Source organism: Daucus carota, chromosome 9, assembly GCF_001625215.2.
Source record: "Daucus carota subsp. sativus chromosome 9, DH1 v3.0, whole genome shotgun sequence".
Lineage (NCBI taxonomy): Eukaryota > Viridiplantae > Streptophyta > Magnoliopsida > Apiales > Apiaceae > Daucus > Daucus carota.
This window is the reverse complement of record NC_030389.2, coordinates 32,557,048-32,617,311: the sequence shown is the minus strand read 5'-3', so window position 1 is coordinate 32,617,311 and position 60,264 is coordinate 32,557,048. Positions and strand designations below refer to the sequence as shown.

General features: G+C 32.6%; 5 protein-coding genes across 5 annotated transcripts; 3 read left to right on the top strand and 2 right to left on the bottom strand.

Moving 5' to 3' along the window:
• Positions 1 to 9,527: 9,527 nt before the first annotated feature.
• Positions 9,528 to 10,531, bottom strand: LOC135149624 (uncharacterized). The gene is made up of 4 exons (XM_064085382.1): positions 10,527 to 10,531; positions 10,254 to 10,454; positions 9,760 to 9,949; positions 9,528 to 9,677 (listed from the first exon to the last, which is right to left on the bottom strand). The coding sequence occupies exons 1-4, from the start codon at positions 10,529 to 10,531 to the stop codon at positions 9,528 to 9,530; spliced, it is 546 nt and encodes a 181-aa protein (XP_063941452.1).
• Positions 10,532 to 16,237: 5,706 nt separating this feature from the next.
• Positions 16,238 to 25,184, bottom strand: LOC108202170 (3-ketoacyl-CoA synthase 6-like). The gene is made up of 2 exons (XM_064085381.1): positions 24,046 to 25,184; positions 16,238 to 16,707 (listed from the first exon to the last, which is right to left on the bottom strand). Exons 1-2 carry the CDS (start codon positions 25,013 to 25,015, stop codon positions 16,238 to 16,240), a joined length of 1,440 nt encoding a protein of 479 aa, XP_063941451.1. The 5' UTR covers positions 25,016 to 25,184.
• Positions 25,185 to 33,471: 8,287 nt separating this feature from the next.
• On the top strand, positions 33,472 to 33,765 carry LOC108201891 (protein NIM1-INTERACTING 2). The gene has a single exon (XM_017370227.2). It carries the CDS (start codon positions 33,472 to 33,474, stop codon positions 33,763 to 33,765), a length of 294 nt encoding a protein of 97 aa, XP_017225716.1.
• A 3,401-nt stretch (positions 33,766 to 37,166) lies between these two features.
• Positions 37,167 to 39,236, top strand: LOC108201408 (protein FAR1-RELATED SEQUENCE 5-like). Its single transcript, XM_064085380.1, has 5 exons — positions 37,167 to 37,365; positions 37,434 to 38,665; positions 38,748 to 38,837; positions 38,928 to 39,041; positions 39,126 to 39,236. The coding sequence occupies exons 1-5, from the start codon at positions 37,167 to 37,169 to the stop codon at positions 39,234 to 39,236; spliced, it is 1,746 nt and encodes a 581-aa protein (XP_063941450.1).
• Positions 39,237 to 59,112: 19,876 nt separating this feature from the next.
• On the top strand, positions 59,113 to 59,706 carry LOC108201409 (uncharacterized). The gene has a single exon (XM_017369695.2). The coding sequence runs from the start codon at positions 59,160 to 59,162 to the stop codon at positions 59,673 to 59,675; it is 516 nt and encodes a 171-aa protein (XP_017225184.1). The 5' UTR covers positions 59,113 to 59,159; the 3' UTR covers positions 59,676 to 59,706.
• Positions 59,707 to 60,264: the final 558 nt, after the last annotated feature.

Below are 60,264 nucleotides of genomic sequence, written 5' to 3'. Positions count from 1 at the left end.
GACAAAAATTATATCACAAAAGAACATTAATGCTTCTACCCTGGAACCATAATTTTAAAGAATATGATTAACACCCTAAACTTTTAAATAACACACATAAATCAAATTGATTAGATAATTTGTATATAGAATCTATATTATGAAAAAAAATTCAGTCTTAAAAACATATATGCATGTAGAATCATACCAAACCAATAAAACACATACATACGCATATATCTTATACAACTTTTCACAAAAATACAAGTCAAAATTCAAGGAATAATTAGTACCTTTGAGGAGAACCTTCTCATTTTCCCCCTCGTCTTTATCAATTTTTTGATCATCATTTTTTTGATAACTGATTAAATCCAAACAAACTGGTTCCTCATTTGAATCATTTTGTTTGATTTGTTTCTGACCTCTTCCTCTTCCTCTCCCTCTCCCTTTCCCTCTTCCTGAATCCTTCTGACGGTCTGACCTTCTCCAGCTTGCAATTCATTATACCTTTCTTGTTGAAGTATCCTGTATTCTTCCTCACTCATGTCTGGATTATCTTCAGCCATAGCAACAGTTGTTGCTCTTTGTTCATTTATATTCAGAGCCTTCTCACTGTTTGCATACAGCAAGACTTCTTCTCCATCATTGGTTTTGAATTTTTGAAAATAATTGGCGGCCTCTTCAGTATTATAAATTATCTTGTCATCATCATTAGTACCTTGAATTTATACACAAACTACGTTAACCTCAATATCAATTTTTAATAAAGGCATGATATACATATTCATCTATTGTAGAAGCACAACTACACAAATTTTGATTGCATTACTGAACATTAATTTTAAAACAAAAAAAAACATTAATTTCATACATAAATTATTTCACAAAAGAACATTAATGCCTCTACCTTGGAACCATAATTTTAAAATATATGATTCACAATCTAAACTTTTAAATAACACACATAAATCAAATTGATTAGATAATTTGTATATAGAATCTAAATTATGAAAATAATTAAATCTTAAAAACATATATGCATGTAGAATCATACCAAACCTATAAAACACATACACACGCATATATCTTCTACAACTTATCACAAAAATACAAGTCAGAATTAAAGGAATGATTAGTACCTTTCTGGACATTTTCATCATTTTCCATAAGCTTCTCATGTTCCCCCTCGTCTTTATCAATTGCTTGATCACCATTATGTTGATAAGACCATGGGATTAAATCCCAACAAACTGGTTCAGCAGCATCAGTGTTTATTTCCTTTTCAGTTTGAACTCCTGAATCACGCTTTTCAATGCCCTCTGGAGTAACTACCTTCTTGCCTTTGAGCAATTGAGGAATTTCATCAAGTTTCCCTGTAATATCTGTGAACTTTGATTCAAGACTATCTACTCTCATCGACAAAGTGCTCATCTCACTTTTTGTTGCGAAAGTGTTTTCTGAAGATTTGATATTTTCTTGAAGCTTATCTGTTACAGTATGCAAATCTTTGAGCTCAGACCTAAGACCTTGGTGTAGTATTGTTGTTGCTTCCATTTTTTTCTTTAAGTCTGAGCTGTCAAAAGATATTTGCTCTTGCATAAATTTGTTGCTGCTTCCAGAAATACTTTTCCTTGAAATTCTAAGAACTTCAGCCAACTCTGGGTCAGACTCATCTTCAGAGGAATCAGAATTGTCATGGACATCTTCATCTTCGACAATAGGATTTTTTCCCTTGTCATTTTTGTCCGTTTTTGTTGTAGTTGTAGCTTCATCAGGAACTGACATAGAATGAAATTATGTTAATGAGATGATTATGTTATAGAATCATATAATACAATCATAATTCTGTATATGAATGCTTCTATTACAGAATCTATAAATTGTATTTAAATTTTTATTCTCCAATACTGATGAGCTGTTAACAGTTCCTGATGATTACTCTCATCAGGAACTGACAGAGTGAAATTATCTTAATTAGATGATTATATTATAGAGTCATATGATAGAATCAAAATTCTGTATATGAATGCTTCTATTACAGAATCTATAAATTTTTTTTAAATTTGTATTCTACAATACTGATGAGATGTTAACAATTCCTGATGATTAATCTCATCAGGAACTGACATAAAATGGAATTATCTTAATTAGATGATTATATTATAGAATCATATGATAGAAATAAAATTCTGTATATGAATGCTTCTATTACAGAATCTATAATTTGTTTATAGATTTGTATTCTCCAATACTGATGAGCTGTTAACAGTTGCTGATGATTATTCTCATCAGGAGCTGACATAGAATGAAATTATCTTAATTAGGTGATTATATTATATGATCATATGATAGAATCAAAATTCTTTATATGAATGCTTCTATTACAGAATCTATAAATTGTATATAAATTTTTATTCTCCAAAAGTGATGAGCTGTTACCAGTTCCTGATGAATATTCTCATCAGGAACTGACATAGAATGAAATTATCTTAATGAGATGATTATACTATAGAATCATATGAAAAAATCTATAAATACATATAAAATTTGATACTAATAACGGTTTGGCAAAAAGAGTATGCATTGAATCATATAAAATTATCCATTCTATATAATAAACCATTTAATGAAAATCATGCTTGATATTTAAATTCTTACTTTGAAGATTTTTCTCTACAGGAACTTCATGAATAGGGTTCACACTGATTAGAGGTTGATAAATGACCATATCCAAATTTCCAGCTGCTTGCTGTAATTGAGTTGAAACCTCTTGCGTCATAATCCGTTCTTCAGTGTTAGCAATTTCAGTTGTCTTGTTCATGTCTTGAATCATCATTTCATCAAGTTCAGGAAGGGGATTGACTTTTTCCTCAACAAGTTCATTGAATTGTAATGTAGGAACGTAGTTTGAGCACTTCACAAGTCTTTTCCTCTTATACACATTGGTCTCTGCCTTTTTCCCAGAATTTGCAGGATCAATCGTTTCTGTATTGCTGATATTCACTGAAGGAGGTGTGCTTTCATCACGATCTGAATCAACATCCAGAATTCTAAGCTTCCTTTTTCTAGGAGGTTTCTGCATTTGTGTATCTCTTGAGTCCATCTCTTTTTTTTTATTATCTGATGCCATTCCTGATGCCACAACCTTCTTTTTTTTTTACTTTTGATTTCTGTTTGGAGATGTCCTTGATTTTTCTCTTTGGGCTTTGACGAATGGGTGAACTGTCTAGTGCCATATCAGTAGTTGATGATGGAACACTAGTAGTAACCAAATTATATTTTTCTGCCATGTTTGTGCTAAGAAATTGCCACACTTCTTTAGGAATGAAACATTCACCTTCTAAATTATTTTTCTTATCACCATTTATTATGGCTTTAATCCCTGTTTCTGAAATCTTACTAATAGGTACTAATTCGTCATCAGGAAAATCAGCAGAGGGGCACATATGATTGAAAATCAACTGTAAAAACCTAACATAACAGATATACTTAAGCTTATCCTCTTTTCTAGTACCTATCAAGTTAAGGATGAAATTTCCATAATCAAACACAGTGTTGTAGATAAGAGAATACCCAATTTCAAGTGATCCTGATGGAATAGCATCAAAGTTTGAAACCTTGTTCAAGAAGCATCTAGTGATACAATCAAAGTACAAGTTCCATTGCTTCTTCAGGCGAGATCTCTGCAGTACTCCAATCCTGTCAGGATCACCATTATATCCCAGTAATTTCAAAAACGCAATAAGCACATCAGCTGTAATATATTCTGGAGTTTTTTCTTCTAATTTTGGAAGATGCAGTGCTTCCTCCACCACCTCCGGTGTGATGACATACTCCTTGCCATTGTAATTGAACATCAATTTTGATTTCTCTGCTTGGCCTCCATTTATAAACTTTAAAGTGCTCCAAATTTGCATTACACTTTTGAAAGTAACCTTAGTAGGTTGAGTCAATGCGTAATAAATTGGACTACAAGTCAAAAAGTCTATAATGATATGAAAATCATCAGGAAACACAGATTTCTCTAAAGGAGCACAGAAATTGTTTGGGGCAAACTCGTACCCTTTTATCGAACACTTGGTGTTCATGAAAGGAGAGGTCTGCATTTTGATGAAGTTAGTGAAATGTGATTTAGATTTTTGTAGAATTTGAAGATTGAAGATGTTAATCTGAAAGAGATGAGAAAGCTTAGTTGGATAATTGAATTTGAAAACCGCCGATTGTGTAGTGGAGTGGAAGTTATGAAAGAGTGTGTTAAGTTTGTTCTGTACTTTCTGATAAATGCTGTTTTGTTTTCCCGCTTCTTGGTTTTTTTTAAAATTAGCGCAATTTTGTTTGTTTTGAATTATTTGATTAAGGGAAAGAAATTCTTAATTTATTACTTAAATTTAAATTTTAAATAAATATTATTTAATGAATTTTTTGTAATAATTATTTTTAGCATTTGGTAAATAAGTTTAGTCTTACAGGCAAGAAACCAGTCTAATAAAATTAATTTACAATCGTTAACATTTGGTGTTGATGGTTTGGTTTTTAGAATAATTAATTCGTACTGTATATTAAATTGCCCGGCGGTTAGGGTTTAGGATTGAGGGTGTAGGGCCGGTAGGCCCTACTCCCTCGAGCCTAAACCCTAATTAAGGCGAGGCTGAAGGGCCGAAGGCCCTGAAGCCGAGACGTAGGCGGAATAAATAAATTTAAAATCGTTAACATTTGGGGTTTATGGTTTGGGTTTTAGAATAATTAATTCGTACTGTATATTAAATTGCCCGCCGGTTAGGGTTTAGGATTGAGGGTGTAGGGCCGGTAGGCCCTACTCCCTCGAGCCTAAACCCTAATTAAGGCGAGGCTGAAGGGCCGAAGGCCCTGAAGCCGAGACGTAGGCGGAATAAATAAATTTAAAATCGTTAACATTTGGGGTTTATGGTTTGGGTTTTAGAATAATTAATTCGTACTGTATATTAAATTGCCCGACGGTTAGGGTTTAGGATTGAGGGTGTAGGGCCTACCGGCCCTACTCCCTCGAGCCTAAACCCTAATTAAGACGAGGCTGAAGGGCCGAAGGCCCTGAAGCCGAGACGTAGGCGGAATAAATAAATTTAAAATCGTTAACATTTGGGGTTTATGGTTTGGGTTTTAGAATAATTAATTCGTACTATATATTTTATTATTTAAACTTAAATATTATTGCAATTGTTAATAATTTTTTGTGTTTTTTTTTGTTTTAAGAAAGATAAGTTTCTAAAACTAAATAAAATCATACATGGTTTTTATTAAATTAGGTGTTTTATTTATAATTACTAATTTAAATCATGGATAATATGAACGGTTGTTGGATGAAAATGAAAATCATAATTTTGCTTCTGTTACGGAATCATAATTACTTGCATCAGTATTCATGCTACTTCCCAATAATATAGGTACGTATTGATTAAATGTTCCGCCTCCTTTTAAATAAATGTCTCTTCAGTTCTTTAATACACTATTCTATAAAAGGCATGCATGTAACACTACTGTAACACTCATATCAGAAAACCTTTCTTCTCTAAAACCTTTCATCTTCTTCTCCAACCCTTTTTTGTTTTGAGAATGTCTCTCTCTGACGGTTCCGTTCGCATCTGCCAGCGCTGCTTCAGCGTCACTGTTTGGGGTGTTCGCTACCATGTTCTCAGCCTCCCTGATGAGGTTGTTGAAGAAATGGACTTCGAGACACATCTCGAGGTCCAGTTTCTCACTATGAACTGTTACCTGCATGAGGAGCGCCTCCGTGAAGAGGCTGAGGCAAGGAGGCTTGCTGCCATCAGACGCCGCGAATGGATCATTCGATTCGCGGGGATGATGTCCAGTATCCTCCACAAGCAGGAGGAGGAGGAGAAGAAGGCAGAGGAAGAGTCTTCTAGTTGATAGGGCTAGATAGGGCTTCCTTTATGTACTGTCTTCTTTTTTAAATATATTATTATTAATGAAAAATGAATGTTTGATTGCATCTAATCTTTTTTGTTATGTTGTCTTTTTGAATAATTTATTTTAATCTATTGTTGTTGATTAAGTATAAAAGCCAATGGTATACTGTATGATGTAATAAAACATAAAACAAGTAATAATAAAATAATGATAATCATAGCTCTTACAAGAGAACTAACATTTTTAATAAAATGTTATGAAATAATGATATTTTTGATTATGATTCTATTAAAGAACTAAATACTGATGTTAATTTGATTCAATAGTAGGACCATGAATTTTTTGTTTATTGTGAAATACTTTTATTATTAAAATAATGATAATGTTAAATTTGATTCTATAAGAGAATCATGTTTGATGAGTAAACTGACAGATATGAAATACTGTCAGGATCGAAATACTGACAGATATGTAAAATCCTGACAGATATGAAATACTTCTTCTTCATCTTTGCTGAACCTTTGTGTGTTGAGATCAATCGCTCGGATTTTGAATGGAGATTTCTGATGATCAGTTGGTTTGAGTACCCTTTTCAGCTGATTGTTGAGTCCATATGCAGCATAGCTTGGCTCATTCCTAGTAATATGTTTTGTGTAAATATTACTATCAACCACCTGACCCCCTAATTTTAAATCATCTAAAAAGTCATCTATATCGTGCATCTTATTAAAAGCCCTTTCATTTTCCGGGAGCATTAAAATGTCAAATGTTTTCCAGTCATTGTATGTGAAAAAATCCCAGCCTTTATCAATACTGTTTTGCCAAAGAGTAAAAAAGAATTCTAAGAATCTATCTAAACAAGTTATGTTCAGAAAGTTATGGAGTAAAAGTATTATTTAAATCTTTCACCATCCTGTTGTCATCTCTTCAAACCTCTGTTCATATTCTTTCATTTTATCACTTTCTGGGAACAGCTGTTTCCCCTTGTCAAGTGTTTCACCAAATTCTTTCTTCAGCTTTTCCATTTGTGATAAATGATGCTGTAATCTTGACGATATCTCCTAGTTTCATTAATGTATGTTAGTACTTGCACATAGTTATGAATCTATAGTAAATTACTTGATTCTAATAAATTTTCTTACATCCTCTGTGAGCACCTCAGTGCTATTGTGATTCTGTTCAACATCTCTTTCAATTGACAATATTGATGCATCAACATTGTCTTGTGGAGAAAACAGCCGACTGGGTCCTACGCCCTTCAATGTTTCTTTAGGTGTGGTGAAGTTGCTGTTCCCACCCTGTATTATAGAATAAAAACATCATTTATATTCATTTATTTATGGAAATAAACAAAAACTCAAGTTAAAAAGGATACATGATCAAAAACAGTTATATATAATATGGTGGTTCTACTATAGAATCATCTTCATTTTTTATTATTTTTATACCTTGTACTGTTCAGAGTTCACATCATTTTGTTTGCTTTCATCAGGAGTTTCAAATTCTGGAACCTGCATAATTATATAAATAATTGGCATTTTTTATATTCATGACTATATGTAGAAAGAATATAGACTATCTACTTACAATATCTCCATGACCAAAATTATTATCAAGACCCTCCCTCTTTGCTCTGTCATCAATGCATGAATTCTTCCAGCCAACAAAGGCAGGCCATGTTTTCTTCACTCTCACATCAGGATGGCTTGTCCTAGCTAGATAAAAGTACTACAGACAAAATAGAAAGTCATAAGATACGATGGCAGAAGTTATACATATATAGTAAAAAAAGAGTATCAAATGTTTCAAGGTGTCTTACAAGAAGAAAAACAAAACAACCAGTGTAGTATTGTGTTTTTGGATCATTCCACCATTGTTCATGAGCCTCTTTCAAATTTTGTATCACAAGTTTGCACCAATTGTAGTCTCTTGCATTGTCAAAATTACCACTGAACCTCAGGATTTTGGGGCAAACGAAGGACGTTTTATCTGTTCTGATGAAAAGGTTAGCCATCAGAATCATGAAGTTCTGCTTGAAATGTTCATCGGCATCACGAGACTCTGCAATCTTTTCACGCAACATCTTTTCAGTGATCCTGCTTGGCTGCCTTTCTTTAAATTGTTTGCCCCAGCTTTGGATTTTATCTTTAGAATCTTCAAGTTTAACATCCAATTTCCCTTGGGGTAGACCAATTATGTCAAAAACATCATCCTCTGTTATTTTAAGATTCCGATTTGGGAATAGACCAAACTCACATTTATTGTGCTCGAACCACCATAAGCAATTAACTATTGTCTTGTGTGGCAGTTCCTCACCAAGAGTAAAATGAAGGAGTGCACCAAACCCAGCAGATTTGACCCACTGCCTTTGAGCTTCAGACAACCTTGAGATTGTTTTTGAAAATGTTGATGGATAAGCACGGATTAAAATCTTTTTTGGTTTCTCATCATCATCTTTTTCTTCTTCTTCTTCCACTTCTTCATCTTCATTCTCTGCTTCCACCTTTTTCTTCAATTTCTTTTCCTTATTATGTTGTACCTGTATCAAATATTTTTAAAGTTCATGTTAGAACATAGCTCAACAGTTCTACTGTGGAATGTAAACCTGAGATGATTACTATCAGTAATCCTGATGCACTCATCAGTAATCCTGATGAACTCATCAGCAATACTGATGTACTCATTAGTAATCATTATGATCCGTATGAATCAAATATTTTTAAAGTTCATGTTAGAATAATAGCTCAACAGTGCTACTGTTGAATGTAAACCTGAGATGATGACTATCAGTAATCCTGATGCAGTCATCAGTAATCCCGATGCGCTCATCAGTAATCCTGATGTATTCATCAGTAATCATTAATTTTGCTTCTAAAGTGGAACCAACTATAATTATTAAAAAATTGGCACTATTTTACTTATGTTACAGAATTAGACATTTAAATGTTTTTACAAATGTGTAACTGTACTATACAATAGAAACCATGTATATTTTTTATGTCTACTGTTGTAAAATGGGATGAACAATGAACAAGTACTGTTATAGTGTAACTATGTACCTCTTCTACGGCTTTCCTTTTATTGACACCTTCATTCTTTGTCGCCCTTACTTTTCTTTGTGCTTTTTCTGCTGGTCCCTTCTCTGCATTTGCTCCTCCCTCAGGGTCGACAATATGAATAGAGAAATCTTCTTCATCTTCTTTTATAGGTTGTAGCCTTGGAGATTTTCTCACAGAAGGTGCAGCAGCAGCCAGCTTTTCCTTGCCATCTTTTTCATGAGTGGCAATTGTTTCAGCTGTTTACAAAAACAAACAGTGTTAGACATAAGAAATCTGGATAGCACTATTTATTATACAATATAAAAAATATTATTCTAATTGAAGTTTACATGCAGGTGGTGTTGGTTGGTTGGGTTCTTGCTGCTCCTGTGAGCTCTCTGGAGTGTACACAACTAGTGAACGAATAGGTTCACATTGTACCACCATCTCAGCCTCTTCTTCATCTTTAGAAAGTTTTTCAATTTCTTCAGCAGCAATTTCATTATCGACATTTTGGCCATCGTCTTCCATATTACTTGAAAGATCTATGCATCAACAAAGACCACAATTGTAATACAACACAAACTACAAAGTGATTATATTATTCTAAATTAATGAGATTGAATTTTGCATACTCTTTTCCTTGACCACAATAATGTCTTCTGAAGCTTGCATTTGGTCAGTATGCAATTTCTCTGATGATAGATTGTTGAAAAAGTTGTTCATCTCTTCCTCCGTGAACCAACTGCTATTCATCTGTTAAACATTTTAATTTGGTTGTTATTTGTTAACAAAAATATATTATAAATAGTAGAATTAAATAATAATATATACTTACAAAGCCACCATGCTCATTAATGTTGAAGTTTTCTGGACAAGACATCAAAAACTTGAACATATAGTAAAGAACATAGTATCCACATTTTTCACCGTCATCCTGTTGAGGAACCATTGGAATACTCAAATTGAACTGGAAAACATCATCAGTTCCTTGTACTGACTCATTCTTATACATTTGGTACACAAATCTGCATAAAAAATTTCCTATTAAAACAACACAGTCATCATAAATAAATCATTAAAATCTAAAATACTAATCAAATAGAGAATGTACTGTTTGATGCACGGTTCTAGTTTATTTGGTTCTGCTTCTTGAAGTGAGTCCAATAACAGCATACATGGACTTTTTTCATTCATCTCCAAATCTTCTCCCAAGTTACAGAGTATGAGAAGATTCCAATGATTACTGTCAAATGATTAAACCCACATTCTTATAGTTAGTGCATTAGGAGCAGTAAAATAATTTATAGGTCTTACGTTTTTGTTATATACCTTTGGCAGATGGGAACAAAAACATATCTGCAAGCAAATATCTTTTGCTTCTTTATCCACTTCCACACATTGCTTTTCTCAATTGCTGTAGAATCTTTTTTCTTTGCCTTTTTAACTGCATCCATATATGATATGAAGAACATAGGGTCGAAAAATGAACATCCTGTCTTCCTTTCTTCTGGTATAATCTTCAAAATCAACCTATAACAAACATGTTATAGGTTACCAAAATTACCAAACTGCCTAATAGTTATAATGTGCCAAATAATTTACCTCATATACTCATCAAAATTTTTTGTGTCCAGTTGTCCTTCATGACGTGTTCTACAGATGATTCGTAGTCGTTTTCCTTTATTTTTATTCTGTCCTGATGCTTTGCTTCCACTCTTCTTTCCGGATTTTATTTTAAGTCCTGCGATGTATTATACAGTCAGTGTGTTGAAAATATTTAATAGAAACAACTACAGATACATTATAATCCTGATGCATTACAATCCTGATAAATTACAGTGATATGCAATTTACACTATCACAAAATCATTGTTTTCCATATAAAACATATCTATAATCATTACTAATATAATGACTCCACTGTAGAACCATATCTACAATTCTGTTTCATTATAAAAGCAAATTACAGCAATTCTAATTGACTCTGTTACTGAATCATTGTCTTTCACAAAAAACATAGCTCTGAGGATTACTAATACAATTACTCTATTGTAGAACCAGTTAAACATTTCTGATAATCTTACAAAACAAAAAAACAACAAATCAAATTGACTCTACCACAGAATCCTTTTTTTTCACACTATACATAGCTATCAGGATTACTGATGAAATGACTCCAGTGTAGAACCAGATCTAAAGTCCTGATGCTTTCAAAAAAACAAATTACAACATATTACATAGACTCTATCACAGAATTATTTGTTTTTCACATAATACCTAGCTCTGAGGATTTCTAATCTAATGACTCTACTTTAGAACCAGTTCTACATTCCTGATGCTTTCAAATAACCAAATTACAACAAATCAAATTGACTCTATCACAGAAACATTGTTTTACACATAACACATAGCTGTCAGGATTACTGATGAAATGACTCCACTGTAGAACCAGATCTAAAGTCCTGATGTTTTCACAAAAACAAATTACAACATATTACATTGACTCTATCACAGAATCATTTGTTTTTCACATAATACCTAGCTCTGTGGATTTCTAATCTAATGACTCTACTGTAGAACCAGTTCTACATTCCTGATTCTTTCAAATAACCAAATTACAACAAATCAAATTGACTCTATCACAGAAACATTGTTTTACACATAACACATAGCTGTCAGGATTACTGATGAAATGACTCCACTGTAGAACCAGATCTAAAGTCCTGATGTTTTCACAAAAACAAATTACAACATATTACATTGACTCTATCACAGAATCATTTGTTTTTCACATAATACCTAGCTCTGAGAATTTCTAATCTAATGACTCTACTGTAGAACCAGTTCTACATTCCTGATGCTTTTGACAAAAGTGAAGCATATTCAAATTGACTCTATAGCTTAAAAAAATTAATAGAATCATTATGTTAATTAGGTATTAATGATTAAACACTTAATATATCTGTGTTTCTATAATAGAATCATAGCTTCTTAAACCTAAACTTATAAATTCCTTAATCGACTCGATTTTAGAAGCATAAACACACATGCCACATCAAATCAAAGTCAAATCAAGCTCAAATTATAACAAAACATTCGCAAAATTATTATACTGAGGTTCTATTACAGAATCAGTAAAAACAATACAATCGAGTGTAAAAACAAGCTGAAATCGTCAATTTCGGTTACCTTTTCCCAGCATTCTGTATCGTGTTTGTGATTCGTAATCTCTGATTGAAATCCGCCTTCTCTTGCTCGCCAGAAATCACGCGCTCGGTCGAATTTCCTTTGTTCTCTTTCTCTTGCTCTCTCTCTCTCTCTCTCTCTCTCTCTTCAGTCGTGTGTATAGGTGTGTGTATAACGGTCACGCCGTGTTTGTTTTTGACTAGTTGATTTCTGTTTTTATATGTTATATCAAAATTAATATCAGCCGTTGGATTAATATTAAAATTTTAAGGGCTGGATAAGGGGTCTCCATGGTTCTCCACATAAACTGATTCTCCATAGAGTGGGACTATATATATATATATATATATATATATATATATATATATATATATATATATATATAAGGGGCTTCTCAGTGAGTAACCAGTGTAACTAGTAACTAAGTAACTTCTCATCTTAACCATTAGATATTAGATGCAGATGAGTTATGTTGGTACCCAAAGCAGAGGATCTGTTCTGTGCGACAGTTACTTGTTACCCACGTCTAACCTAATTACTCCTGTGTCTCATAACTGCAAAAAGTGTTATAAAAAAATATAATAATATGCTAAAAAAGAATACAATAAAAAACCTAAATTACATAATAAATAAATTACAGAACTTGTGGGAAAATATAAAAATCAACATTAAAAAACACAAAATCGATACATCAATAATACAAAACATAAAAATTAAGTTATATATAATTTCTTTTTAACACAACCTTTTTTGTTAATCATATATATTTTAATTTGAAAAAACTGTACATATGTTTTCTATTTTGTAACTTTGCATTTTCATTTTTTTCCTTTGACTTGTTTATATTTGTATATATAATAATTATTTCGCTATAATATTTGGATATCTCTTATTTTTACATTTTTAAAAATAATTTGTTTTTAATATATTTATTGCTTAGTATATTATGAAAATATCTTTTTTGTGTTCTATTTTTATTGTTCTTTATTTCATATTATTTATAATCTTCTTCTTTAAATTATATTATATTATTTTGGTCATGCTATATATTCTTTTCTAAATATTTCTATGTTCTGTATTTTTTTTATATTATATTCTAATGATATTAACAATAAATACATAACAGAAGTATAGAAAATACAGAATCCAAATAATATAAGTAAGTTACAGAACAATTATATAGAGAAAATACAGAACACATGAAACAAATTACAGAACAGGTATATAAATAAAATACAGAACATGTGAGACAAATTACAGAACATGTATAAATATATAAAATACAGAACACATGAAACAAATTATAGAACAAGTATATTGATAAATACAGAACACATGAAACTTTTTAAATATTAAAATAAATAATATAATATAACAAAAAACTACATATAAATAAAATTACAAAACATGAGAAGAAAATTTACAAAACATATACACAAATAATTTACGTAGTAGGTAAAATAAATCACAGAACTAAGTATGTATCAAAATTTAATATTCAGATATAAAATTTTAAACATTATTTATTAGGTATTTTATTCAGATATAAAATTTATCGTTGCATTCTTTTTACAAACAAAAAAATGATGTTAGTTTTATGATTTAATATTTCAAACAAAAACATAATTAAAATTCTTTATAATCTAGTAATTATAAAAACAAAAATAAATAGGTAAGGATTTTAAAAAGTCGATACATAATTAAATTTTCTGTTTTTACATCTGTCTAACCTAATGATAATAAAAAAAATTGATTTAGAGGAGGAAACAAAAAAGAACGTGACTATTATAATAATTAAATGTAGATATTAAGATGTTATGTTTAAGAATCTGAGTGGCAGTTGGCAGTTGCATTCTACATTCCTTCTTTCACGCGTGCATGTGTTTTGTTTTCCTATGTCTACACATACAAAAAGTAACCCGCACCTTCGGAAATCCAACGCCCCACACGGAGTTACTCAGTTACTCACGTAAATTAGTTCCTCATTCAAACAACCCCTATATATATATATATATATATATATATATATATATATATATTTTAAAAATCCTGAAAAAACGTTTGAAGTTTAAACTTTTATTAAAAAATTAAAAATACATTATAGAACTATACTTTACGAGAATCTCAAAATGCGTGCAGACAGTGCACGTAAATTTTCTGGCGGGACGGAGGGAGTATAAGTTAGGGTGCTCCAACTATCCGAAATTCATGAACTAAATTTATAGTCAACCTAAAGTATTATTAAAAAGTATTATTAGAGCATCTCCAATGAGCTCTCTAAACAAGTTTTTAATTTCAAATTTAAAGAGTCAAGACAAAAATGAGAGCTCTGATGGGCTCCTGGAAACTCTTTAAAAAATTAAGAGCTCATCATCTCTCCTACTCTTTACCGTAGCTCTTAACTTTTATTTATGAATATAAATATTAGTTTCCCTTTAATGTTAACTTCAAAATTTCTCTCTTTTTAATTTTCCTCTCATTTATATGAATAAAATATGAATTAGGAGTAAGTATAAAGAGTGGTATTGGAGTTGTTATCTTTTTAATATCTTAACTCAGTATGAGTCACATATAATATTATATATTAAAGAGTGGTTCAAGAGCGCATTGGAGATGCTCTTAACGAAGTAGTTTGTATTCGTTTTTCAACTTATTTGGATCATAATATTACTAAATCATTATCAAAATAAGGACTTGTTTCTTATTATAAATTTCGTATTCACATAATTTCTTTCAAAATAAATAAAAATGAAGTAGTTTATATTTATTATTTAATAAAAATAATTTTTTCTGAAGAAAATAGAATTTATTTAATTATTTGCTGGAATAAGAATTTCCTTCTCGAAAAATAAATAGCAAGTCAAACACTAATGCATCAGATTCATACATCACGTTTTGTTAATTTCCTCCGACATCAAAATATTTTTTATACACACACCGCTCGCACGCGCGTCACTCAATAAAAAAAAGTCAATAAAGCATCACTCTTTGACCTCAACGTGTGTAATCTCTCTTTCGGCTGTTTTCTCTTTATCTACGTAATTTATAAAAATATATATAAAGAACCTATTTTTATGTCTTCAGCCTCATAAAATAAATAAATTTACTATGGAAGCGGAGAAGAGAAAGCAAGGAGAAAGTAGCAGCAAGGAAACTAAGGAAACGACCGGAGAAACTACGGTGACTGATGGTGAGGTTGAGGAGTTCTACGCAATATTACGGAGAATGAAAGTTGCAGTCACGTATTTGAAGAAAGATGACAGCAAAGGGGTGTTGAATAATGCATTTGAGCTGGAAGATTTTGAGAGAGTTCGTGGCATTGAAGAACTGAGAGGTGGTGAAAAGAGAATGGAGTTTGATCTTAATGTTGAACCAGATGATGAAGCTGCGTAGTTGTGCAGGATTGATTTTGGGTTCTTTTTGTAACTTGATCATTACTTGTTGTGTGGGAGTAAGTAATATTTTCAGTGATTTTCTTTCCTATGTAGTTCCCGGGAGTATCTTCAAATAAAACGGAACTTTTCTGTTCGAGGGTTGAATTAAAAACCCTTTAAAACAACATTGCCTAATAAAAAATTTAATTTTTTCTATTAGATGTATCTACATTTGTAGAAGATTTAATTTTCGTTCTTAGATGTAGTTTATGCATGACGAAAAGGGGCATTGGAATGGTCTTAGCTCCTAAACGTTTTAACAATATTAAAAATATATATATTGAGACTGTTATCAATTCCATCGTATTTCCCTTGTTTGACCGAACACCCCAAAATTCAGTTATTCCAATTGCATCATACGATTTTTCAAATTGGTCAAGATTTTTTAGTTTACGGCCGCTTCACAATGATACCAAACAACGAAATTGTCTAATAAATCATTATCTCGGTTTAAAAAGGCCAACCAAACAGGCAAACAGCACTTCGGTCGATTACACAGGATAAACTCAATCTAACAGACTATCTCATCAAGCTGATATATATATTTGATTATAGTTTTTTTGATTATAGTTATTCTTCAAAATAATATGCAATTCAGTAGATATTCCTACTCAGTAATGGAGTAGAATTTACCAATATCCGTACAAGTTCTCGTGAACTTTATTTGCGTGCGAAACTCAAACCTAACCACTATTAATCTGCAGATTTTATCAGCTGAGGAATACATGCCGGATACTTATCAATGCAGTCCATCCATGGCTCACCTGTTGGGGTTTCGACAGTTTCAGTGCATTCCCACACGGCGCTGTTACACTTGTACCCACTCCCGAATGAAATTTGCAAGATCCTATCACCTTTCTTCATCCTTCCCTTGGCCTCTATATAGCTCATCTCGTACCACAACGACGACGATGACGTATTGCCAAAGCGATGCAGAGTTGATCTTGAGGCCTCCGCTTGCTCCATCGATAGCTGCAGGCTGTCCTGGACCCCATCAATCACAGCACGCCCTCCTGCATGGATGCAAAAGTGCTCAAATGCTTGTTTGAAGTCAGGAACATAAGGTCTCCACCTATGTTTAAACATCTTTCGAGCAATAAAATTGATGAAGTATTTTATTTTTTCGGATGCAGGAAGAACAAGAGGGCCGAGTGTTGGAAATACTGATTATTATAGCAACATAGAGGCAGTTATATATCATATTAAACAAGCCAAGGCCAAGCAAGTTGAAACAAAACGTGAAGGTAAAATACATGCATGTCAGTGACTGTAAGACTAGAGGAAGGAAAGAAGTTGTACCAGTAGCCATAGCTTGAGGCAAGAACATGTACAACAAGAAAATCACAAGAACAGCTGAGTCGTCAGGCCTTATATGAAGACCTGACTGCTCTTGAAGAGATTATTGCCCCCACCTGCTGCACTGGGGATGCTTGCAACACCTCCTCCAGGATAAAACAGCTCAGAGCTTTGAATTACAGCACCTTCGAAGCTCAACCACGACTAGCTCCTCACTCGCCGGAAAACCAACTACTGACTGAATTGTGTTTGGGAGAGAGAGCAGAGAGGAAGAAGAGAAGAGAATGTAGGGTGTGGTGTATGAAACTCAGCAGCTTAGTCCTCTATTTATACTAGAGGCTAAGTGTAACTGACCACCCCAAATTTAATATATGAATTTAAACTGCACATTTAAAATAAATCGTAACAGCTGATTTATTATAATGTAACAGCTGATATATATTAATCCACACATTAAACCATCCGTTTTATATATATATACTTTAATTTCTGAATATATATCATCAGTTACAAGTCCAGGTTCATTGTATCTGACTTAGCCCAATTATGCAATCCGACCCAGTCCAATTGAGCCCAACAGACACAACCCAGCCCAACTGATAAATAAATTCTAATTAAAATATTATATTAAATCGATACGAAATAAAATTCCCCGCCCAGGTCGCCTCGCGTACGCGAGACGCCGAGACATTCGCCCAAATCGCCCTTCGACCCGACCCGACCCGTGACGTGACGTGACGTGCCGAGCCGAGGCGAGGCGAGGCGAGGCGTGGCGGGGCGGGGCGGCGGCGGCGGCGCGCGCGTGGGCTCGTGAGAACACCACGCACCATAACACACCTTAGTAGTTATGCACTACCCATGTGTGTTATACTATATAAAGCCAACACCCCTTTTATTTCTTTCTATGTGGGACAAGCACATTCTCAAAACAAGCTTTTCCAAGCTACTAACTTCAACTTCATTTCTCTTATGGATTTCATTAAGAAAATTCTTAAACCCATACATGAAAGTTTAAGTCCCGATATCTAGAACCAACTTCCAATCATTAGATTATGGAATTAACAACAAGAACATAATAAAATTATGAACTTAATAACTCCATTTTCTAACAATCCCCCACAAATCTATACAGAAATGCGTTTCAGGTTTCTCATCATGACTTGTTTTTCAGAGTCGGTACCCTTCCGGGTTTGAACCCTCCTAAGTTCTCTACTTCAATGGCTACCGGATTCAGATGGAATATTGCACCTTGAATCTTAATCCGTTGGGTGTAACCACTTTCCATAGACAACAACAAATCAACGGCTATGAAGCCAATCTACGGCTTTGAGACATTAATGGTCATGTCTCGATCCTGTTCGTCGAATGCTTCAAGGAATAACCCTTTCCTCTAATTGCGACCACACAATTACATTCGCTTAGCTGGGCATCTCCAGAGATATACTGCTAATATCTCGTCTAACGACTTGATCCCATTCAGAGTTGTAACACTCTTACTTTCTTAGCAGTCACAGTACCTTCTAGGTTTACAGGGGATAGACTCAGATACATGAGTATCATCTATGTAGCAAAGGTACTACCAATTCACCCTTACAGCTTGTTATTACCACATTGAATACACTTCGAGGGATCTCCTCTCATGTGTATTGGGTTCCCACTGTTGATGAATTATGATGGGTTGGTAGTCCCATCCCCAACCTTGACTTAAGGACTACTGCAGGTTCCAGTCCTTTAGTCAAAGGATCAGCTATATTATTCTGAGTTCCTATGAACTCTATAGCTATAATCCTATCAGACACTAACCCCCTTATAGACTTAAGTCTAACTTGGATGTGTCTTTTTGTTTTAGCATTATGCTTCTTACTGCTAATCTTGTCAATAGTTGTTCGACTATCACAATGAATAGCAATCGCAGGAAGCGGTCTGCTTACTACAGGTAACGTGGACATAAGCCCATGTAACCATTCAGCCTCCGTCCCAGTGGCATCAAGTGCACACAACTCAGCCTCAAATGTCGACCGAGTCACAATAGTCTGTCTAGTCGACTTCCAGGATACTGCTCCACCCGCAAGGGTAAACACATATCCAGTCACTCCATTGGAACCAGACTTCTTAGCTATCCAACTTGCATCACTGTACCCTTCAAGTACACCAGGAAATCTCCTATAGTGTAAACTAAGGTACAATGTGCCTTTCAGATATCTAAGTACTCTATCAAGAGCATCCCAATGAGTTCTGTTTGGACAGCTTGTATATCTAGCCAACTTAGACACAGAATATGAGATATCTGGTCTAGTACAGTTAGCAAGATACTGCAAGCTCCCAATAATCTGAGAATACCTTAACTGAGACACAGGAACTCCAGAAGTATTCTTGACAAGGGCAACTTTAGGATCATAGGGTGTACTAGCGATTCTACACTGTGAATAACCATATTTCTCAAGTATAGATTTCTCTATATAATGAGATTGAGTCAAGGTTATTCCTTCAGTTGACTGAATCAGTTTGATTCCAAGAATCACACTAGCCTCCCCCATATCCTTCATTTCAAAGTGCCTTTTTAAGAATGCTTTTGTCTCGTTAATCATCTCAATATTGGTTCCAAACAATAAGATGTCATCCACATATAGGCATAAAATGACATACTCACTACCTTTAACTTTGGTGTAGACACACTTATCATTTTCATTAACTACATAACTGAATGGCAATACAGTATCATCAAACTTTTTATGCCAATCCCTGGGAGCTTGTTTCAAGCCATAGATTGACTTGATTAACTTACATACTTTCCTTTCATTGCCAGATGCAACAAATCCCTCAGGCTGATCCATATAAATCTCCTCTTCAAGTTCACCATGAAGAAAAGCCGTCTTTACATCCATCTGATGGATGATAAGACCATGGACCGAAGCCAATGCTATAAGCATACGGATAGTTACCATCCTAGCAACCGGAGAGTATGTGTCAAAGTAATCAATTCCTTCTTTTTGCTTAAAACCCTTTGCCACCAGTCTAGCTTTGTACTTATCTATTGACCCGTCAGGGTTTAACTTCCTCTTGAAGACCCACTTGCACCCAATAGTCGAGCACCCAGGAGGGAGATCAACCAACTCCCATGTTCCATTAGAAACAATAGAGTCAATTTCACTCTTTACAGCACCCTTCCAATGCCTAGACTCCGAAGAGTCCATAGCCTGTCGGAAAGTTAAAGGTTCGTCCTCGACATTGTAAGTGATAAAATCACTTCCAAAATCCTTAACTACCTTTGCACGCTTACTTCTCCTTGGTTCCTCTACTTCATTAGGAGTAGAACTACTACCAGGTTCCGCCCCCACATTTGTCATCTTTTCCACATGATCGGGAATAGAACTTGATGTGTGAGTAGGATCCTTATCATAGGTCTCTTGAGGTATACCAGTCTTCATAGGGTAGACATCCTCAAAGAATGTAGCATCACGAAATTCAACTATCGTGTTAGCCACTATACCATCTATGTCTGATTTTATTACTAAAAATCTCATAGCTGTAGTGGTCTCAAGATAGCCCAGAAAGATACAATCAACAGTCTTTGGACCTAGTTTCTTTCTCTTGTGTTCAGGGACAAGTACCTTAGCAAGGCACCCCCACACACGAAGATACTTAAGACTAGTCATCCTGCCTTTCCATAACTCTAAAGGTGTCTTATCCATGTGTTTCAGAGGAACTCTATTCAAAATATGGCAAGCCGTATTTAGAGCCTCTCCCCACATGTATTTAGGCAACCCAGAGTTAATTAGCATACTATTAATCATATCTTTAAATGTTCTGTTCTTTCGCTCAGCGATCCCATTAGACTCAGGTGTGTATGGTGGAGTAACTTCATGAACTATACCATTGTTTTCACAAAATTCATTGAAGGAGTTACTTGTATACTCACCACCTCTGTCAGATCTCAAACGTTTAAGTACCTTACTAGTTTGTTTTTCTACTTCAGTTTTATATATAATGAATTTACTAAGTGCTTCATCCTTATGTTTAAGTGAATAAACATAACAATATCTACTACTATCATCTATAAAGGTAATGAAGTATCTAAACTGATCCTTAGTCAACACACCACCAAATTCACAAATATCAGTGTGTACTAAATCTAACAAGTTTGAATCCCTAACAATGTTATGAAAAGGTTTCCTTATTTGTTTAGCTGACACACACACTTGACATTTAGAATTCTTTTCTATGGTATGTTTTGGAATCAACTCTAGGTTCATCATATTCTTAAGAGCACCAAAGTTTAAGTGACCAAGTCTAGCATGCCATAAACTTGAGGATTCAACACAATTCACAGAAGGAAGAATAACATTATTTAATGTACCCAAAACGGGTTCAGCATTTATTACAAACAAACCATTTGACAAGTAACCCTTGCCAAAAAATGTACCAGTGTGAATAAGAGCTACTTTATTACACTTGAAGGAAATTTCAAAGCCACTGGAAACTAAACAGCTTCCACTTATTATATTTCTACGCATGTCGGGAACATAATGCACTCTAGTTAGGGATAGAATACGTCCAGAAGGGAACTTCAGGTCTACGTTTCCTATTCCATGTACTTGAGCAGCACTAGCATTCCCCATCGTCACTGTCAAGCTATGACTCTGTTGATAAGATACAAATAGACTAATATCAGCACAAATATGCACATTAGCTCCAGTATCTATCAACCATTCATTTGACAGATAGGTAGAAAATAATACAGGGTTGTAGGAAACATACCGGTCTGCGTTGGTTTCAGAAGCCGTGGCCTCACCAACAACCATGTTCACTACGGGCCCACTTGTAGTTGCAAGCACAGCATTCGCTTGTGCTACCACCTCAGCCTTCTTCGCCTTCTTTGTAGGGCAGTCCTTACTCCAGTGCCCAACCTGCCCACAAGACCAACACGGTTTGTTTGCCTTGGGTTTCTTGGCCTTGTCCTTGTCACTCTTAGGTTTATAAGCGCTAACTTTCTTAGCCACACCCTTCCTTTTCTGTCCTATAGTTGCTACATTTACCTTCGAGCTCCCGGCCTCAGTTGGCATCACATGTCCTTGTTTGGACTTGTGTTGTTCTTGAACCGAGATGTCCAGCATAAGGTTGGTCCAGGTGATCTCTCCTTTCTGTCTTTTCAGGGAGAGAGAGAACTCCTCCCAAGACTTCGGAAGCTTTTCAATCACACTCATAACCTTGAACTTTTCAGGGAGGTCCATTCCGGACTCCTTCAAAGCATGCACTATCATCTCGAATTCATGCACTTGCTCAGTCATGGACTTGTTGTCCACCAGCTTGAATTCAAGGAACTTAGCCACAGAATACTTCTCAAGACCCTGAGAGTCAGTATTATGTGTCTGGTCCAGCTTCTCCCATAAGAGTTTTGCGGAGTAGGCATCAGAAGAATACACATCAAACAATGTGTTAGTGAGAGCAGCCAGAATGGCCGCCCTGGCCACACCATCCTTCTCAGCCCACTTCGCAAAGCCCTTAACAGTTTCAGCCTTCGCTTGATCCACCACTGGTTTCTCATACTCCACAACAGGCCATAGACCCTTTACAGTCAACCACAATTTCATTCTTTTCTGCCAGCGAGAAAAGCCTACGCCACCATTGAACTTCTCTGGCAAGCCAGTTAATTCAACAGCTTGTGGAAAACTGTAAGTGGTCCAATCAATGGCCACAGCAGATGCACCAGAACTACTACCAGCACCAACAACGGGAACCTCAGCTTCGCTCGACATTATGCTAAATATTATATAACAAATAATCTCTTCAAGAATGTTGGAAATACTGATTATTATAGCAACATAGAGGCAGTTATATATCATATTAAACAAGCCAAGGCCAAGCAAGTTGAAACAAAACGTGAAGGTAAAATACATGCATGTCAGTGACTGTAAGACTAGAGGAAGGAAAGAAGTTGTACCAGTAGCCATAGCTTGAGGCAAAAACATGTACAACAAGAAAATCACAAGAACAGCTGAGTCGTCAGGCCTTATACGAAGACCTGACTGCTCTTGAAGAGATTATTGCCCCCACCTGCTGCACTGGGGATGCTTGCAACACCTCCTCCAGGATAAAACAGCTCAGAGCTTTGAATTACAGCACCTTCGAAGCTCAACCACGACTAGCTCCTCACTCGCCGGAAAACCAACTACTGACTGAATTGTGTTTGGGAGAGAGAGCAGAGAGGAAGAAGAGAAGAGAATGTAGGGTGTGGTGTATGAAACTCAGCAGCTTAGTCCTCTATTTATACTAGAGGCTAAGTGTAACTGACCACCCCAAATTTAATACATGAATTTAAACTGCACATTTAAAATAAATCGTAACAGCTGATTTATTATAATGTAATAATATAATAAGCCAACATATGTTTAATTTGTAGTCGTACAAAATTTTGGTTTAGTCATCTCTTTTATAACTACAAGTCGGTCACACGTAGACTTCTCTTTCTCTTATAATATTAAAGAGTTTTATACCGTTCAAATTACAACTATACTATAATATAATAAGCCAACATAGGTTTAATTTGTAGTCGTATATATATTAATCCACACATTAAACCATCCGTTTTATATATATATACTTTAATTTCTGAATATATATCATCAGTTACAAGTCCAGGTTCATTGTATCTGACTTAGCCCAATTATGCAATCCGACCCAGTCCAATTGAGCCCAACAGACACAACCCAGCCCAACTGATAAATAAATTCTAATTAAAATATTATATTAAATCGATACGAAATAAAATTCCCCGCCCAGTCGCCTCGCGTACGCGAGACGCCGAGACATTCGCCCAAATCGCCCTTCGACCCGACCCGACCCGTCCCGTGACGTGCCGAGGCGAGGCGTGGCGTGGCGGGGCGGCGGCGCGCGCGTGGGCTCGTGAGAACACCACGCACCATAACACACCTTAGTAGTTATGCACTACCCATGTGTGTTATACTATATAAAGCCAACACCCCTTTTATTTCTTTCTATGTGGGACAAGCACATTCTCAAAACAAGCTTTTCCAAGCTACTAACTTCAACTTCATTTCTCTTATGGATTTCATTAAGAAAATTCTTAAACCCATACATGAAAGTTTAAGTCCCGATATCTAGAACCAACTTCCAATCATTAGATTATGGAATTAACAACAAGAACATAATAAAATTATGAACTTAATAACTCCATTTTCTAACACCGAGGGCTGTCAAATTCAGTTTTAAGCCCTTTCCAGCTACGGCCATTAGATCCTTCGAAAGCCATACCCCTAAAATCCCCTCCGGATCTTCTTTCTTATATACACAGTTATAGGACTTGTCATCGTCAGTTGTGTGAGACCGGATTAGGTGGACAAGACGGTACTTAGCCCTAATATTGTGAAAAGTCTTTCGGGTTGATAAAAAAATGGCTGCACCTCCCATCCGAAACAAACAATTTGGGACAAGCATGGATCTTTCTTTGCCTTGGTAGTAACTCGTTGTTATGATTTCTGCACTTATCACAACAGCTTTGTAATTTGGATGAACTTGTAGAAGGTCACGGACTATACTCATCGATATCAGACTACCACTGCAACCCATTCCCGAGATATTGAAGCTCTTAACACTGTCCTTCATTTTGTACTTATTAATGACCATGGACGAGAGTGATGGAATTGAACACCAAACAGTGCTGTTTACGACAAGTATATCTATGTCCTTAGGGTTGAGTCCAGACTTGAGCAATAATGAGTCCATCGCGGAGAAAATGACCCTCTCAGCTTCTTCTCTGGAAGCTTTCAGCGTAGGATTCGGTGGGATGAGGTGCAATGCAGGCGGCAAACAAGTTTCCTCCCCTAGGCCAGTCCGCTCCGAAACTTTGTGTTGAAATTCGAGACTTTCGGGTTCTGACTTCGATATAATCTTCGAGAAAGTGCCAAAACTCGCACGGAGCTCAGCAGGCGCTTTGTAACATGCAAAATCGACTAGGTAAATTGTTCGAGACTTGGACATATTGCGGAGGGATGACAAGAAAATGAGGAGAAAGGAAAAGCACCATATTTGGAAGGGATCTAAGTGAATTACTTGAATAATTAGAATAAGCAAGATCGGGACAGAGATCAAGGCAACAAGGTGGTTCGCAAGAAACTGGTAGCCTAGCTTATTATCACTTATTATCTGTGGAGGCATTGTCGTTGATATATGTCTAAAATCTTTGGATTGGTAGAGTGATAATATTGAGGCGTGGAAGTAGAGAGTAATCGGGTGATATGCAGATATATAAGCTCAAAACTAATACCCGTTGCTTTCATATATGAGTTGCAACCGCTGCGGGGAAAGCTGATTCGAGAAAGATCGGAAGAAGACGTCTACAGGAAAACTGGAAAAGTGAAGTAGACCAACGACGCAATTATCATGGGCGCACTTTAAGCAGAGGTGATCGCGGTCTGGTTTTTCTCGGATTTAGAGGTAGAACCAAAACCAAATCATACATTATCGGTTTTTTAAAATTTCAAATCAACCTGTGACCCGCAAATCAACCCGGATCAAGCGGTGTGGTTTTTGATGGTTTGGTTAAACGGACGGATCGGTTTATGACTAATGCTTGTAATCGGAAATAAGGATTCATGAATAATACTAGAAAATAATGTATTATCATTTTGTCTCCATTAAGTGCAAATTTCACGTAGTTAAATTAAAATACAAATTTTAATCTAAAAAATACATAAATTTGAATCAATTGAAGAGTAATGTCAAAATTTAATTGAAAACTGCTTCAATAATAATTAAGAATGAACGAAAATAATAAAAATAAATTTGTCTTATAAACTAAATGGGTAAAAGTTCTAAACAGCATAACAGCAAACCGGCAAGTATAAATTAAAATTTTAATATATCTATATAGATATAACATTTTATACATATTAAATCTTTGTATATGTGTGTGTCTATATATGCGGTTCGGTTTATAACAAGTTGGTTTAATAACTAATGGGATCTAAGTGAATGACTAAAATAAATAGGATAAGCAAGATTGGGACCGAGATCAAGGCAGCAAGTTGGTTCGCAAGAAACGGGTAGCCTAGCTTGGCATACTTAAGCTTCAGAGTGCTTGAGATATCCCTTATTATCTGTGGAGGCATTAGCATTGATATGTCTAAAATCTTTTGATTGGTAGAATGAAAGAATTGAGGTGTGGAAGTAAAGAGTAATCGGGGGATATGCGGATATATAAGTTGAAAACTAATAGATGTTACTTTCAAAAGTTGCAACCATTGGAGGAAAAGCTGATAGGAGAGATATCGGAAGGAGTGAAGCATTGATTTCAATTTAGACAGCTATTTTCGAACGGACGCATTTATATTTTCGACTCGATGCGATCGCACTTATGATTTTGAACATCTCCACCTCTAAACGGGAACGCATCGAATGTATAAGAATTATTGTACGAGAATTACTGATTTTGGTCGAATTTAAAATTTTGACAAGTCATGGTCAGAATTATATATATTTTCGATCTTATTGATCAAATATATATGCTCAATAAAAATCATTTTATAAATTTATTCTTAAACGAAAGTGATAAATTTTCAAAGCGACTCATGGGCCGGAAACTACCACCTTATTTTGGAGGAAATTAATTCGGCGGGCTTAATAAATTTGATTTTTTATATTTGTCTTGGACCTTTTTTTATTTCAATCAGAAAAGTCGAAAATAACTTGTGTTGAAATTTTCGGTCGGATATAACTTTGATCGAAATTCAGGATGAAAAATAGTCGTTTTCTTATCGGGAACACCGATTTCATCCATGATCTAAAATGCGTCCTAAATTAAGATATAAGAGCATTCCCATTGACATCCTCATATGTTTCCTATCCCTATAATTTAAGGATGTCTTAACTTTTTACCAAAATTGAAGCTTCATCCCAATCCCTAAAATAGAGTTTAGTTTTAGGGAAAAAACCTAAAACCCTATATTTGGGGACTCACTGTACATTCCCATTACCTTTCCTTTCCTTTTTTAGTTTTATTTTTAGATGTAATTGATTAGATAGTAAATGAATGTGAGAGAAAGAAGTAATATAAAAAGAAATATAGGGATGGTGTAAGATAGGAGGGGGAATGAGATGCAGAAGATTTTTAAATTTATGAAGATAATTTTGGGAAATTACTAAATTTAGTAAGAATATAGGGATAGAAATGAGATACTCAACGTGAATGCTCTAAGGACAAGTACCATATTATCACCTAAATGTTTACTACAGTACAAGAAAAATTTGTGAACTATGAAAATTTGTGAAATTTTTTTAATACAAAGCATGTTTCCACTTTCTAAAGGGATGGTGTTTTTTTTTTTTACAGAAAAGGGATGTCTTTTTAAAATGGGATTTGCTCTTATATGTATTATTTCTAAAAATAAAACAAATACTGGAGAATATGTTTTAGGATTTCTTATTTTACTATGTTTGTCTTCAAAATTATTCTTTCAAAAATAAACAAAGGTTAATAGATGCTGAAAAATTTGCACGCATTTTGAGTCTCTTATAAAGTATAGTATCATAATTTTTTTCAAAATTTTCTTTTTTTGAATAAAAGTTTAAACATCAAATTTTTATACGGAGAAAAAAAATTAAAAAATATATTACGAAACTATACTTTAAATGAGTGTGGAAAAATGTGCCAGAAAATAACATAAAAAAACGAGAGGGACGGAGTATACGTGAAAGATATGTCACTATATTTTAGTGAACTTGGGACTAGAGAAAATCAAAAGAATGGGAAATTTAATAGCATGAGTCATTAGGTGAAGCGAAAACAAATCATGTGCCATTTTTCTCTTGCGTAATGCAATAAGAACAAGTGAACAACCTATATATATAAGGTCCGAACTGTTTAAGTTGAAACCGTGGATAGCTGGACATTTCGATACTTAACCGTGGAGAGTCTGGAGACAGAGTTTGACCATTTTTATGAAAATTTGAAAATTTGTCCAAATTTTTGCAGCTCCGTATAAAATTTAGTTATAATTATGAAGTTTGCCCGTAATATAATTATACAGCAAGATACTCCTCTGTTCCAAAATAATAGTCGCTTTGACTTTGTGCACGTAATTTGGGGTGTAAAAAAAAACATACTACTACACAATATTTTTGAAAAAAAATTCTGAATAAAAATTTATCATCTCTATTTTTATTCAGTAAAATAATATGTAGAGATACGTTTTTTTTGCATCTCAAAATACGTGCAAAAAGTTAAAGCGGCTATTATTTTGAATGGAGAGAGTATAATATACTATTACTCTATTAGACTTGTTGTCGTGCGTTGTTTGGTACATTACGGGCCTATTTGGGATGAAGAAGCGGAAGTTTCTTCTGACTTCTATTTTTTGACCCGTTTGTGTAAATAAGTAGAAGCACCTTTAAGAAATTGAGAATACTAACTTTTCTCTCACAACTTCTGTTTCTTTTTCAAATATTTTATTAATTTATTTACTTTTTACTTCTACTCCACTTTTTTAAGCAAGAAATATTTTTTTTAAATTAACTCAAACCGCATTGAGACATTTCTCCATGCCCTCGCATTGCTCCACATATTCAAGCTTCTCGAGTCTTTGATGCGTGGCCAACCATCTTCAGTTGTTGGTCCCGAGGTCCAGTACAGGGAGCACCTTTCAATTTTGATTTGGTCCAGTACCGGGAGTACGTTGCACGTTTGATGTTTGATGGAGATAATAACTAAAATAACCACTAGGACAAAAGATTGAGTCCGAAACTGTGCTTGAAAATTCTACTCCCTCTGTCCCAGTCAATTGTATACGTTTCTTTTTCACTGCTCGACACGCTTTTTAAGGCTCTTATAAAACATAGTTCCACAACTTATTTTTAATATTTTCTTTTTTTGTATAAAAATATAAATGTTATACTTTTATACAAAAAAAGAAAATCTTAAAAATATATCATTAAAGTCCGTGCCGCGCCCCCGTCCCCCAATGTATACTATTGACCGGGACGGAGGGAGTACTTAGTTCTGACACTGACATGACATAGATGCAATAACTGACTGATGTAATCTTGGAAGTACTGAAGTAGAAATAAAGCCACAACAGGATTCCAAAATATTCAACTAGTCAGCTGGCTCATCGTCCGAATTGTGTTTAAATAAGTTTATATCTGCCGAAAGAGAACCATTAATGAGAGAACCTTTAGAACTATTATCATATTTCTATTTCTAGTATTAATTAGTTAGGATTCGGAAATATACTAAAAAAAATGTCTTATTTATATATTATATTTTGAAATTATTTTTAAAACACATAACGATGCATGTATTTAGATTTATAATCTGAAAATCTATGAAAAATTAAGAGTTCTGAACAGAACTTTAGTCTACGGTTGAGCGCGACCATCCACCCAAAATAGTGTAATTTTGTTCGATTTCATATAAATCCTTCGAAAAGCGGTGGAATACCTAATTTGGCTGCCCATTTCATTATTTCAATGCACGCCCTAGTATAATAATATCATGCACCAGAAAAGTTAAAAGCTTGAGATAGAGTTAGTAGCGGTATATATCAAGCTGTAAATATCAAACAGCTCAAAAGATTAGTTTGGTCGAGTTCGTTATAGAACCACTTCAGTACTAGCCCCCGTCTTTTTTCTCGTCTTCTATAAAAATCCAATTTTTATTCAATTATAAAAAATAATTAATATTAATTAAAATTTATATTATTTTTCATGAAATTAATAAATTTAATATATTATTTATCATTAATTTCTTTGAACGGACTAAGAAAATACTTACTAAAAAACCCAGGAGAGTATATAACAGTTAATTTACCAGGCCCATATAGCAGAATACATTGATTGGGCTATGGCCCTTACGAGTTACGACCCACCTCCACTTTATTATTTCTGAAACCTGAAACATTTCCTACTCTGTTTTAATGATTACTCCGGTTCGAATTTTTACAACAAATCTACTACTTTTTGACTCAGAAGTAGCGGTGGAACTAGAGGGGTCTGGCCGTCTGGGAGATGCTAGAGCTCCTCTAACTTCGAAAACAGTATGTATTTATTTAAAGCTTCCGCTAAATTAGTGATATTAATATAATATTATTATTAAGCCCCTGCTGAATTAATATGAATGTTATAGAGATGGCATATACAACAAGATGCTACCAAATTAAAATGTATTGCAAAAGGCTTACTTAATAGAATGGAGACATTTAAATTTGTCTTTATGTTGCATTTGATAAATATCTCAGGAATTACTAACAATTTGTCAGAAGCTTTACAACAAAAAACTCAAAATATTATAAATGTTATGACAATGGTTCGAATTATGAAAATTAAATTGCAGCTATTAAGGGAGGAAAAATGAGAGACATTTTTAAAAATGTTCACTACTATAAAACTTGTTTACTAACATTTTTATTTAACAATTTATTGATCTTATTTTCCAAAAAATGGATAACCGTTTTATACAAGGAAACATAAAGCTACTACTTTGTATTGGCTCTTTGGATTCATTCATTTTCAAGTTTCAATACCTTAAAACTTATCCGCCTTGCACAATTTTATCCAGAATATTTCTCTTTACTAGATCTAGATTTGTTGTCGAATCAGTTAGACAATTTTATGTATGATGTAAGAACGGATAATAGAAGATCTTTCTGTCATGATGGTTAAGACACACCCGTCGCTACTGCTACTGTTGTGATAGTTTTCTCTGCTATGAACACAATCCATATTTATCAGCTTAATAGGATGAGAGATGAATGACCGGATGATAGTATGATGATATATATTGAGAAAATTATTTTTGCAAGTGTGGATAACAAAATATTTCAGCCCTTGATTTTAAACCTATTAATCCGCCACCGCTTAGAACTAATTTTATTCTTTTATAAAACACTTCAAAATACATTTGAGTTAGGTTAGACAGTTTCTTCCTAATACAATTATAGAAAAACAATATATTATGTATAAATTTTACATAAAATATAGGTATTTAACAAATAAAAGAAAGTTAAACAGAATAACTGATTTAAAAAAAAAGTTAAACCGGATAATTGATTTGAAATGATGTGAGTGACAATTTTTACATTTCTCATTCTATTCTTTTTCTTTTTTACATGTACATATTAATATATTATCATCACCGACCTCTAATATTTGTAACACATGCAGAATACCGAAATCACTCGTTTATAATTGTAAAGAAAAAATAGAGTGCAGACGATGCGTTGAGAATCTGAGAAGATCAGATTCGCAGGTGCAGCGTATAATTTTTGATACGGCTCGTTCTTCACGTGTCTAAATACTTGCGCTTCAATCGTTATCCGGTTCATGCTGGCTCTGTATTTTAATATTTTGTTCTGTTTCTGCACTCAGATTAGGTAGGCGTATATCATTTTCAAATTGAATTTTCTAGTGTATACAAATCTCAATTAATTTATAGTTGGATATATACCAAACTTTTATTTATTCATATTGTATTAATAATGATATTTTTTATTACATAAAATGTTTTATTAATTAAAATATTCTATCCAAGTATTAGATAGTTTGTCCATGAACATACTGGTTAGTATTAGTAGTTTGAAACAAGGTTGTTACAAATTTCATTACGCGACATAAGTTTGTTAAAACAAAGTTCGATATAGAGTGTGTCCTAAAACCTAATCCTACCGGGTACCTTCTTTCACTATACTTGTTTCCTTAGTCTCTCAATTATAAGTTTGGTTCAGAAATTGATTTTAAAGTCAGTAGATATTTATGGATTTTCGTGTCAACAAAAGACTTGAACAGTCGAAGTAACAAAGTGAAGATGGGTTTTTTCGATATTCTCCAGCAAGTAGCGATACAAACATATCCAGTTCTAAACTCGAGAAAGCTCCCGGCGATCACTTTTCGTAGGCAAACGTTATTTTGGTTTTGAGAATTTTGGTAATACTTGCTATTGCAACTTTGTTTTTCAGGTATCTTTTCGTTTTTTTGTTTGTTATTTTCATTTTCTGATTTATTTTGAGTGGAATTGCGAAAAAGTGTTGACTTTAATCTTGTTTGTTTGTTTAATCCTTGTGTTTTGTTTGGTTTCGGTGTTTTTGGCAATTTTTCGTGTTACAAATGAGACGCTTCATTGTTCGTTTCACATACGACGAGGTAACCTGACCGATAGCATAGCAGGGGAGGCCGATGATGGCAGTGACGGCGGTTTCGGGACGGGATCCGATTTCAGAAAGGAAAGCGCTAATTTTGCCTTAATTGAGGGCGTAAATTGTGTCTCGTAATTGAAGGCGTTAATTGTGCCTACTAATTGAGGCGTTAATTTTGCCTCGTAATTGAGGGCGTTAATTGTGCCTCTTTATTGAGGGCTTTAATTGTGCTTTAATTAAGGACATTAATATCTTATTATTATGCCTTAATTAAGAGTTTAATTGTCTCAATCATGAGTTATCATGATTGTGGGAATATTTTCATATAATCTGTTAAATATATCGACTTAAATTCTTCTTGTTTCCCTTGTTTTATTTTCAGGATTTTTGGAAGAAGACCGATTTTTCTTTTTGGACATTAAAGTTTTATTGTCTAAATTTCCCCGGTCATCTTGCATGTCCGACGGTTAGATAATAAGCTTTCTTGAATGAAAGAATTATCACGGTGAATTGCCGATACTCGTTGAGATTTATTCTCATTTTAAAAAAAAATAAAAAACAAAAAAAAAACAAAAAGTTCGATACAGTTGTTGGGTTACTTACGTCTACAATGCAACGCAACGCTGAGGTAAATGTTACTGCTTTCATGAACAAAACAAAAAGTTGACTGGAGGGAAATACGAACTCGCGAAAGTAACAACAGCACATGTAAAGGAAATTTATAATCAAAAATTCAATATTTTCCACTCCGGACATATATAAAACCATCTGCACCTCAATTATTAGTGCAGGGGAAAGCTAGCTGGGCACGTAATTTAATATTTAAGTTTTAATAAAAAGAATTGAAATAAATTATAAAATTATATTATATATATTAAATATATCTTAAACAGTAAAATAAAATTATAAAGAAATAAAAAAAGGGCAAAAAATTGTAAGAAACGTAATCCTTCTGTCCCAGCAGTTTGTTTACTTTAAATGTTTGCACGCATTTTGAAACTCCTATAAAATATAGTTATATAACATCTTTTTAATTTATTTTTATCTGAATAAAAATTAAAAGTTAAATTTTTATTTTAAAAAAAATTAAAACAATTATAAAATTATATTTTATAAGAAAAACCAGCCAGGACCGTAATGAGAGAATATTTTAATAGCCGGGCTGCATATAATATCAGTATCATGCTTGCGCATTTGAGTACGTATGTCAGAGTCCACACATCACGTTTATGAGTTTCTTCTGCATCATCCAACCGTTTTATAATATACACAGCTCCCACGCGCGTTATACTCTTAAACAACAGTGAAAAGTCAACAAAACATCACTCTTTGACCTTGATGTAATGACATCTCTTTCGGCTAGCCACTTCTCTATATAAAAGATCGAACTCATTTACACATAACCCACTCATATTTTTCGTGTCCTCGTACTCGTGTCTGTATAAAAGATCGAACTCATTTTACACCCAGCTTATACACGTATTCGGTATGGAAGCGGAGAAGAGAAAGCGAGACGGTGCGGGTGAATCCAGCTCCAAAAGAAGGAAGGAAAAGAAGGGAGAAATAACGGTGACGGATGGCGAGGTGGAGGAGTTCTACGCGATATTACGGAGAATACATGTCGCGGTAACGTATTTGAAGAAAGGTAACGGGAAAGGGTTGTTGAATAACGCGTTTGAGTTGGAAGATTTTGAGAGAGTTGATTGCTTTGAACAACGGAGAGGTGGTGAGAAGAGGTTGCAGTTTGATCTTAATGTTGAACCTGATGATGAAGCTGAGTAGTTTTACGAGGTCAATTTCAGTTTTTTATGTAAATTGATCGGTACTTATTGTATGGAAGTCATATATGAGTACATTTTCAGTGATTTTATTTCTGAGAACTTAGAAAGTAGATGATGGATAATTGAGAAAGATTTCTGATCTTGAGGATAGTTTTCTTTTTTGAAAGAGATTTCGAGATTTCAGTCTAACATAATTGTATAAATTTATTCGGCCTGAATAGTATGTGAAGAACATAAGCCAGATATCGGAATATGGAGACCTGGATAGGTAGAATGCAGAAGCAATATTTCTGATATGTTTCTGCAGTTTGTAAATTGTATAAAAGACGGAAGTGCAAAAGTTGTGACATGAGACTCAAATAGAACGTTCCGATAGTTATATTCCGTGAATCAGACGATCTCTTAGTGTTCGCAATTTGATCTGTAATTTTAGTATCTTTTGGTTGTGGTAGACAAGCAAGCACATAGTCTCGTGAAAAGTGTTTGTTTGGTTTGTTGTGATGTCAAAGTTTGTGACTCAGGAGAACGAAATACAAAGAGGCGATCGAGTTTAGCAATGAGAAACGGGGCTAAAACGACACAAAAGAGTGTGAAATGCATACAACGGGATGATGCCAAATTTAACAACTCACGTTGGACTTTATTACACAATCACTTGTACTTTCCAATCTTTCTTTGGTTTTATATCATAGGTCGGAATAAAACTCGTCTTATAATTCATCAGGGACAGCGAGAAATCTTTCTTTAGTAGTAGTGCTTGCGCCTTTGAGTACGTATGTCAGAGTTCTCACATCACGTTAATGAGTTTCCTCTGCATCATCCAAATCACCGTTTTATAATATACACCGCTCCCACGCGCGTTATACTCTTAAAAAACAATGAAAAGTCAACAAAACATCACTCCTTGAAGTTGACCTTCATGTTGTGACATCTCTTTCGGCTAGCCACTTCTCCATATAAAAGATTGAACTCATTTTACACATGCTCTCTCAGTCCCGGTCAATTGTATACGATTTTTTTTTTGGGATGTCTCATTATTTGTATACATACTCAAAATAGTAACTTTTTATAATATAAAACATTTTTACATAACTACTTTCTTCCACTATCTCTATTCTATAATAATAAAAACACTATTATACCCACTACTTCCCTCCACTATCTCAAATCTATTATTAAAAATAAATGGGTCCCACCATTTTACCTACTTTTCACCTAACTTTACTTATTTTTTACACTTTTTCTTGGTCTCCGTGTCCCAACTATTTGTATACAACCAGTTGGGACGGAGAGAGTACTCATACTATTATTTTTTTTGTCCTCGTACTCGTAACTCAGAGATTTTTGTGATGGAAGCGGAGAAGAGAAAGCGAGGAGACAGTGCCGGCGAAGCCAGCTGCGAAAAATTGACGGAGACGAAAGGAGAATTAACCGTGACGCGGGATGGCGAGGTGGAGGAATTCTATGCGATATTACGGAGAATACATGTTGCAGTAACCTATTTGAAAAGAGTAATGCTACATGCACATAAACCCCTACACAATTCTTTCACACAATGACGTGGCAGAGCCACCTGCGCATAACAGTATTGGGCCTTGTCGGTCATTAATTTTGTATACAGCTTTTCTTTTTGATATTCTTTTTAGTTCACTTGCAAAATGTTACATTTAGTTTTTATTTTTCTTATACTTTTCATTTTTTATATTTAATGATTGTATAATTTTTATATTATTTACTTTTCACTTATATTATTTAGTTTTTACATTTAATATTTGTTGAGTTTTATATCTAACTTTTTATAAAAAATTCACAAAAAATAAATTTTTTGTTTTTGTCACCCACTATGCTTGTACATATATATATATTTTATTTTCATTTTCTTATTTGAAAATTGAAATTGATTTGATGTTTAGTGTGCTTACAAAAAGGTTATTTTTATTTTTTCAACTTCTTATACTTTTCACTTTTATTATTTATATATTTTCTATATTAACACTTTTATATACACAAAGGTACTTTTTATTTTTTCAACTTCTTATACTTTTCACTTTTATTATTTATATATTTTCTATATTAACACTTTTATATTACTTTTTATATTTAACACTTTTATATCTAACCTTTTATATCAAATTTTTTTAAAAAAAAACAATCTTGTACTCTTGTCGGCCACGATACTTGCATTTATAAAAAAGTTATCTTTATTTTTTCAACCTCTTACATTTTTAACTTTTTTTATTATTTATATCTTTTTTATATAATTTATTTTTCATTTAATACTAGTTATAAATTCTTTTAAAGTACGTTGAATAGATGTCTAATTTCTTTTATCAATTTCTCAAAAAGTTTAATTTTATTTTAAAAATTACAAATATGAATTATAATTACTACTAAATAAAGAAGTATAATTTCACTTAAAAGAAAAGTAACAAAAACTTGTAAAGAAGCCGGTGTCTTTCTAACTTCTGATGTTTGAGCTCCCCGCAAAACAAATCGGTTTCTTCCTCTTCTTCCTCTGCTAATAGAGCTACGCAAAATATCCACAAAGTTTAACATTGCATTATCATCGCATCCAGGTATGATATCTATATCCCGATTTATTTATTTTGTATATTATTGAATATGTTTCATTAGCTCTGTATATGTTTCATTAATGGATTGTTAAGCTCTGTTATTGTGAAGCTATGTTCATATAAATCTACATGTATATGTTAAGCTCTATTGTGTATTGTTAAACTCTATTGTATATTGTTAAACTTTATTTATATATTTTGAAATACAGAATGGAATGGGATAAATCTACAACAAACACAAAATTAGTAGAAGAACCTAAAGCTGGAATGTTTTTTGATTCCTGTGAACAAGTCCTCCAATATTATGAAAGTTATGCTAAACAAGAAGGTTTTGCTGTGTTTTCACGGACATCAACCAAAGGGGAAGGAAATAAAATATACAAAACATTGTCATGTTGTAGAGAAGGTCAGAGAGTTTCTAAATCAAAAAATTAGTTTCGTATGAAGCCATCTGCTAGGACAAATTGTAAGGCAAGAATAAATATTATTATTGGACCTGATGGAGGTTGCATAGTGAATTCTCTTGAGCTGAAGCATAATCATGTATTGAGTCCAGAAAAATCTCGATTTTACCATTGCAATAGAGCTCTAAATCCACTTATCAATAGAAAACTTGAACTTAATGATGTAGCAGGGATTAGACCTAATAAGAGTTACAGGTCTATTGTGGTAGAAGCAGGGGGGACCACAAAATGTGCCTTTTAATGAAAAAGATTGCAGAAATTTTCTTAATCAGGTAAGACGTTTAAGACTTGGTGAAGGTGATGCCAATGCCATCAACAAATATTTTCTCAAGATGCAAGCTAACAATTCAATTTTTTTCTACATCATGGATTTGGATGAAGCAGGTCAGTTAAAAAATCTATTCTGGGCTGATGCAAGAAGTAGGGTTGCATATGAAGAATTTGGTGATGTTATTACCTTTGACACAACATATTTGACCAATAAATATGACATGCCGTTTGCACCATTTGTGGGAGTAAATCATCATGGACAATCAATCTTACTTGGTTGTGGGCTGGTTGTGGGTTAATCTCAAAGGAGGATAGTGTAACTTTTAGTTGGTTGTTCAATGCCTGGCTTACGTGTATGTCAGGTCGTGCACCAAAAGCCATCATCACGGATCAAGATAAAGCTATGCAAATTGCTATTGCGGAAATATTTTCAGAAGCTCGGCATAGATGGTGCTTATGGCATATAAAGAAGAAGTTGTCAGAAAAGTTGAAGGGTTATGAAGAGTATGATTCTATCAAATTTTTTCTGAAAAATGCGGTGTACAATTCCCTAAGTAGAGATGAATTTGAGGAAAGTTGGAATAATATGATTGAAAGGTTTGAGCTCCAAGATAATGAGTGGTTAACTGGACTATACATTGAGAGGTGTCGTTGGGTGCCAATTTATGTGAAGGATATTTTTTGGGCTGGTATGTCTACTACACAACGTAGTGAGAGTATGAACTCATTTTTTGATGGGTATGTCAACTCAAAAACAACTTTAAAGCAGTTTGTAGAACAATATGACAATGCACTTGCAAGTAAAGTGGAGAAGGAGAATCAAGAAGACTTCAACTCGTACAACTCAATGTATCCATGCATTACAGATTATGAGATGGAGAAACGGATTCAGTCTCTTTATACAAATTCAAAGTTTAAAGAGTTTCAGCAAGAATTGAAAGGAAAACTTTATTGTGAAGTTTTTCCAATCCAAAATGATAGCTCAAAGTACGAAGTTGTTGAAGATTGTAGGTTTGGTGAAAAAAGAAGGCATGTGTCTTATAAAGTAGACTTTAAAGAAGTTGATGGGGAAGTCATCTACAACTGTAAGTTGTATGAATTTAGAGGAATATTGTGTAGACACGCAATTTCAGTTTTGATTCACAAAAGAGTTTATGAGATTCCTTCTAAATATATCATGAGTAGATGGAGAAAAGATATAAAAAGATGTCATACTCGGGTGAAGATAAGCTACAATACTATGGCAGTGAACATAGAGACACAAAGATTTGAAAAGATGTGTGAAGCTTTCTTTAAGGTCGCTAAGATGGCTATGGATAGTGATTCAAAGTGTGAAAAAGTGGTGGAATGGACAGGTAAACTGAAGAATTTTTTTGATGATCATACCAGTTCTGATGCTGCTCAACCTTGTGTAAATGATGGTGGAACAACAATTGGTACTGAGACATTAAACAATGACCATCCAAACATAATTGATCCTGTGATTGTTCGAGGTAAAGGTCGTTCCCCAACCAATAGAAAAATATCCAGGGTTGAGAAAACCATCACAAAGAAAAAAGGAAGTAAAAAGAAAAAAGTTGAGAAAACAGGGCAGGTATGAAATCTAAAATTATTGCACATGTATTATTATTAATTATTATTTTGCTCATTTTGTAGTAATGTTTATGTTTTATCAGGACACATCTTCCAAATCCTCTCAAAATATTTTTGAGCTACAAAACTCAAATGATTTTCAGATACCAGAAAATCAAAGAAAAACTTATCAGGTATTTACTTCTACCTAATTATTCATTTTTTGTAAAAAAATCCAAGTATTTATGAAATATTAAGTTATTTTTTAATTTTAAATTTTGCAGGAGCATTTAAGTACTTTGGAAAAAAGTACCTACAATCATGAGCATCACTTACCTAGTAGTGATGATTTTGTTTCTGCACCATTCTCTTATTATACTCCTCAGGTTGGCTTTGAGGTATAAAATTTGTTTACAGTAGGATTATAATATTTTATTTTAGTTAAACTGTTTATATTAATTTAATTTTGTATATATTATCAGGTAATTCCTCACTGGAGTCATGATCAAGCTACAACAATTCCAAGTCATTTGGCAGGAACACATATGAGCATCCTATCTTCATTTAGTAGAAATCAAGGAGAACAGAAATAATGAATGAGAAGTTGAATATTTATGAATGTACTCTTTTGTTATTTGACCTAGTCTGTGAAGATTTGATAATTTTGATTTGAAGACAAATATGTCATGATTGTTATGGAGATATATTTTATAATTATTTAATCAGTTATTTCATTGTTATATTTTAATTTGTTGTTTCTTTCGTATTAACTAAGATTCTTATATTATTATGCACATTTTAAAGTTGAGTTTAAATATTTAATTTAAGATTTTAGATAATTTATGCTTACGTAATAGTTGAAAAAATAAAAATAATATTTTATATGTGAATTATGTAAATACACCTAGAGGGGGGTGAATAGGTGTAAATGGCTAACTCTTTCAATTTTAAACTTTTACCGAATATTTCAGCTTACTGTTTTCAGATCAAGTGTGATTATAGCAGGCTATTATGCAAAACAGTAAAGTGCAGAAATGTAAATCAAACACAAGCAATTTTAGTCAGGTTCGACCCCTATGTCTAATGGTCTACGTCCTGGTCCCTTACCAACTTGGTAAGAGAATATATTATTACTGAAAATTCCAACAATTACAGAATAATAATATATCTCCCTTTACCCAGTCACCTAAAGCAACTTGCTGAAACCTTGAGCAGACAGAAAACAGCTCGACACTTAGCCCCCTGTGCACCTGTTCTTGAACCTCTGAATTCCTTGAGCTTCCCTCCTTGAATTCACCTTGTTCCTCGAACCTTAGCACCTCAGACCTTGTGAAGACTAATTCTATCTAACTCCCCCTTTGTTCTATACTTAGAACCCCGCTAGCTTTAGTGACTAATCAAATACAACTTTGAACAAAAATGAGAGATTACAACTCAAACTATACTCTCTAATAAGATATGAATTGAATACACAATATAAGCTCAGAAGAGATTGAGAATGTTTTCAAGATCGTGAGTTGTTAACTATACTTGAAAACAGCAAGCCGTATATATACTGAAAAATACAACGGCTAGTTAAACTAATCCTCCATGAACGTTGGTGAACGTTGCTGGTGGTTTAATCAAACGTTAAACTCCATAAGAATAGTAGACTGAGCCAAAAAGAACGTTTGAGGCATCAGTCCCTACAATTATGGGATAAGGAAGTGTGTTTTGAAAAGATAAGTTTAACTTGTAACAACTTCCTTGATTTTAGGAAACGTTTTCATTTAAATAATCTGAGCTTATAATATGTATATTTAACTCATATTCAGATTATAAAACATACATATTAAGTCCTATAAATTGTAGAAGTCAACAGCATCGAATCTGTGAAGTGTTCTGCTTCTGGTAGGACTCTGTTATAGCTTGCTGTTATGAAACAGCTCGCTATAATTCTGTTATACTAAAATTCCTGCAACACAGCATTAGAAAGGCAACACAGCAGGCTACAATAGTATAACTGAATCATGTCAAGCTAAAATAAAAGATAGCTTGCTATAACTTTGTTGTCTATATAAAACCTGCAGAATGAATTAGATAATAATATGGCAGGCTATAACAGTGTAAATTAAATATGTTAAGCTGAAATAAAAATTAGCTTGCTATTATGTGTGATCATCAAAACTTCAGATTTACAATCTCCCCCTTTTTGATGATTACACACATATCAGGAGTAATACTCCCCCTGAATATCATAATCCTGCATGTTAGTTAATAATAATGATATTTCAACAGAGATTATCAAAATAACTACTCAAGCAATTCAACACAATAAGCTTAACATAAACTGACTTAATAAAATTCAGCAATTCAAACCAAGTCATCAAGCTGATATCTCAGCACACCAAAAGCAAACCAGATTAAGTCTTAAAGCAAAACACAAGTCTGATAAAAGTAGCATAATAATTAGAACTAATTAAAATCCCCAGCACCCCAAGTCAAGTACTCCTGATATCTCTCCCCCTTAATCAGCAAAAACATTTTCCACCACAGAAGCTTGATCTGGATTGCCTGGAGGAGCATCTGAGGAGCCTAAAGCAAGGGCAGTAGAAGTCTCAGGAGGCGGAGTAGACAGTTCTTTAGCAGCATGCTGATCAACTTCCTTATCAGACTCTGTAGCAACTCTTGCAGCTCGAACAACAGCTTTGGCCTTCTGGAAATAACCAAGCAGATCAGTGGCCATGGTCTTGATTTCTGCATTCTGAGCCTTAATTTCACAGACAGCCTGTTTGTACTCAGCAAAGTCGCGCTGAATATCAGAGAATTTGGCTTCCAACTTATCAAAAAGTGCCTGAAAGTTGGGAGCAGCAGAGGAGGACTCTGGCAGACTAGAAGTAGAGACATGTGCTGGCACAATCGGTGGGGGAATCTTTTCAAAAAATCCAAGCTCATTGATCTGAAGACTGGACTTAGCTTGGGCAGTCAATAAACTCCGTAGCATCCACTGCTTCTTTCTCTTCTAATTTCACACCCGAAAACTCAAACACTCGGGTGAGTAACAGAGCATATGGAAAAGCACGAGTTTTCTTCTTCAAACAATCAACCATGTTATGCAGAATTAACCTAGAAATATTAAACTTTTTCTTCTTCAACAGTAGAGAAACAATAATAAGATCTTGACAAGTTAACCCAGATCGGCTACCAATGCGAGGACAGATATTTGTGCGACAAATTTTGAACAACAAATGTGCCATCGGGTCAAGTTGGGCAGTAGTGCGTAAAGACACATCAATATTATCAGCATCACCACGAACTAGGCTGTGTTGTTCTAATTCCGATAAATCCTCAAACAAATCACAAATCCCCTTTTTAGTGAGAGGCACAACCAAATCATCAACGAGGTTCTTAAACTCTAGCATACCATTCAAAATAGTGGAGTTAAGATAAATGCCCTGATCCCTAACCCGACTGATAAAACGACCCTTAGTGGGTTCATGCAATTTAGCATAAAATTCTTGAACGAGTAAGGGATAGCAAACATCAGGTAAATCAATTAAGGATTTCATCCCAACAGATTCAAAAATATCAATAAGACCACAGTCATCAAACTCAGTACCAACAACTGATTTACCACAGATTATCTTACGACCAGCAAGGTTGTATTCACGATACCTGTTTTCGAGATCTTTGTTGATGAACTTAATTGCAATCTTTGATTTCTTGATAATCGGCACCGCCAGAGAGTCATCGTCGGAACTCAGAATCTCTTCGGCGGAGTGATTCGACGACTCATGCTCCTCGACAGTGGTGTCGATGATCACACGCTCGGGCTTGGAGTGCCGAGGGCGTTTCCTGGAGCTGGAGGCGGGAGTAGGTGTGTTTCTTTTTTTCGCCATGGTTAGGGTTTTGGAGAGACTGTTGGAGAGAAAATAGATGGAGACTAGTGCCAGTGACGATTTGAGGAGAAACCCTTTGAATGACTTGTGTTGTAGAGAGGCACGCGGCGAAACAATTTCCCAAAGAGGGGAATAAAAAATTTCTGAGATAAATCTTTTTGCCGAAAATTGAGGAGATATTTTGGAAATACTTGACTTGATAAAATAAACTCCCCGCTTGATAAGATAAATCATATTTTAAACAGCATATAACATGTAGCAGATAAGCATATATATAACAAGAGTTTAAAATTTAAATTTAACGCTAAATACGGAGCACAGATAAACACAAAAGCAATTAATGTGCACATATATAATTGTTGACTACCAACTACTATATATTTGAAACAACACATGCATAACAGCTAGCTACTATACGGCAAAAAAATAAAGTAGCAGGCTACATACCAGAAACAGCTTGCTAATTTAGACTGAACACATACCCAATTCCCTGCGAATGATTAAGAATCTTTCTTCAAGCAGAGGCTTGGTAAAAATGTCAGCGAGCTGATACTCTGTAGGAATATAGACTAGACTGATCTTTCCTTTGGCCACATTATCTCGCAAGAAATGATGTCGAACATCGATATGCTTTGTGCGAGAGTGAAGAACCGGATTTTCTGAGATGTTTATTGTGCTAGTGTTGTCACAATAAATTGGAACTTTGTCACATTTGATTCCAAAATCCTTGAGAGTTTGCATCATCCAAAGTAAGAGAATATATTATTACTGAAAATTCCAACAATTACAGAATAATAATATATCTCCCTTTACCCAGTCACCTAAAGCAGCTTGCTGAATCCTTGAGCAGACAGAAAACAGCTCGACACTTAGCCCCCTGTGCACCTGTTCTTGAACCTCTGAATTCCTTGAGCTTCCCTCCTTAAATTCACCTTGTTCCTCGAACCTTAGCACCTCAGACCTTGTGAAGACTAATTCTATCTAACTCCCCCTTTGTTCTATACTTAGAACCCCGCTAGCTTTAGTGACTAATCAAATACAACTTTGAACCAAAATAAGAGATTACAACTCAAAGTATGCTCTCTAATAAGATATGAATTGAATACACAATATAAGCTCAAAAGAGATTGAGAATGTTTTCAAAATCGTGAGTTGTTAACTATACTTGAAAACAGCAAGCCGTATATATACTGAAAAATACAACGGCTAGTTAAACTAATCCTCCATGAACGATGGTGAACGTTGCTGGTGGTTTAATCAAACGTTAAACTCCATAAGAATAGTAGACTGAGCAAAAAAGAACGTTTGAGGCATCAGTCCCTACAATTATGGGATAAGGAAGTGTGTTTTGAAAAGATAAGTTTAACTTGTAACAACTTCCTTGATTTTAGGAAACGTTTTCATTTAAATAATCTGAGCTTATAATATGTATATTTAACTCATATTCAGATTAGAAAACGTACATATTAAGTCCTATAAATTGTAGAAGTCAACATCATCGAATCTGTGAAGTGTTCTGCTTCTGGTAGGACTCTGTTATAGCTTGCTGTTATGAAACAGCTCGCTATAATTCTGTTATACTAAAATTCCTGCAACACAGCATTAGAAAGGCAACACAGCGGGCTACAATAGTATAACTGAATCATGTCAAGCTAAAATAAAAGATAGCTTGCTATAGTTCTGTTGTCTATATAAAACATGCAGAATGAATTAGATAATAATATGGCAGGCTATAACAGTGTAAATTAAATATGTTAAGCTGAAATAAAAATTAGCTTGTTATTATGTGTGATCATCAAAATTTCAGATTTACAAATTAAACACCAAATTAGTTTCAATTTTTTGACGTAAAATATTAAACATAGAATTTTATAACTAGTATTACATGTAAAAAATAAAAAAAGTGAAAAGTTTAAGAGGTTAAAAAATTAAAAATAACCTTTTTGTAAGTGAACTAAATGTCAAGTTAGTTTAAAATTTTTAGATAAAAAAATAAAAATAGACGTTGGGCGGTACAAATATAGTGGCCGACAAGTGTAAAAGATTATTTTTTAAAAAAAATTGATATAAGAAGTCAGATATAAAAAATTATACAAGTGTTAAATATAAAATATAAATAATATAAGTAAAAAGTAAATAATCTAAAAATTATAGAATCATGAAATATAAAAAATGAAAAGTATAAGAAAAATAAAAACTAAATTTAACATTTTGTAAGTGAACTAAAAAGAATATGAAAAAGAAAATCTATATACAAAATAAGTGGCCGACAAAGCCCATTACTGTTATGCGTAGGTGGCTCAGCCACGTCATTTTGTGAAAGAATTCTGTAAGGGTTTATGTGCATGTAGCGTTACTCATTTGAAAAAAAGGTTACTCATTTGAAAAAAAGGTAACGGGATGTTATTGAATAATTCGTTTGAATTGGAAGATTTTGGGAAAGTTGATCGCAATGAAGAACGGGGAGGTGGTGAGAAAAGGTTGGAGTTTGATCTTAATGTTGAACCAGATGACGAAGCTGAGTAGTTTTACAAGGTTGATTTTAAGTTTTCTGATGTAAGTTAATTGTTGCTCACTTGTTATATGGTAGTCATATACGAGTTACTTGCGCAAGAAAAAAATCTACTTATATTTGTTATATTTATTTTGATTTATAAGTAGTTTGTGAGAAAAATCGAAACAAAGGCATGAGCCCATAGCATCACGAATTATCTGCAGGTTTTTTTTTATCGGCTTTGAGTTTCAGGAAAAAAAAAGTTTATTTGATTGTTTTGCACCAGGCTCATTCAAACCTAGGTCCTTTTTCTATGATTTTGTATTTTTAGATTTTTGTAAACGAAGAACATTTAGGTAGAGTTTCCACGTGGGCCTCTCACATGTCACGACACACAACGAAGTCCTGTTCAGTTTGTTGTAAAATCACACTTTTTGACTGTTAGAGTATAAAATACTCTTGTACTTTTTTACATGTTTATTTGAATTTTTAAAAACTCAAATTGATCTGAAAATTGTATATTATAAAAAACAAAATATATTTTCTGATGATATATTTTTTGTTATTTTTTAAAGTTACATGATGCGTGTAAAATTCAATCAAAATATAATCAATTTGACTGATCAAAATTAAAATGAATATATAAAAGAGAACGGAGTGAGTAATATAATGCGATCGAGTTATCGAATGTAACGCTAAAGATTGTAATATATTGGCGTCGTTTGATATAACTTAAAAGATGTGTTTCATCTAACAAATTTTTACGTGCTTGTTGAATGATAAAATTTGATTTGATAGATTGACTAGATGCTACCTGTATTTCATTATTTCTTCGCGTGCTTACTAAAATATTACTATTCGGATTAAACAAGTCTCCAAGACTAGATGCTAAAGCTCGACATTGGGATTTTTATTCCAGATTTTAATTTTGTTTATTATACTCTACCGAAAATTAAACATCTATTATACTCCATTTTTATTTACATAATAATCAGCTGCCGACTTTTTGATCTTGTACCCGAAACGTGCCAAGCTGTGTTAATCACGTTGTATTCGGCCTTCTAGAAGTGAATCCTGTATATGCTTTTATGTTTTTTTACAGGAATCCTAAAAATGTATATGCTGAGTTTTGCTTTATGATAATAGATCACTAATTATGTTATAAAAGCATCTCCAACCATAAAAAATTTTTAGCTAAAATGTGAGTTGACATGCTAAAAATAAAAAATATAGCCAACTCATTGAAAAACTCACACTCCAACCAGTTTTTTATAATTTTAGTCAACCTCCTGTGGATGACTATATTTATCGAAACTCTACAGGTTGTAAGAGCATCTCCAATGAGGTTGGTTATAATTGTTAGCAAAATTCGAACTGTAAAACATTATGTAAAATTTGTTGAACCTATTGAACATTGTTTTTCAATGGTGTTGGCTATATTGGTTAGTTATAATTTAAAAATAGTATGTTGTAACAAAAAAGATTTAATTAAAAATAGTATGCTATTCATATTTTAGATTGTTAAGATAGAATATATAAGTTGAATAGGGTAATAAATGATGTGCAATGCTAGTCAATTATATAAATTAGATTTTTTCTAATTTTTAAAATAACAAATACTTTTAACATAAGTCAAATGATGCCATTTGTTGTTTTTTAATTGGACAATTGCAACGTGGGATACTTGTGTAATGTGTCACCGAAAATTTGGATAGTTATATAGTATGATATGGCCATATAGGTGAGTGCCATTTTCGGTCCAATTAATAGGCCCTTAAAGTGAAGCCCGAAAATGTCAAACAATCGGCCCATAGTTGGGCAGATGTCCAAATCTTAGAAAAGAAAAAGAAAAAACTACTCCCTCCGTCCCAGTGAGATATATACAATTGTCATGGGCGAGAAAGAGAAAGAAAAGTAGGTAAAATGGTGGGACCCATTAATATTTAAGTGATAGATTTGAAAAAGTAGATGAAGTTAGTGGGTGGGTGAGATTTTTATATTATAAAAATTTACTATTTTGAGAAAGTTTTGAAATGTATAGAATTAAATGGGACATCTCGAAAAGAAAAGTGTATAGAAATCAGGACGGATGGACGAATTACTACACAAGCACAAGAAGTAGGAAGATAAGGCTGCCGACAAATTGAGGATTACAGTTGTTACAACTGGCCGACTAGGCTGTCTCATACTTTGTCTGTTCTGAGGATCCTACCATGTGAAAATCAATATAATAGCCTCTTCAAATGTGTGTTTTCTATCGATACAATCTTTTCTGTCCAATTATCGTTTTTGATTTGATGGGCACGTTCACACAAATTACACACGCAATTACTGTACTGATTTTCTCGCTCAATGTTTTGAAAATATCTATTCCCTCTTATTCTTTTTACTTTTCCTATTTGAGATGTTTGAATTGGTCACAACACGAGACAAATTATTAATTTACGTATAATTTATAAGACCAAATATAATCATGAGTGATATTGTTAGATTCGTATTTATAAATAATTTAATACGGTGAAATTTTTATATTTAATACTAATACGAAACTAAAAATATTAATAATTAAAAGTGTGTGTTGGCAACGTGAAAATAACAAATGAGAAAAATATTAAGAGACGGAGAGAGTATTTTATTAAAAAGAATTGATTAATCTCCGAATAATTTTTAAATTATTAATTCATCGATTACAATATAATTCAATTAAAATTTTCTAATTTATCCAAAATCGACATATCTCCTAAAAAACTTGAATTGGTACGTTGGTCGATTAGTTCTGATTACGATCTTAACAAATTCTAAATGTCTCGATGCGACTTTAAACACGATTTTGTTGTATTTAACGTTTAAATGAGTTAAAATACAGCACACTAAAAGGGTGAGGGGTTCCAAAATAATACACTTTAATTTGTTTAACTAACGAATACACTTTAGTAGTTGAGTGTGGGCCGATACATAATTGTGTTGGATTGTGAAGTTTGGTTGAGTGATCCATGGAACTCGATGCAGTTATGAGACAAAATATAATGGCCTGTATAAAGGATTAGCGGTTTCTGTTACTCCCTCCGTTTCTTTTTTCTTTTCCGGTTTGTGATGTCGGTACTGTTCATAACATGAGATAAATTACTAATTTACATCTAATCTATAAAACTAAATATAATCATGAGTGATCTTGTTAGATTCGTATTCACGAGTAATTTAATACGGTGAAATTTTTATATTTAATGCTACTATGAAATGAAAGATATTAACGATCAAAAGTGTGTGTTGGCAAACGTGAAAAGTACAAACAGGAATAGAGACGGAGGGAATAGTTGTTAACAGATTCAATTAGATTGAATTAGATATTTTAATTAACAGTCTGAATTAATGATTTCTTGTAAAATTGTTTGATAATAATTATTTGATTAAACACATACCAAAACTTCTAATTCAAAAAACTCATCAAACTAATTTTTTGAAAATAAGTTTTTTAGGTCTAAAATTCTATTTTAATCCGCTAATTATTAAATACTAACATCAGCGGATTGAGATGATCAAAACTCTAAAACACCTCATATCTCTAACTTCCAAGCACCACCGGTATGTGTCAAACTAAATTATTAACTGTCACATTTTCTTTTCAACCCTACTAGAGATGAAAAAAGAGGTCGTGAGTCGAGTTTTGCCCGAACTCTACGGAATTTAAATTTTTGTTAATCAAGATTCGGGTCAGATTTTGATTTTGGAATGACCGGGCTTTACAAAATGTGTGAATTTGCCAAGGCACTCGGATTAAGTTAGGCTTTTATTCACGTCGGATCGAGCTGGACTTGACATAAATGTTGTACGATTAGTTTATTTGCAGATTCTTAACTAATTTATTTGCCGTACGATTGTTTGATATTAATTTGATCATTTATTTTTGAAAGTAAAGGAACTTATCATTAATAAGAAGAATCTGTAAAATTATTTCAATCATGGATATGGACAAATATGTGCGAGTAAAATATTTTTTATTATAATACTAATTCATAAACAAATAAAATATGTATTGTAACTTATTTAATTTATCCAATATTTGATCAAGTTTTAATCCAAATATTATTCGAATCAATTAAGATTGGATTTTTAAAAAAATCCGGTCTAAGATAGGGCTTTTAATAGCCGGGCTAAGATTGGACTTTCACCGAATCCGGCTCGACTTTACGCAAAATATTTGGCCCATTTATCTCTCTTCTCCGGCGCCTTCAATCTTGCAATCAGTGAAAGTAAAGGTTTTTGATTTTCCATTCGTTTCTTTTACCGGACTTCGGCGCCTTCAATCTTGCAATCAGTGAAAGTAAAGGTTTTTGATTTTCCATTCGTTTCTTTTACCGGACTTCGTCATAGAAATTGTTTAGGTAAGTCCCATATGAAGAAAGTCATGAACTAATATATTATAATCAAATTGTATCACACAATACTTTATTTACTGTACACTAAGCCAACGGTCTTCACGGGAACATATTTTTAACTTTAGAAATAAGGACAAGACTGCGCACATTTTACCCTCTTCAGACCCTGCACCATGCAGGAATATTGAGCACTTATGATTTGATATGGTATTTGACCTGTTATCGTGTTTTTCCAAAACCCTACCGAATGTTCGGATCGAGTTTTTTATACATCTTAACGCAAGATATGAAATGACGTACCTTAAATTGAAAAGATGTATAACTACCGATCAACAACAACACATGCATTAACTAAAAAATATATCCTCAGACCTCAATCAAGGTAACGTAACTTAGCTTAACTCGTCTTATTGATTACTTCTACGAATCTGTAAATCAACCAGCAAAATAGATATGAAAAGAGTAATTATGCAACTAATTTCCAAGACAGTAATGTTACGTATCTAAATTTTCAGTTTAATTTTTTTCATATTAAATGGTAAATAATTGACTAATTTTACTTGTCGTGTATATATATAAAAGGGTCGTACTAGTATATAATAATGTGAGTGAAATTAATCAACATCATCAACTACCTTGTAAAGAAAATTGAAATTATTTTTTCTGATAACATTTTTCTCTCTCAAATGACATACTCCCTCCGTCTCAATGGATTGTACACGTTACTTTTTGGCACGTTTTTTAAGGCTACTTTAAAGTATCGTTCCACAATATTTTCTTAAAATATTCTTTTTCTGAATAAAAGTTTGATGAAAAACTTTTATTCAAAAAAAGAAAATTTAAAAAATAATATAATTATATTTTATTGAAGTTTCGAAATGCGCGCAAACACTGAACGTATACATCCCATTGGGACGGAGAGAGTAGATTTTAGAGGATAATCTTCGCACCAAAGTCCGAACGCACAAAATTCGTTGTTTAAGAGGTTTCAGGAAGGCAGCACATTGCTTTAGACTTGAGACTCTGCTCTTTCTAGTTTCAACGACCAATTTAGCAATTTATTTTAACAAATAAATTCTTTAATTTGAATATGGAAAAAAAAACTCAAACAGGTCCAGCGACTTCTCCCCCACCATCTTCTTTTTCAGGGCTGTGTCGCTGCATCATTGGGACAGCTTTGAGCCGTACACTGTTGGTACACAGTTAAATTATTATATTCCCGTAAAAATAGGACCTTTTTTTTATTATTGATATGCATGTTAATACATTTTTATATTAAAGCTTAGATTGTAAAATTTAGAATAAAATAATATTTCAAAAAGTTCACATCTCTTTAAACTATAAAAATTTATAATAAATGTCAAAAGATGTGGGCGTAATAGTAATTTCCTCTTTAAACTAACTGATTCTCAATTTATTTTTCGTAGGTCTTAAATTTGTAAACGGATACCCTTGTGAGTTGTGACTTGTTTAGTTTGTGTTAAACCGAACCAGGTTTACTAACTTTGAATCGGCGACGGAATTTGGATTTTTTAAGAAATTAAAGCTAAGACAATTTCAAAAAAAAGTGCAGAATAACAGATACTATGACTATAATTATAATGTAATCAAAAGAAACTTATTAAGAAGACGATAACAAAATTTGAATGCAAAATTACACATAAGCATATTAAATTTCATATATTACTTTAAATTTAATTTTTAACTTATTTGAGTTCAGATTTACAATAACCAAATCAAGAATTCAAATTTTCAGCAAAAGATATTTGGAAATGTGAGATGAATAATTATTTCTATTTACAAGAAAAATGATTTTTCTATTCTAACATTTTGGTTTACTTTAAATGTTACATGTCATGTAGTAACTCTTATAGTACATATCAATTTATGTTTTCAAGAGAATTTTGATCTACAGATATCACTAGTTATAACAAAATTTGTTTTTAATTCGAGTCTTTCAATATGATTTATTTGTACTCCCTCTGCCCCCTCATTTTTTTACGTTATTTTGGCAAGTTTTTTCACACTCATTTAAAGTATAGTTTCATAATATGTTTTTTAAATTTTTTTTCTCTAAATAAAAATTTGATATTTAAACTTTTATCAAAAAAAAAAATTGAAAAAAAGTTATACTCTTACAACTCTACTTTATGGAACGTAAACAACCACGGGACAGAGAGAGTATATTTTACAGCTCTTCTATTAGAATGCGTGTCGAGTCTCCGTCACCCAATGTAAACAAATGAGGGGAGGGAGGAGTAGAACTGAGGATGATGTCGGTAAAGATTCCTAATGATTGAGTTTCAGCTCAACGATCAAGTAAAATATCTATAAGAATAGTTGTGGAGATTGGAGATGTCTGTGACCATGAGAACAACTGTGGTTAAAGTTGTTTAATTAACTTTAATTTCAATTCAGTTGTACAAGATACTCCCTCCGTATCAATTTACATGTTCAATTTTAAGAAATTTTTTTATTTCAAATTACTTGTTCACTTCAACTTTCAATGCAAAATCATTTTTCCAAAATCAAATCTACTCCACATATCTCTTATTTATATTTCATAGATCAATCTCACTCCACATATTTTGATCATTTAATGCAATTAATTTGTGAACATTCATTTTTTTTAAATTGTGTGATTTTTTTTAAGTGGACATCTAATTTGAAACGGAAGGAGTAGTTATCTATCAGTTATTAACTACTCTTCTCATTGAAGTTTATCTGGACAATGTAGATCATGTTCTAATAAGATCTAATAAGAATTGATAGTCTAATTTCTATTTTACTTTAACCTGTATGATATCCTGTTTTCAAGGGTCAAAATGATTTTTTTTTTAAAATCTTTTTAAAATATCCGGGTTTTGAAATGTCTGTTGTTGCCTGCTTTATAAAGATTGGTTTTATAATAATTTGAGCTATTAACCGGAAAACCCAATCAACTTATCATATTTTTGCCAAAAAACCTTTAAACTTTTCTTTTCACTAACAATCCCAATAAACTTTGTTAAAATTATAAAAAAATAAACCGTGATTAAATTTACCAATATGACTTGTTAAGTATCATTCTCTTACTCGCATCTTTTCGTACACGTGTGTGTCGTGCGTATTTTTAATAAATATATTTTTTTAATTTTTTATAATAAATTAAATTTTATAATATTTTAATTTAATAAACCCACAAAGAATATCCAAGGGTTTTCATCATCTTTATCAAAGAATAAATCCTTTTATCCGTTTTTATAATTTATTTAAACTTAGTTTATATTAATTATTATGTTTAAGTCTCTAATTTCTATAAGTCGTATGTAATGTATATATTCTAGTTAACAATAATTGGCGGAGTATGATATTTGTTAGTTTTAGTTTAAAAAATAACATGAAAATATATAAGTGAAGAAGATGTCTCATTTCTTCTCTTTTAATATATTAATTTGAACTATTATAACTGGTCTACTGATCAAGTAGCTATTTAATAATCATGAGTACTTGTCGAAATTCACGGGCACGAAAGTTCGTATCAGATTATTAGTTGTACTTATTTTAAATTTTATAGTTAAATCTTCACAAAAATAATTCTTTTAATTGTTTTTACTAATTTTTGATTAGTTTAAGTCATGTTGTCAAATAAGATATGTGTTAATCATGGTTAGTCCATGTCAGGAATAAGTAACCCTGATTAAATTTTTCATAGTTTTAGTAAAGTTTATTGGGGTTGTTGATGAAAAGAAAAGTTTAAAGGGTTTTTGACAAATAAATGATAAGTTGATTGGGTTTTTTGGTTAATAGCTCTAATAATTTGAAGTGTTTTTGAATTAAAATCTAGGATCTGTTATCAAATTTGTTCAACATTTATTATTACTAGCGTTTTTGCCCGCGCTCCGCGCACGGGCTTCAAATTTTTATTGAATTTTGTTATTATTATTTCACAAATACATTTAATAAATAATTATATTTGAATTTTCAAATAAAGTATAAAGTAGGAAGAAAAAAATTATATTAGACATAACTCTCTTATACTTAAGCTTATTATATATCAAGAAAATTCAAGTGAAATTATATGTCAAACAATATTAAACTAAAATTATATATCAAACAAAACATTATGTTAATAAGAACATCAAAATTATACGTCAAATCGGATGAATAGATTTGAATGACTATCCACTATAATGATAGTTATACTACATTCTTGTTTCATGAGGTATAGGGCAGTCACAATTCTACCCGACCCGAGTCTAACTCGTACCGAGCAGATTGTGTTTTACCAAACCCAAATTATAGGGTTTCGGATAAAAATTAGTTTTTCAACCCGAATAATTTTCGGGCCAGGATCGGGTTTGATTCGAACCTGACCTGAAAACCCGGAACTCATTTCGAACCCGAACCCGAATATATATATATACATACATACATACATAATATCTTTTATAATATATTTATTATTTAATATATAATAAAATTAAAACAAAATTAAGATATTTATATTTAATATTATATATATATATATATATTTAATATTATTTGTTGAATCAATAATAATTACTTGTGTAATATCCTTCAAGGTCAGGTTTAAGATTCCTAAATTTTTCAAGTTTGGGTTCAATTTTGGTATTTGCGAAACCAATTTCGACCTACCCGATTGCTATTTGTAACAGTTTTACATATCTACTATGATCAAAGTGACCTACATAAAATGTTTAATACGAACTATTAATGACGTAATATTAAAATTTATAAAAATACTTTTTATAATATCTATATCACTATGTTAGAAACTTTAATATGTATTATTCCCAAAATTAAAAATTGATATATTTGTGACATAGCTAAATATTAGACGACTCCCAGATATTAAATATTAAATAAAAATATAATTATAAATTTCAATTTTAATTTTTAAACACTTTATTTATATATAAATTAATATAATTAACGCTTAGTTATATGATACATGATAAGCTTAAAAATTGTGACAGTATATTCAGTATAATTATCTTCTTCAATTTTCATTACTTGTGTACAAACTCAAAATTCAAAAAATGCTATGATACATGGAATGTAGTTATTGCATTACCATTCAAAATTTAATATAATTGTCAGTCATTGATTACGCCCAATTTTAAGATTTTTAGGACATGTGATTGGTCTAAAATAAATATGGAATATGATATGACACGTCAAAATTTAAAATAGGTGTTTTTGTCGTGGATTTTTTTTGAAATGTGTGGCATTGATGATTTGGCATTGTTCAGGATTTATAATATAATTTGGGTTCGATTTTGGTATTTGTGAAATCCGTTTCGACCGACTCATTGATTACGCACAATTTTAGGAATCTTAGGACATCTAATTGGTCTAAAATAAACATGAAATATTATATGACATGGCAAAATTTAAAATAGATGCCATTGACTTGGACTTTTTTTTTGAAATATGTGACATTGATGATTTGACATTGTTCAGGATTTATAATATAGTTTGGATTCGATTTTGGAATTTGCGAAACCCGTTTCGATCGGCCCGATTTCTGTCTTTAAGTAATAGTACATATCTACTATGATTAAGTTGACCTACATAAAATGCTTAATACATACTAATTAATGAAGTAATATTTTTATAAAAATACTTTTTTATAATACTTATATCACTATGTTAGAAAATGTAATATATATTATTCCGAAAATTAAAAAGCAACATATTTGTAACATAGCTAAATTTTAGACGACTTCCAGATATTAAATATTAAATAAAAATATAATTATAAATTTCAATTTTAAGCACTTCATTTATTTATATATAAGTTAATATAATTAAAGCGTAGTTATATGATACATGATAAACTTAACAATTGTGGCAGTATATTCAATATAATTATCTTCTTCAATTTTAATTAGTTCCGTACAAATTTAACATTCAAAAAATGCTATGATTAAGGAATGTAGTTATTGCATTACCATTCAAAATTTAATATAATTGTCAGTCATTGATTACGCTCAATTTTAGGAATTCAAAGATATGTGATTGATTATTCTGATACGCTTAAATAAATAAGGGAAATTATAATGACATGACAAAATCTAAAATATGTGGCATTGAGGTGGACTTTTTTCTGAAATATGTGGCATTGATGACGTGGCACTGTTCAGGATTTATAATATACATAGATGTACTTACTCTGTGATTCAGAAAGAAATAAGATAAAAAGTAAAAAAAGAGGAAGGTGAATTATATGAATAAACGTACTGCCCAGTCCCTTCCGTCTCTTGTACTCTTCCGGTTTACCTTTATCACATTTACCCAACACATATTTTTGAATATTAATATATTTAATCACCTTCATGATATTAAAATATTCATAATACGAATCCAAGATCACTCATAATTAAATATAATTTTATACAACAAACAAAAAATAATAATTTATCTCATATTATCAGCCATCCCCTCATGTCAAACGAATAAAGAAAGGGAGGCAGTATCTTTTACTGCACAACGTACAATATACTAGGGTCTGTTTGGGGGTGCTGTTAAAAATTGCTGTGCTGTCAGAAAAAGTGCTGGTAAAATAAGTGCTGTTCTAGAAATCAGATAACTGTTTGGTAATTTTTTGATATTTACTTATTTTGAGTTATAATATAAAAAATAATAATGATTTTGGTGAGGTTTTATAATGAAATCTATAACAGCATTCTGCAAAAGCTGAAAAGCAGCTTTTTCTAAAAGCATGGGAGGACCTGCTTTTTCTAACAGCAGCTTTTCAGCTAAAAGCTGCTGTTCGGGAAAGCTGCTTTTAGATTTACCAAACAGTTTTTCACCTGCTTTTCAGCAAAAAGCTGCTGTTGCTGTCTGCAACAGCAACCCCAAACAGTACCTAAAGCTGTGAGCTGATTACTTTATGATTTATCTATCCACGCCGGTACTCTTTCGTCTTTATGCATACTGACACTGTCGTCGAATTTCACGTGAAGCATCATTTAAAGAGGTCACCTATATTTTCGACTCATTCAGCTCGATAATTCCGGCGAGATTTCTCCGACTATTTTCACATTCACAGGTTTATTCGTTCCAAACTAGCCTGAGGTAACCGGTAAGTAGCCGAGAACAAAAGGTTTTTAGACGGATATTAGGACCTTTAATAAAATATGAAAATATATCATTCAGAATTTGTACTAACAAAAACAATTTTTTTGTAATTTATATGAGTGTGGAGGTTGGGGCCGTAGGGCTGTTAAATTGATATTTCTTTTGTTCCTCTCATTTGTTTACACGACACGTGTTTTAAGGCGTATATAAAATATAGTTTTATAATTTATTTTCAAAAATTCTTTTTTATATTAAAATTTAAGTACTACTTTTATTGAAAAGAAAAAAGTTCAAAATAATATATCAAACTATATTTTATAAGAGTATTAGAATGCGTGTCGAGTCCCCGTCCTCTAATATAAAAAATTGAGAGGGACGGAAGGAATATATATTATTTATGATATTTTAATTTATATTCAACTCAAAAATACGGGAAAGGTCTCATAAGTATCGACTATTAGAAATACTGACACTATAGCCATAGGCATAAGCGTCGGTTATCGACCATTATGCCTTATACTCTGACCATTCTTTCCCTCTTATATTATTCTTTTATAAATCGATTGTACTCAAATATATGAATATTATCCATGGTTCGTATGTATCTACAATGTATTCCTCCGAAATATAGTGTTATAACTTATTTTTAAGATTTTTTTTTCAGAATAAAAATTTAATATTTAAATTTTTATTCAGAAAAAATGTTAGAAATAAGATAAAAACAATATTTTATATAAAAAATTAATGTGCGTGTCAAATAATAAACGTATAGAATTAAATGAGATGAGGAGTATATGTTTACTATGTTACATTTGCTAGTAACTAATTAATTTATGATATTTTTCTGATACTGTTTAGGAGTTTAATTTTTTTTTGGGGAAATTATTGTATAGCAAGTGGGATTTGAGAGACGGACTTGGACTTTTCTAAATTGAGTTTTGATATAATATTAAATAATTATCTTATTTAAAATCTTAAAATACAAGAGCTAGGTTCGAACTTGATATTATACTTTTCAACGGTATATTCTATTGAAATATTATAATGACTTGTTATATTTAAAAAATAATAACTAATTCTTGTTTCAAATTTATATAAAAAAGATAATATTTTAATATAGTAAGAGTATCTCCAATGTGGTTGATTATAATGATTTGTAGATAATGATTGGTTAAATTGTATATATAAGACGTTATGTGAAATAAAGCGAACAGTAACAAGTTATTCGATGATACTAACTATACTGGTCGACTATATTTTAAATATAACATGTTATTATTATATGGAGTTATTATAATAGAATATTTTTTAATATGATAATTGATGACGTTATATTTGTTACAGATCTCTAGCGGTTCAATAAATATAATCATTTACAAGAGTTTTAATAAAATTATACTCCCTCTATTCTTAAATATATGTTTTTCCATAGTTTTTTTCTTGTTTCAAAATATCTGCAGTTTTAGAATATGTGTTGACTTCATTATATGTGCATTTAATATAATTAGATTTTTTATACAATCTAAACATATTGATACCTCAAAAACCTTATCACTTGTCATGTTAAATATGAAATTATCATTAATACTACAATCCAAGTAGTACATTGAAATGTCATTAGTACGTGTATTAACTTGCTTGATTACAATACATTTAACATGATAACTATATGTTATTTAGAATAGTAATTGTTGATAGTATTGGTCTATGTGCTAATTTTTAGAAAAACATATATTTAAGAACAAAGAGAGTAGTAAAGGGGAGAGTATGGTTGGATGTGATATTCTTATGAGAATTTATATATTTCATTTTTGATATGCTAATTCATTTGTTAGCCAAGATTTTTTTATGGTTGGAGTTACTCTAAAGAGAATATTAAGAACTTTGCTACATATCTTTGAAATTTCAATAAATTTAGATAATATTATCAAATTGATTAGATTTAAGCTAAAATGTTTATCTTTTCTAAATAAAGAATTTCAAAATCTGACTACACATAATAATTAAAAAAAAGTGTTTATCAAAAATGTTTTAACAAAATAACGGAAATAACAAAGTGTATGATAATTTAATTTGATACATATAATAATTTTAAAAAAAAGGACGGGCGGGGGCATGCAGCAAATATCTGGCGTAAAAAGTTACTCCCTCCGTTCATCCCATTTCTTATCGAATAAGTTGGACACGGAGGTTAATAATTGGATGCGACATCCAAAAAAAAAAATGTAAAGAAATGGTTGGGACGGAGGGAGTCGTACGTGGTTTGAATTTCATTTTTTTAAAATCATAATATTTTGAATTTTTATTAATTCAAAAATTTTTAACATAATAATAAAGATAATTATTATAAAGAATTTATTTGCCAATATCAAAAATGATATCGATCCGCTAATTTTATAGGAATTCAAATTTTAAAATGTAAACCTGCAATTTATTTATTTATTTATTTTTTATTTTGATAATAACCTGCAATTTATTTAGTCTAAAACTCAACGGTGAAAGCAAAAGCCGAGATATCCGTGAATCGTGATGGCTCTTCTCACCACGCGCCTGTCATAACATCATTTCACGCACTCCATCATCCTCGTCACCTTTTCTCTCTCCTCATGTCCCTCTCTCTATATAAACCCTCAAACGTCCCCCTTTTCATCTGCATCAAATCCACACAACACGAGTTGCATCATGGACTCACTGAGTTGCATGAAGCGAGTCAGAGAAGACCCAGACGAGTCCGTCTCCTCCCAAGACGTGAAGCGACTCAAAGAAGACCTCTTCAACATGCAAGACGAGTCGTACCCGAGTCACGGTCTCGACTCGTTCATACAGATCTTTGAAAACGAGATTTCGGGGTTTTCTCCGGCACAGGAGAAAGTGGAATATTCCGGCGAGTCTCAGCCGGAACTCGGGTTTCTTCTAGAGGCTTCGGATGATGAACTGGGCTTACCACCCTCTACGTCTTTGGGAGAGAAAGTGGAGACTGAGTTGTTCCGAGTCACGTCTGACTCGTCGGAACTCAGTGAGTCATGGGGGTCGGGTTATGACTCGTTTGATTTGGGTTATGGGGATGGTTTATGTGATTATGGATGTAGTAATGATAGTGGGGAGTTTGTGACGGTGGATGGGTTATTTGATTATTCAGACATGGGTTTTGGGTCGGGTGAAATTTTTTTGAAACCTAAAATTTTACCAGCTCTGTAATAGATTGTTCTTATTGAGCTGTGTTCTATGTGGTACTTCTTGTGCAGTGTTCTTAGATCGAATAATTTATTATTAAATTATAAAAAAGATAATTTAAAAATAAAACAAATACTATTAATTATATGATTCCGTATATGGATTTGCAGGACCAACAGTATATCACTTATTATCTTGTATTTCTCTCTTTTTGATCTTTAATTACAGATCAAGTTTTATACCGTAAATAAGAATGCAAGATCGTCTTGTACATCGGTTTTATAATTTGATGCATAGCAAACCCGTCGAACGTCCATAACCGTATTCAACTATGCTCAGAGTTTTCAAAATTCTAGAAATCGAATTTAAAATAATTTCATAAAAATCGATTTAATTATCGATTTTACAATTTGATGCATAACAAACCCGCCGAACGTCCATAACCGTCTTCAATTATATTTAGAGTTTTCAAAATTTTAGAAATCGAATTTAAAATAATTTTATAAAAATCGATGTCAAACGGATTGCTTAAGTTTTGTTTTAATTTATATCAAAATATTTTTTAAAAATTATTTTTCTTACCAGTTTAAAATATATAATTTTAAGTGTTATA

Coding starts and splice junctions, on each gene's coding strand:
- LOC108202170 (XM_064085381.1), bottom strand. CDS start 25,015: ATGCCTCCACAGATAATAAGTGATAATAAGCTAGGCTACCAGTTTCTT. Junction 16,708..24,045: donor ACTGAATTTGACAGCCCTCG/GTGTTAGAAAAT, acceptor TATAATAATCAG/TATTTCCAACACTCGGCCCT.
- LOC108201409 (XM_017369695.2), top strand. CDS start 59,160: ATGGACTCACTGAGTTGCATGAAGCGAGTCAGAGAAGACCCAGACGAG.
- LOC108201408 (XM_064085380.1), top strand. CDS start 37,167: ATGGATTTGGATGAAGCAGGTCAGTTAAAAAATCTATTCTGGGCTGAT. Junction 38,666..38,747: donor AAGTTGAGAAAACAGGGCAG/GTATGAAATCTA, acceptor ATGTTTTATCAG/GACACATCTTCCAAATCCTC. Junction 38,838..38,927: donor ATCAAAGAAAAACTTATCAG/GTATTTACTTCT, acceptor TAAATTTTGCAG/GAGCATTTAAGTACTTTGGA.
- LOC108201891 (XM_017370227.2), top strand. CDS start 33,472: ATGGAAGCGGAGAAGAGAAAGCGAGACGGTGCGGGTGAATCCAGCTCC.
- LOC135149624 (XM_064085382.1), bottom strand. Junction 9,950..10,253: donor TTTGTTCCCATCTGCCAAAG/GTATATAACAAA, acceptor TTTTTTATGCAG/ATTTGTGTACCAAATGTATA. Junction 9,678..9,759: donor TTAATGAGCATGGTGGCTTT/GTAAGTATATAT, acceptor AATGTTTAACAG/ATGAATAGCAGTTGGTTCAC.